The sequence below is a fragment of the Corvus cornix genome, chromosome Z (assembly GCF_000738735.6).
Source record: "Corvus cornix cornix isolate S_Up_H32 chromosome Z, ASM73873v5, whole genome shotgun sequence".
In the NCBI taxonomy this organism is placed as follows: Eukaryota; Metazoa; Chordata; class Aves; order Passeriformes; family Corvidae; genus Corvus; species Corvus cornix.
Window position 1 is genome coordinate 781,728 of NC_046357.1, and position 67,069 is coordinate 848,796.

At 55.7% G+C, this 67,069-nt stretch overlaps 1 protein-coding gene across 5 annotated transcripts; it reads right to left on the minus strand.

The window, feature by feature from the left end:
- Nucleotides 1-6,844: 6,844 nt before the first annotated feature.
- On the minus strand, nucleotides 6,845-52,780 carry MAPK4 (mitogen-activated protein kinase 4). Of its 5 annotated transcripts, none has more exons than XM_039567134.1 (8): nucleotides 52,440-52,624; nucleotides 28,770-28,875; nucleotides 27,465-28,189; nucleotides 18,853-18,997; nucleotides 14,011-14,172; nucleotides 12,012-12,213; nucleotides 9,575-10,258; nucleotides 6,845-9,214 (listed from the first exon to the last, which is right to left on the minus strand). In XM_039567134.1, the coding sequence occupies exons 3-8, from the start codon at nucleotides 28,008-28,010 to the stop codon at nucleotides 9,202-9,204; spliced, it is 1,752 nt and encodes a 583-aa protein (XP_039423068.1). In that variant the 5' UTR covers nucleotides 28,011-28,189; nucleotides 28,770-28,875; nucleotides 52,440-52,624; the 3' UTR covers nucleotides 6,845-9,201. The 5 variants fall into 5 exon arrangements, with proteins under 5 accessions (XP_039423068.1, XP_039423067.1, XP_039423064.1 ...); XM_039567133.1 differs by having other exon boundaries at nucleotides 28,576-28,875; XM_039567130.1 differs by lacking the exon at nucleotides 52,440-52,624 and adding an exon at nucleotides 52,725-52,780 and having other exon boundaries at nucleotides 27,465-28,875.
- Nucleotides 52,781-67,069: the final 14,289 nt, after the last annotated feature.

Below are 67,069 nucleotides of genomic sequence, written 5' to 3' on the forward strand. Positions count from 1 at the left end.
CGAACAACAAGACACTGCACTTTTCCAGCTTCTGATAAACTCGTGTGAGCCAGCTCTGTCCATCATGCCTGTCCCAAGTATGAGGGATGCGGAGTTACAAGAGCTACAGCACCAGGTTACCGTTCAGAAAGATTTCAACTTCTCATTTTGAGCTCCTCCAAGAGAACATATGTTTCTCTCTGTAAGACCAAAAGCAGCTTGCAACACAAATTTTTAAATATTGTTAAAAATGATGAGCCTCTTGGGTTTTAAAAGCCACTTAGCTTAGCAGGCACACCTATCAGCTCAGTCCCACCTGGGGAGAGGAACGCGGTTCCTGCCTTCTGCCATCGCTGTCAGGGGCGACAGTGAATGTGCTGCCAGAGCTGAAGATGGGAACTTGTATTTTTCAGCCACACTGGTACAACCCAGGACACCTGGCCAGTGCAGACTCAGGTCTCCAGAAACAGCAAAATTTCCTTTTCTGTTCTAACATCGGCTGCCAAAATACCAACCCAAGCCAACAAAGTGCATAGCCACACACACGCAGGCAACAAAGTTGACTTAAATGGCTTTGCTGACCTGCCTGATGACGATGTGCCGAAATACTTTGCTGCAGAAAACCTGCCAGACACAATTCAGCAAGACAAACACCTCCTGGCTTTCTCCACAGGAGCAGGGACCACCAACCACCCTGCAAAGCCAGACCTACAGCTGCTCCTGATGCCTGAAGAGGCCTCCTAGAAACAGAGACTAGACAGGAGTAAGGGAATAAGGTAGGTATTTATTTGAAAGGCTTTCAAAGGTACCCCTGGGGAGCCAGAGGCCACTGCCCAGATGGACCCCAAGGTGGATGGCAGGGCACAGGTCCTTCACACTTCTATAGGCTGGGTTCATTTGCATAGCAGGGTTAATTCTCCAATTAAAGATTCAGTTTAATGATGTAAGTTCCCCTCCACTTGCCCCCCTTTAGAGGCTTTTGGTTTATACTTTTTGGGCCTAGGACGGTCTGGGTGTCTTTGAAGAGCAGCCCAGAGAGGCTTTGTTATGTCTGCCCGGCACAAGAGAGCAGACGTGAACAGGCTACAAGGAACTTCAGAGTTACACACCAGGCAGTGCGGGATTTGAAAAGTATAAAAGTTAAGACCTAAGGCATCACTCCTCACAGCTTACGCATATCCAAGCAGGTGTGATCCCATTATTTTTCCCAGCAGGGGGAAAAGCTTGGTGTCAAATCACCGACCGCTGGCGCACCTTCCTGTAAACCTTCTGTGCATCACAGGCACTGAAAATGGGAGTCTGCTGGAGGAGGGAAGGTGAGAGCAGGGCTCTGGCCATCAGTGTGGGTCCCCTGCGGGGTGGATCTGTGCGGCTTGATCCGGGCACTGGATGGGGAAAGGCGGCACCCAACTTCGATGAATTTCCCTGCAGAGGGCGGCCTGTCCTTGCCTGAGACGGCTCGCAGCCTCAAGAGCTGCACGACTCTGGAATCAGTTCTAGGCAGGAAACACAACTGTTCCCACCTGGCAGCGGCTGCGGAAGAGCTGCCTTGCAGAGTACCAGCCCCGGCTTGAGGGCATCCTCCGAAAGGAGACCTTTGTCTGGCTGAGTTCTGCACCCCAGACACTTCAGATGGAAGCCGGCTCCTGCGGGGCGCCCCTGAATCCTCCACTCAGCTCCGCCTCTTCCATGGCTTCCTTCTCCCTTCACACCCTCTTTTGTCTACCCACGTCCTCAGAGAGCAGATCCTGGCTCTTTTTGTGGTTGTTGCTGGGCAGAGAGCTTGGCGGGTCCAGCAGGAGCCTCAGCCAGAAGTGGAGCCAGAGCAGCTGGGACCTGTGGGCTCCGTGTCTGCCGTTCCCTGGATCAGCTGCTGCAGGAGCTGGGTTCCCTGCAGGCTGCCACTCACTGTCACTTCAGCGCCCTGAGCTAGGTGACCTTTAAAGGTACCTTCTCACCCAAACCATTCCACGGTTCTATAAAAGCTTCACAGCTGGGAAAGGAAACCAGAGCGCACCTCACGCTTTTCATCAGCCAGCCTCAAGGCATTTTGTTTCACCCCCCCCCCCCATTTTACAGGTGAGGCTGAGCACACAGAGCTCGGCAGAGCTCAGGGAGGAGCAGGCTGCAGAGCCAGTCCCAGAGCAGCTCTGCCTCGCTCCTGCACACACATCTGGAACACCAGGGCTGCCTGACGGGAGCTGCGTGTGAGCACAGTGATGCTCATGCGAAGATCCAGCAGCGCAGGGAGACCGTATCGCTCCCGGGGGAGCAGCTCCCAGTGGCAGACGAGAGGATGGAACAGCTTAGCATTTACTGACGGCTCCTGTGTTCCAGGGACATAATTTGGAGCGACGAAGTACCTGCTCTGTGAGAACAGACCCCTCGCCCGGTGGAGAGATGACAAACAGGTCTGCCCATGTCTGGCTTTTAATGAGCCAAGTTCAGCCGGTGTGAAATGTCAGTCGGTGCCTCTGGAGACACAGGAGTCACAGCCAAAGGAAGACACCGGGGCTCCTGCTGCTCAGCCCCTCTGTCAGTGCCTCTCTGATTAAATATTTCAGTTTGTTGCTCAGCAGCTCACAGGCTGACATTTTTGCCACCGTTGCCTTCGGTTCCCTGTTTGTTTGTCCATCAGAGACTGGGGGACAGCACAGCCTGGCTGAGGATTAAGGGCTGACACACAAACTGCCACCGAGGTCTCTGCAGAGACACCACTGCGTGCCAGCAACATCTCTGTCCCCAGACAGGCCTCTCCCGCTGCCATGGGAGGGTGGAGAAGCTCCCCCAGGCTCCGGTGGCACTCAGGAGGTGTCGGGGTGCAGCTCTGGAAGCAGACAGTGGGATGAGATGTACATGGCTCAGAAACAGCACAGGCCATGCATGGGTAACAGGAGCCCCTGATTCGCTGCTAATTTTGGCCAGAAAAGCTGATTTCTCTGCATCCTTTCAGGATGTAGGAAGAGAGTTATGAGCTCTCAGGGCTGTGGGACACAGAGCTGCTCAGCAGGCTGAGTTAGAGGCAGCAGCACTCGAATGTGAGGCCTTGTTTTGCTGCAGTGACAGATTTTTCAGCCTGCCATGAATAAACATCATACACCATCTTCTCTGGAGAGAGAGGCTTTTCTTCTTCCTTCCTTTCAATGCTGACACTTGCAGGGGATTACACAAGGAAGATCTGGGGTCCCCCCCTCCAATTCCTATTTAACTGTGTCCAGGAGGATTCTCTCTTGTTTATGGACCTCCCTGAGCACCGTTTGCCTACGGTGGACACACAGCAGCAGTACACGTGTCCCTCTTGCCTTGCCCAGCCCTCCTCACAGCCAGCTGTGCCGAAGGATTGACTCTGGAGCCTGAGGAGACATTCTCAGGTGAGGCTCTCCTGTCCCCCTGCATGGACTGCTTTGGGGACTGATGAGTCTTCTGTGGTAGGTAGGATGTGAATGCTGCACACCCACAAACATCAGAGCGCATCAAACTCCTATAAAAGTGTGGGCTTCTTGCTCAGGGATGGAACAACTCGAGTACCAACCCCCTCCAGCAAGCTGGAGAAGCAGATGGTTTGTATGAGGACAGCCTGGATCCTCTGCGCATTTCACTTGTGGCCTGCTGGCCTCCTGGGGGTTTTATTCCTACAGCAGCACAGAGAAGCTCTCCTAATGCAGGAATTCTCATCTCCACAGGTGAAGGAGGGTGAGGAGATGTGGCTGAGCTTTGTGATGAGATGGAAGGATGGAACTGTGAGGTTGGAAACAAACCTTCCCAGTCCAGAATCCTGATCCGGAGGCTGGGCAGGTGTTCAGCCCATGGAACACGTTGTGTTCGTGCGCACACGCAGAGTACGTTCTGCTGTGCCTGGCTGAGCCCAGGTCCTGCACGTGGCAGGTTTCCTTCCACCTTTCCCCTCCTAACCACTGCGGAGTGTTTCAGGGAAGGACTTACCTGGGTGACTGGTGGCTTCCCGGCATCCAGCTGCTCGTGGGCACAGGGCTTTGCAGAGCACAGGAAGAATGCTTCGGGCTGGAAGCGTTTTCTTGCCTTACTTCAGGTTACTGGGGAAATGTCGTCCCTTCTGGATACTGACGTGGGGAGCCACCGGGAGATGCAGCACTGAAGGTGTGTGATGGGAAGCTTCTCACTGAACACTCCTGCTGGCACTGGAGCAGTCAGCAGTGGCCAGCAGGATTCAGAGACAGACTTCAAAGGGAGTATTTCTTCATTCTAGTTGTCATCCTGTCACCTATTTCACCCCACCCATACAACACCAACCCACCCTGTTGCTCCGAGAGCAGCGGGCTGAGCACACGGAAACACGGGGACACTGCCCGCTCCAACCCCCGGCCCTGTCCACAGGCAGATGGTTACTCATCCCGGGGCTGAAACTCCCCTCACCAGGGACCTGCCCAAGTTCAGGCTGTTCCACTGACCTCCACTTCCCTCCTGAAACGCCAGACGGACCAGCAGAAATGTCCCAGGATTTTAAGTCGTTACTGCAGTAAGAGTGGAGAAGCAGCCTGCCTGGCACTGCCCCCTCCATCCCGGAGCCGCACAGCTCACACAGGGAGGCACGGCGTTCCCAGGGAGCTGGCTGACCTGGGAACTCTCTCCCCGCACTGGAATGTCAGCGTGCAGCACAGGAGAGGTGGCAGTGGGGGAAAGAGAAGGAAACATAGGATCACTGAATGGTTTGGGAGGGAAGGGACCTTAAAACTTACCTTGTTCCACCCCTGCCATGGGCAGGGACACCTTCCACTATCCCAGGCTGCTCCAGCCTGGCCTTGGACACTGCCAGGGATCCAGGGGCAGCCACAGCTGCTCTGGGCACCCTGGGCCAGGGCCTGCCCACCCTCACAGACAGCAATTCCTTCCCAATATCCCATCTGTCTGGCACTGGAAAGCTGTTACCTTTGATCACACACTGGTTATCTTTACCTGCTCCATCCTGCAGACTGGACTACCACAGTTTCATTTAATCACCCCAGGTTTTGCCCAAGGTATGTACAGCACCACCAGTGTGACCTACGCAGGAATTCGCAGGATGTGCGGACAGGGCAGTGCCCAAGCCCTCACTGAGTGGCCACAGCTGGGCTCTGGGCAGCTCTCACCCTCGGACACGGGAGCACAGAGGGGGAGCAGAGCTCAGCTCACGCCCTGCAGCACCTTTACCTTTACATCTTCTGCCAGGAATGTCACACGCTGCTGAAACTTGTATCAATGTACTCTGGTACACACGAACACTTCATGCAACACCGGCATACACAGGAATTAACTCCTGTTTTTCACAACAGCCTGTGCTGTCAAAGATGTCCTTGGCTACATTCTCCACAAAGCTTCATAAAAATTCATATAAACTTCCTCAAACACCTAATTTTCACTGCAGCATTAATCAAAGCAACCATGCCGAGATCCTTTTGGTACACTTTATCCCGCCACAACCCAAGACCAGACAGAGTGAAACCCTGCGTGAAAAGGTTGTATTTTTAAAGACAGAATCTTTTCTTTTTCCTAAATAAAAAAAAAAGCCTACTCTGAATTTAGCAATATGATTGTTATAAACCAGCTTCACCAGTGCCCAGATGGCAGGTTAAAATACCGTGGTGAGCGTGGCTTCAGAAAGCGGAGATGCACTTTCAGAGGACTCCATTCGCCCGAATATTGAACTGCTTCAAAATCTAACCCTGCCTTTCAGAACGTCAAAGGCAACAATTCACAAGCAAACACCATATGGAGCATTTGTTCTCTCCAATCCCTCTCAGAACCAGCTGAAAAAAAAGAACATTTCAGAGCTGAAATGCCTGCATGCCACACTGTACAGTGTTCTCACTGCAAGCTCTCAAAAGCTGTAGATGGTGGCGTGGAATTGCTCAGAGGGACAGCACTGATCATCTGCAGTCCAGGCTCCAAAAAGTCCACTTGTAAAATTCACTGACACTATGTTGTGGTTTTACTCTGGGATCTGGGTGGGATTTGCCCAGGAAAATCTTCCCGGGATGTCCCCAAAGCCCCTTTGAAAAGCCAGCTGAAGCTGGTATTTTTATTACTGCAATGGTAAAGCTCTGAGGATCTGGTTAGTGCAGCTCTGCGATGGTGTAACAGCTGCTGAATCCCAGCATGATCAAAAATAAACTGCAGTAAAAATAGTCACATATCTGCGACTGAGGAAGAACAATCACTGGGGCAGCGACAGCACCGTTGGAGGCATCTTCCTGACATTTAAAGGCGTTTCTAAATCATCTCCCTGATGGATTCCCAGGCTGCAGCTGGTGGCCAGCGGGTGGCCGTAGTGGCAGGACAGATCCTTGCAAGGAGCCACCAGGAGCAGCCCCCGCAGAGAGGGTTTTCCTTCAGAGGGTTTTTTCTGCTCCCTCTGCTGTTCTTTAAATAAAACCCGGGACAGCTAGGGCCCAGATCGCTAAATCCAGGCTGTCCACCCATCCCAGGGCCACGTGGCCTCGGGGCCCACCACACAGCACCATCAGCAGCAGCAGTGCTCCCGTGTCTCTTTCAGCGAGTGCCTTCTGCAAACCGACTGAAATACCTGACGGGTGATCTCGCACCGCAACGCTTCTTCCAGCTGCGTGAAATGCAGGCGGTGACAAAGCCTGAATTCCCTCCCTGTGACCCTGAGTGCTCAGACAGCCTGAACCTGCCAAAACAAAGCTGGGTGAAAAGCAGCCCAGCACCAAGGAACCCCAGAAAGCAGATAATCCGTGGGACACAGCTCTTCATGTCCATTCTTAAAGGTCTTTTCCAACCTGGATGAATTCAGTGATTTGCGGAAGAAACCTAGACCCCAGTACTGAAATAAACACTTCACAGTAAGAACAGTAATAATTCATAAAATAATTACACACTGCCACGCAAGGAAGGCTCAGGCCTTACATTTTATTTCTGTAAATGAGAGACAGATCTGGCTTGTGATCAGCTAAGCACACTCAGGTAACAAATTAAAGCCACCCCTCTTATCCCCTTTTCCCAGCATGTGACGCTGAGGTTTTAGAACAACATTAAATAACAGCTCAGGAAGCGAGATGGAAATTCCGGAGTGGCGGCAATGCGTTCCGTTTGCTCGCTACGGAGTCCACGTTATGCTTTAACTGCGGGCCCTCAAGACAATACTCTAAAGCAAAACTCTTTCTTTTCATGGCCGTAACAAACAGTCCTGCAGGCCTCTGGGGAAGAAGTAACAGCCCACAGAAAATGGCTTCTGGTTTCAGAGGACGTGGCCACCGCCAACGCCTGGCGAGGAGAGCGCTGGCGTGGTTTGACCGTGCCGAGTTCTCGTGCTGGCGCCTCTCCGTGCTCAACCCAAGGGCAGCAGAGGGCTGTTCCATCTGTCCCAAGAGCTTCCAAAGTCCGCTCTCACCGTGCTGACCTCATCCTTCGGGTCTGAACTCTGCCGGCTCCCCGGCGTCTGGCTGCGAGCTGGTGCCTCTCCCGTCAGAGGATGGGCATTATCAGCTCCTCCTGTGGGCACCGAGGGGCGATGGGACACAGCCGTGGCTCCTGCTGCCTCCTCCTGCCCGGGAGCACGCTCCCTCGAGCAATCCCACTTCCAGCCTCTGCTGGCTGCTGCTGGGCACACAGCAAGGCTGAGCGGGACCGTGGGCAGCGAGCTGCGGGCTGCGGGGGCTGGACTGGATCTGCTCCAGCGCAGGGGTGGCTGCTCCTGGCATCTGAATCTCCCCCACCACCAGTGAAAGTGCTGAGCTTTAGTTGAGGTATATCAATTATCTGCAACACACCAGAAACCAAACCTCTGTTTCTGTCTCATTCCCCCTTTCTAAACCGCTCTGGGGGACACCCAAACACTCAGAACAAAGTCCAGGGACAAATGGCTTTGCCTTTCTGATGCCTTCTTCCATCAGCTTTGCCTTCCAAATGCCTTCTCCACCCCTGCACCTGGCCTTGCACCCCATCCCATCCCCGCAGCCGGCTGCCCTCGCACCGGTGCTGCTCATCGTCTGGAGCAGTGGCATTTCCATCACCCCGATGTGAGATCTTCACAGTAAGAACACGTTTTTGGGCTTGTCAAGGCCTGCTACAGCTAAACCTGCACCTGGTCCCAGCAAGAGCAAACACCAGGGTTAATACAGTAAGCGCTGCTGTTAGTTATCCGAGTCTCACACGAGTTTTCTTCACATCTCAGAGCATTTAGCAGGTTGCTTGTTAAAAGGGTAGAAATAACTCATACAGGAGTAGTTAAATATGGGCCTTGCAGTTACTAATACAGCAGTTTATCTTTTACAAATGTAAGTAGAGCCACTGTGCCGGAGAGCACAGCAACAGGATGGCGAGGAAAGCAGAGACTGTCTTGTATGGCACTATTTACACATCTCCCCTTTAAAAAGCTGCCGAGTTTGACTAAATAGAAGTATAGAACATTTCTTCCATATACAAACTCTTGTTAGCCGATTAACTATTAAGGTGCTCAGAAGTGTGGATGAAAACAGAAGTTACAGTCCATCAGTTGTGTCTTCACCTATTTACACACAGCTGCCTGCTGACACCAGCATCTTCCAAAGACGCTGGGAGCCAAGTGGCCAGTTACAAACCTAACGCTGCAGGAACTGCTGTTTTCTTCACAAGATCTTTGTCAGAAGGAAATCCAGAAGTACTTTAGTTCCTTTTTCAGTGGCAAAGCTGGGCGGGTGCCCTTGCTGAGTCTGTGTGTGTGTGGCTGGTGGTGCCAGGCAGCAGCACACTGTGGGACACCTCGTTCCCAGCTCCCCGCCCCTGTCCAGCCCTCACCACTGGAATTTGCTGGTCTAATGGGCAGCTGTCCGAGGCAGGACTCACAGCACCAGGTTTTCACGCTGAAATGCATCGCATGGGCCCTCCTAAGTACTCGGAAAGCTCAGATCCCCGTGCATCCCCCTACTGCACCCCGCGCAACAGAAGGGAAAGTTTTGGTGTGAGAAACCACAAACCAGCAAAATGCACTTAGCAAAAATTTTGTCTTCATCAGAAAAAAAAAAAAAAACAACAAATCCCCAACGGCCCATATTTTGTAGGTCAAATCTCTTCCCCATTAACATCCTCAGAGAGTTATTTTTTTGTCTCTACCTCTAGTTCCATTCGCTGCTGACCGATGGCTGGCATCACTTCATTCCACACCTGTACTCACACAGGTGCCTCAGAGGAGCTCAAAGTTCGGCGTTTTGGGAACCTGTCCAACCAGGAGGGTACCTGACCATACTGAAAATGCCGATTTTGTCTTTGTCATCTCAAGTTGCTATAGAAAAAGAAAGGAAAAGAAGTTGATTTGACTACTGTTTGTAAACCTACCATGTACTGTCATTTTTCCCCTTGTACATTTAAGTTTCAAACAGGTCCCAGAGATCGCAAGGCAAGATTGTTAAGGCAGTATAAGAAACTCAGTATTTCATTCACACCTCCTGATCCCCTCAGAAGCACTTCTAAGGCATCAAAAGGGGCATGTGGCTTGTGCTTGCCTTTCCTGGAAAAGGCATTTGGTACAGTGTTAAAAACGGATGCTCAGTGACGGTCGGCAGCCGCTCAGCCCCGGGCAGCGGCCGCGCCATCCCAGAGGAAGAGGGAGGCGCAGCGGGGCTTCCCGGTGTGGGTTCCTCACCACCGCTCCTTCTGGTACACCTCTGCCTGAACCATGTCCCCAGGGTGCTCGGAGATGCAGGCCCCGTTGATCTCGTTGAGCTTGTTGTCCGGAAGATCCTCGGGTTTTGTGCAAAGTTTCAGCGCCCTGGAGATGAAGACGTCCAGGTCAAACTCGGGGTCGGTCTCACTGTTCACCTCGGCGGGTTCCTTGTGCAGATGGCGCGGAGAGGAGGGCAGGCTCCGCTCCTGGATCTCCGGCAGAGCGCTGGGACACTCCAGCCCCACCTGCGTGCTCTTCACCCACTGAGCAATCTCCAGGAAGAGGTTGGAGGGTTCCTCTTCCAGCGACAGCTCAGCTGCGGGCGCTATGGTGGCCCGTTTCCAGTGGGATAAATCTAGGATTAGCTTGGGCTCAGAGTAGTGGTGGGGCTTACTGTCCCTCCACAGCAATTTGTCCAAGTAGGAAGGCGACCCCACTTTGTAATCACACGATTTCCCACAATCGGCATCAAATACTCGGTCCATGGATGAGTGGGACAGCTCCAAGAACCTCTCCGAGCTGCTCTGTGAGTATTTCCGTGGGTCAACCTGTGCTTCCTCGGCGGTGGACTCAGAGCCCGCGCGGGGGTCCCGCTGGACCTCGTCCATGTCGTGGTGCTTGTCGTGTCTCCAGTCCAGGTCAGAGGAGAGGCTGATGTGGTACCTGCCAAAGACACGCTGCTGTCAGACACAGGGAGCACGGCTTTGCCGGGGGCAGCAGTGCCCAAACCAGCACACACACTGCTGCTGGCTTGGCCTGCTGCTCTGCTTCTAGCGTCTTACTGATAGCAGAGACAACCACCTTGTGTGTTAAAATATTGGGGTGAGTAGTTTACCAAGAACCTGCGACAGGACCAGAAGCAGGAATAACAGCCCAACAACCAAACCCACTGGCCCCGTCCTTTAGATACCCGTGCATCCCCTCCCCGCCGCTCGGGAGTGAAACGTGATTAACAACATTAATAACCAATCTGTCCCCAGCCCACAGACGGGTACCACAGCGTGAGCTGGGGACAGAACAGTGAAAGAGATGGAACTTAAACCCCACTGAGACTGGACATCACCACTTTACCCCGATATCCAGGACCAAGAGCATTCCTGAAGGGTCACCTTGCTGAGTGGTAACTTCTCGAGCCAGCTGAACTCCCTTACTCACAATTACCTGACAACACCCATTCCTAGCCACGGCCTGACATCTGATTTACTGGCTCTGAACTGAGCTGCCTTTAAAAGAAATGTTATCCCAGGGACTGGGGCTCTGTCACAACAGCAGATTGTTCTTCAGATGTCCCACAGCACAGCCAAAATCATCTCTTGTCCGCAAACACTCGGCTGGTGCTGCAGAATCTACAGCCCTGTACCACATGTCCCCAGCTGGGAGGTAGGACAGCCTCAGCCTCAGCTGCTTGTGTCACACCAAGCAAGCTGACTGTGGAGAAGGTGGCAAGGCGACCTCCAGCAACTGATTTGCTGCTTTGGGGGCTGCAGCTGGCAGGGATGCTGGAACTGTGGGGATACACTGAAGACAGACATCCTGCTTCCAGCCTTCCTCTTCACCTGACTGACCTGGCTCCCCCCTGACACTTGTTCACTCAGGCAGAGAGACAGTGAAGGCAAGGGGTTTTTTTAGGTAATTTTCTCAATGCTAGTGAAGTCTAGTGGATTAGGAAGGCAAGGGGATTTAACTGCCATGCAGAGAGGAACAATGCTCCAGACATCCTCAGCCAGCTCATCCCCCTCAGCTGGAAGGAGCTCTACAGAAAACTGAACCCAGTTAATTTAGCTGCTTCTTCTTTTGTTCTACCTGCCCCAGCTGTGGGACTGGCGCAGCAACTGGGGTAATCACCTAGGACGTGAGAGACCTCAGCTCAAGGCTGTGATCCATTCTAAACTTCCAGTATGGCTTTCAGCAACCCATTTAAATGTCAACACAATGCAGGACTTTTTACAAGGCGCCCAGATCCATGGCCTCGGGGGCTTACGCACCTTGAGAAGTGATGAGTGTAGCACTCCACATCAGGCCCCGTCCCCAAAAGGTACCAGAATGATAGTATTTTGTAACCTGTATTATAGGGACAGAGGGCAGACGGAAGGGCCACAGAGCCACTTAAACTCAACTGAAGACAACACGGGCTGTGAATAAAACCACGAGCAGAAAGGTGCTCAGCGACCAGGATGTGCAGGCTCGGCTTCCAGCCCCTGTGGAAATCCACAGTGAGCCTCTGGTCGGCTTCAGCGAGGCGCCAGCTTGGGCTGGAATTGCAACATGGTATAAAGAGGGAAAAGCAGGTGTTCCTCATGGGTCTGGAACACGTGTGATGGAACCCAGGCAACAGCACGTCAGAGGCTTACCAGTCCAGTTCTGCCTAAAGCATTTAAGCCAGTACCTGCTCTCCAGCCCAGCCCTGGTTCTGTACCTGTCCCAGTTGGACATCTGGCTCTGGTTAGCTTCCATCAGCAGGATATCATCAATCTCGTCCTCGATCCGGAACGGGTGCTGAGACACAGGCTCGTCCTCAGGGCAGGAGTACGGGCTCATGTAAGGGTGCTGCAGGCCCATCTCGGCCGTTAATCGATCCATGGGGTTAAATGTCAGTATTTTCTCCAGAAAATCAATAGCTGCGGAGCAGAGACAAACAAGCTCACTAATTCCTCACAGGCAGTAACAGCTTCCTTGCCACGATGGGTCTCGTGGAGCCCCCATGACAAATCCCCTCCAAGTAAGGAATGAGTTAAAGGTCACGCCCCAGGTGGACCTAAACCAGGCACGTCAGCCCCTGCTGCATCCCCTGTAGCCCTCACGGGAGCCGTGAGCTTGCAGGAGAGCAATCCTGCAGCCCCCAGGTGTCACCTCTTCTAGCACAGCAGGGGAAGCGCGTTTCACACCCAGTGCTACGGCCCCCAGCAGGATGCTGAAATCTCACCCCAGAAAGACCTTTGGGTGGTGCTGGGATTTGACCCCACGCTCTCAGATCCATTCGTCAAGCACGCGGCATTTCAGACAACCGCTTTCACCTCTTGAGCCCAACTGAAGTGGACTAGATTTACTGCAATGTTTAAAAGCCTTCGGCGTGACCAGGGCTATGAAATTATTTTACCCATTAATATTTGAAGAACTCCGAGTGGCTAGAATTATTTCAGAAAGACTGTGGTGCATGAACTCTTCCTATGATGACAGGAAACTTAAGCGCAATTAAATCTAAACGCGGGGGGTTTGCTGTGATTGCTTTGATGACTCCTTTTGCTGAGGTTATGTGAAAAGGTAAAATCCTGTCACTGAAGCTGTTGCTTATCCCGTTGATTCTTTCCTGGGCAAGTCTCTTTGAGTTCAGGCAATAAAAATAAATACGTGCCTTTCCTCGGATACGGCTCCATTCCGCACCTTCGGAACATCACCACCGAAGGTGTAACTGCGTGACAGGGGCAGCGTCTGCAGGGACAGGAGCCCTCAGCAGGAGCACGGCCACACATGCTGCCTCTGTGCTTAAACATTACCCAATTTCCGACTGTCTCCCGCGAGATCACCTCATCGCTCGGACTAATTAAGCAGGAAGGAATCAATAGCCTCACGAGGTCACTGACTACGGGCACGGAGCGTGGCGGAACAACGCACGACAGGTTATGTATTACGATGTACTACAGGTCAGAGAGGCAGGAAAACGACAATGAATTATGCAAGGAGCAAGGGTGACCTTTCTTCCTGCAGTAATGGCAGGGAATAAATCTGTTCCTGCTTGCTGGAGGCTGATGCGGTCCCTGGGCACCCCAGGCCGATGGATATCGTGTTGCCAGGACCACAGGACATCTTATAGGGAAGAGTTACACCAGCAAACGTAAGCTGAGCCTGGTCTTGACATCTTCCCAAAGGCAGGCGGCCAGGTCCAGTCTGACCCTCAGAAGGAGCTCAGGAGAGCACCTGGTCAGTGTTCCTGCCAGTAACAGCCACCTCACGGGGTCTGGGTGCTTGTGAGGGAAAAGCCTGTGTCCTGCGGTACTACACAATTGTGCCCATGACAGAGGCACGGCGGGAAAACAAACGGGGCTTGAGGAGAACCTCTGGGCCGAACCCTCGCTCGCAGCTCGAGGAGAGGCGTGGGAAGCCAGGGATGTGCCTTCAAGGTGCCTTGGAAGAGTATTTCACCCCTAGAGCTACCTGGGAGCAAGCTACAGCATCGAGAGTGCTGTCCTGTGGCAGGACAGCGAGCTGGGCCCGGGGACAGGCGGCAGCAGTGGGGACGTGGGAGCCACAGCTGGGACCACCCGCTGCGGCCCCCCGGGACCTGAACCCCCTTCTGCAGCGCTGGTGCCCTTGGCCCTGCAGGACAGCTCCTGTGACACTCCAAGGAAAGCTCTGAAGACACAGCAGCCGGGAGGAGCCCCGGGAGGACGCTGACGAGCCAGTGGCCACCACGGTACCTTCGCTGTCCACCTCGGGCAGCAGCTTGCGCAGCGGCTTCCGCACTTCCCACGTGCTGTTGATGAACATGGGCATCACCTTCAGCAGCTCCTCTTTGTCCTCCTGGTGGATAACGGGGATCGTCTCCAGAATCAGCTGCATCTGCTCCAGCTCGTGGCCCCCTGGATGGGAAGAAGACAGGCAGTGAGATGAGGCACAGAAGTTGAATTGGGGCGGCTGTGGGGTATTAGCAGCTCCAGGGGTGCCCGAGCTCCATCTCTAAAGGAATGCAGGTGTCCAAGCTCTGCGTTCTCCCAACGGGAAAGGCGTTTTCTGACCGGCTCCCACCGGCTGCTGGGCACCAGGGCATGGCTCTGCTGGTGACAATCCCCACAACTCCTGTGTGCCATTACACGCTTTTAATCCTTTCCTTTCAGGACCTATTTATTCCCGCATCCCCAAAGCCCCGCTCAGGACTGGCTGCCCGTCAGCGAGAGGAGGGGAGCAGCAGTGCCCGTGGAGTGGAGCGCCTCGTCAGTGAGCGCTAACCCCGTCCTTCAGCACTCCACTGGCTGTGACCAAGAGCTCGGGGCTGGTGCCCAGCCTCTGGCGAGCGCACGGGCGGCCTGGCAGGAACGCGAGTCGCGCCGCTGATCTCTGTGGGCCAGCAGGGCCGGTCAGCAATACTCTGTCATTAGGGGCAGGACCTGCCACTGAGGCAGGGAGCGGCCTGGGACAGGCAAAACAATGGGGATTTTTGGGCTACCAAGTGCCTGCTGTCCCAGCCACGGATTTCAGGTTGCTTCAATGGCAAGCAGTGCCCGTCTGACCCACAATAACAAGAGACAACCTCATTTACTGAGGTTGTACTTCTGATCAGTCAGCAGGGAGCGCAGGGAGGCCAACCCACAGGAGACCACTTGCCCTGAGGCAACCCCGTTCCTGTGGAGGTCCCTGGCATCTTACAGGGGCTGCCCTCCACAGCCCAGAGCTCCCTGTGGGTCGGCAGGAGTTTTCCAGACTCACACCCACGGAGCTGACTCCCAACACAACCCCCTGGGACAAGGGTGGGTCCCATCATCGATGCTGGGAAACCGTCTCCTCCCATCCTGGGCTTGCCACTCCAGCAGATTTTGGTTCCATTCAGTCACGGCCACTTTCACCCCACACGGCAGAGCTCAGTGACATGGCAGTGAACTCACACAACCCCAGACAGTGCTGACATGAGCCCAGCTGGTCACCACTGCCACACACGTCCACTCGGATCAGTGCCCTGGGAGAAGATAAAGCAATAGCAAAAGCAAAAAAGACCAAGGGAGGGATGCCCTTCCCATACCAATCGCGGGCAAATTAATTCACTTCCTTGCAGAAGAACTAATTTTAGGTCATTTAGAGATTCACAGCGTGACTCTGGGGGAAACTAAAGATATCTGTCAGGGAACGAACACCTTGTTAGTCAGGCTAATTCCCAAGCTGTGATCAAAATTACAGGGTGACAAAAGCCACAAAGGCTTTGTGGCTTTTCCCTCCGTGCAGCCCCAGCCACTGCTCCCTGAAGACACCTGGCAGCCAAAAGACACCGTTTTTAGCCACACAAAGAAGCTGCTAATGCAATGCTGGAAGCCTTGAATTATGGCTCTCAAGAAACCGGATTCTATTCTATTATCCCCTATTTATGTGGTTCCCAGGGACCTTTTTCTGGAAGTATTAGCTGCTGGAAAGGAAAACATGAACCACAGACAGGATAAATGCAGCAAGCTGTTGTTACTCAAGGACAGAACGAGGAGCTCTGCATCTTGTCTTGGACAAGAGAACCTTCTCCAGGCTTGCAGCCAAGTCCCAGTGAAGCACCCAAGCACCGGGAGCAAGCCCTGAACCCACGAGAAAAACCACCTCCTAGCTCTTGGTCACAGGCACAGCCCCACTGGTGAACCCCGTGGAGATCTGCGAGGACAAATCTTTCCTCCTTTTTACTCCTTTCTTCCCATTCACTCCTGCTGCCACTGACACTGCTTTTGGTGGAAGAGACACTGCAGAGAGCTGTAGCTGCTCAGCTATGGACACTCTTCCCTGTTTTCTGTGCTGCCAGTGCTGGGGAGCTCTCCAAGGGCCTGCAGACCCAACTGGAGCTGCTGAAGACGGGCTGCACTCCTGTCAGCCCTGGGACAGCCAGGCTTGCTGTGTCCTCCCAGGGCTCTGCCAAACCCAAACTACTCCTACCACCGCAGCATCCAGGGAAGGGGCCTCTGGGAGGGGCTGGGGTCCCTTTCTGCTGGACATGCAAAAATTCGTGTGGGAGAATGGAAGCTGAGTGACATCTGCTCCTAATAACCAATCGCCTTAATTTACCTGCGTTGCTTAAGCACCCCATAGACTGCCGAGTTAATTATATTGATTTATGCTAAGCACTCGATTTAAATTGCGCCGCTGACGCACGCTCAGGGAACCATTTATCCAGGGCAAGGCACTCGCTGCAGGTTTGCAGCTTTCTCTGAACCACACTGCTGCTGGTGACCCAGGGCTCTCTGAAACTCTCATCCTGCAGGGACAGAGGCTGCAGCTGGCTGGGGGTAAACCCCTTCTCCCAGCAAAGAGGAGAGGAGCGGCAGCAAAGGTGAATCCATGTTGCTGTGCAGCTGTTTGCGAGTTTTAGCTGCTCTGAGGGGCTGGGCTTTATTCTCCTCCTCTCTGGACAGCAGCAGATGAAAGGCACCACGGGCATCCCTCCTGCTGCCAGGCTCCTGCACTGGCTCCGCTTGGAACCCGGGGCAGGGGGCAGAAGCTCCCATGACAATGATGTAATTTCAAAGCAACCAACACAGAGTCGATATTCTGAGCCTGGTTTTGATCCCCACCCACTAACCAAGCACCCTGCCAGCACCTGGGGAGCTGTTAAGTGATTTCACTGGGCTGGAAGGCAGACAAGAAGCGATGCTCACACAGGTGCCTGGCTGAGCCCAGCCCTCAGTGTGCCAAATCCCACCTGCTGTGGGCTCTCAGGAACCAGCCTGGGGGAGGTTCCGGGATGGCTGCTCCGGGGCGTCTCCCCCAGGCTGCAGGACAGGACTGATCTCACCTGCAGCCACGTGGAACACCAGCATGGGAGTGTTGGCCTGGTCTCCAGATGCTCTTAACGAGCTTCACTGGAGCCATCAACATTTTTAAGGCAAGGTCAATCTCCTCTGAGGCAGACAGCACAGACCAGACAGACGAATCCCATCCCGGGGCTACTTTTGCCTCTGCCTTACCACAAAATGAGCTTAAAGGACCACCCTGGATACCTCAGTGGTGTCAGCCAACATTACTTACACCCACAAAGAGCAAAGCAAAACCCCAGGCTGGGGCTGAGAGAGGGGCCAAGCCCAGTTTGAAAAGCCAGGAATGCCTGGGTGCTGTGCTCGGACGGCTGGTGGAGGACCTCGACACGCAACTCTTGTTTTGCTGTTTGAGGCGAGGGGTAAGTACAGGAGGACAGAGATTGCAGAGGCTCCCAGCAGGACCAAACAATGCCCTGCAGGGACAAGGGGCACCTGGGGATGTCCCCGCTCCTGGAACACATCCTAAGGAAACATCAGGAGCAGACAGGTTAAATGCATGATTTTCAAAGCTGAAATCCCTGGACTTGAAAGTTTTGGTGAAACTGAGGACAAAAAGAAGGAAAGAATGGGGAGGCAGTTTCAGTGATCTCTTCAGAATGATACTGCCTTCTTATTTCTAAGCTTTCACAAAAGAAATATGGAAGCCGCAAGCAGGAGTGGGGAGGGAGCAGCAGAGCAGCTGGAACCAAGTCTGTGGAGCTCTGCGGTGCTGAAATATCTGTGAAGGAAACGTCCTCCTCCATTATTAATGGGTCTGATTATTTATTTACACAGCTCTGCGAACAGCTGCTCACAAAACGCGTTAAACCTTGTCATTCAGAGCACCCACAGGCGATGGAGACACAGCCGAGCAGGAGCTCAGCCGCAGACCTCGGGCAGGAAGGGGAACAGCTCCTTCAACAGGCAGAGAGCAGCTGCCTCGTCCCTGAAAGAACGGCTCTGTGTCCCAGCTCGGGGAGCACAGCTCTGCTCCTGACACAGCGTTTTTGGGACTCTATTAAATACATATTTGCTTCTCAGGAACATCAGAGCTGAGCTTCAAACGCTGCACTGGTAACCATGTACTCCTTGCTGTGCTTTTGTTGTCTTCTTTTCTTGCTCTTCACCTTTATAGCTGCAATTTGTGCCTGCAGGCAAACCCTAAAAATGGGTGGTGGCATTCAAATGTCTTCCCTCAGACAAAAGAAATAGCTTGAAGACACCCATCATGATTCAAATCCACGGCACAGAGTACAAACCTCCTGGAACATGGCACCATTATCTCCTGTCCTTACACTCCACCCTGTGATTGATTCTAGCATCCTTCCTCCCAACAAAAGGCTCTTATTTCCTGTTGGAAACATGGAAACCGAAAAGGGTTTTGTTGTTCCGTCAAGATTTGTTCCCTGAGGTTCTTCTTTTGTCAGCAGACCGTCCCTGCCTGGCAAGGCTTGTCAGGGGCGCACAGCCTCGGACACCCACGGGTGCCATCACACCCAGGCCACCACGTGTCCTTCCCAGGCAAGCACAGGAGGGCTGAGTGAAAACTATTTTCCACTCCTGATGGGAGTTTGCACCAACCCAGGTCTGACAGCAGAGGCTGCACAAGTGAAGTCTGTTCTGGAAGCAGCTCTGGTGTCTCACAGTCAACCACAGGATCTCTGTAGCACTGCTACAAAGCTGGCAGGGAGAGCGGAATTCCCTCTGCTGTGCTGGAAAGCCTCGGAACTGGGTAGCAAGGAGGGAGGGAGGGAAAAAAGGAACCAACAGGAGACAGAAACCTACCGGCGAAGAGCATCCTTCCAGTCAGCATCTCAGCCAGGATGCAGCCTGCTGCCCACATGTCGATGGCTTTGGTGTAGTTGTTGGGCGAGAGCAGGAGCCGGGGGGAGCGGTACCACTTCGTCACCAAGCCCTCAGACAGGTAACCCTGAAAGGGCAGAGAGAGGGGGGTCAGGAGGGAGAGCGTGCAGCAGAGCTCCTCCACCCGTCCCTGCTCACTCCTCACTGCGGCCCCACGGCCGGCCCCTGCAGGAAACCCTGCCCCCCACGCCTGGGCAGCCCCCACGGCGGGCTGGGGCTGCCTGCCCTGCAGGGACCTGACAAACACCAGTGCGGGCAGAGGGACCCCAGTGCTCCTCGAGGCAAAGCACCCACTCGCTGTTTGTCACCATGGCACTGCAGCATCTTCTGCAAGGGACAGATGGCTTCAGTAGCACGGATTGGCACATCACACCCGCCTGAGCCATTCCAGGTCGCCTCTGGAGGACTTGGATGTACCCCACAAATCCCAATCTCCCCTCATCCGAGACAGTGTCCAGAAGAACAAAAGGGAGGATCACCAGTGCAGATGGAAGGAAAGCCTGTATGGGGAACAGAACTGCCAAGGGCTCTCAGCCAGGACTCCTGAAAACAAGATGCCGTAGGATAAGTGGGAAAGCCCTTCTGGGCAGTACCTGGCTGGCCCAGAGACGGGAAACCCTGTTTATTCTGCACTGAGCCTGAGCCTTGCCTAATAAATCACCTCCCCTCCTTGCCACCCGCAGCTGGGCTCTGGCATGGCTGCCAGCAGCTGGCTGGAGAGGGGCAGCTCCTCATCCTCAGTCCTGCTCTGCTCACATCGAGGACGGTCATTTTGGGTGCTTGACCTGGTTCTACACGAGAAGCTCTGGGCAGCATCCACAGGACAAAGGCCATCGTCTCTGGACATCGCCTCCTGTTCCTGAGCTCACCCGGGAGATTCACCCCCAGTGCCAAGCGCTCAGCAGCTCTGGCTGGAACCAAGGCTGTGTCCCAGCCTGCAAATAACCCTGGCACGGCAAGGGATGGCCCAGCACCCCTCAGTGCCACGCAGGGGCTGGGCATGGGTGGTTATCCCACAGGGATGACACTGGAATATTCATAAGCGGCCTTTTCTACATTAAATATAACACATTAGCAGAAGGAGGTGGATTGCAGTGCAGCAGGAGAGGCAAAACAAAATTAAATTATAAAGCTGAATTGCATTTAAATGCCATGAAGCATTTGGAGAATGTCAAAATGCAAAGACAGCATGAACACAGTCCACATGAAAGCTGAGTTAAAAACTCCATCCCTACTGATTTAGTTCCACAGACTGCAGCAGAACTGGAGTTGTGCTACACAGCGCTTCCCGGGATGCTGTAGGATGCATCTCTCCACCTAAACACGAGAGCAGTGCAGCACCACAAACACCACAAGGCTGATCACGCTCCTCTTCCCCCAGTGCAGGTTTCTGCGCCAACTCCCAAATGTGCGAGTCATCAAGCTTTTAATCATAAAGGGCTTGCTTTTAAAAGAATGTTTTAATTTTGGCCTTCTCATGATAAGTTGTAATGGAGACTGATTAGCTGAGAAATTTCATTTAATGCTGTTACATTTTTTGCTAATGCTGCTCAATCAGAACCAGCACAAAAGCCCCCAGGCATTATCGGATCAAACCACCACTTCTCAGCCACTGCAATTATTCCCAACAATGGAGATGCTGGTGTTTATTGGAGAATCCCACAGAAATGAACTCTGAGAGTAGTAATCCAGGGCAATTCTCAGCTGGAGCAATTTCTTCCCTCTCCCAGGAAAGGAATGCCACCCTCCTTATGGATTTAACACCGTTGCTATGTTTCTCCTTGCTGACAGCAAGATGGATGTGAGTCCTCCGAGGGGTGTGTGCACCACGCAAAACGCATGAGCAATACACTGCAAACATCTGAAAGTCACAACAAGCCAAGCATTTCCCTCCCCAGGCACGTCTCACGTCCTGGGGAAAACTCCCTGCCAAAACTCACCAAGCGGACACATCTTCAACCTCTCTGCTGCCGTGCACGGCTCTGGTGGTAATTAATTAGCAGCACTTCTGCTGCCCATCTCCCCGTGCCTGACTGTTACCTCCCTGCTTCCATCTGCCGGAAAACCTCGGAGCCCCCAGCACCACAGCCAGGAGGGAGCCACAGAGAGCAGGAACCTGCAGCTGCTCTCCATCCCATCACTGCTTCCCAGGGCATTCCACAGCTGGGCTCCGCGTTATCCCTCCCCTTTCTTCAGGGGGACAATACAGGGAAAGACTGATGGGCGGTTTGGAAATCAAGACTTTTCTGACCTGGCTGGAGGTCCTCTAGTGGGTAGCACGGCATTCCAGTCCCTGACACATCCCCGACACCTTCCCACGGCTGAAAACAGGGGCTAGATCCCTACGTCTAGCAAATACCTGAGCTCCTGTCCTGCCACCCGGAGACAGAAACTGCAGTCCCGTGGGATGGCACGTTCTGGGGAGAAACAGCTTTGGGATCTGGGATGACGGAGCCGCTGCCACAGCCCCGGGATGAGGACCCACCCACAGCTGTGGTGCCAGGGTGGGGAGCCCCAGCACCCCTGGCCACCACCTCAGCAAGGCAGGGCTCCAGCACAAGGACTGCACCACGTACCCAGACCCAACCAGACAGAAAGAGCGGAAGCGTATTAATTAGTGCCAACTAAGATGGAACATCCATCTCTGTGACAATGTTCTGTGGATTCAGCACAGCCCCTTCTGCACTGGAGGACCACCAGAATCTCTTTAAAAAACAACGGAGTTAGTTGAAAAATAGCTTCAAGTCTAAGCCCTTCCATGCTATTTCTGTTTTTCTCCCTTGCAAATTTCAAAATGCTACTTTTCAAAAAAAGTATCCTTTTCCTGCTTCTCCTCCTCCTGTGTGTGTGGCAACAGCTCAGGCGATCTACAGAGGTGATGAATTCACTACAGGTAGGACAAGCATCAAGTCGTACCAAGCAGCACAGCAAGGCAACTGGAAAGCGAAGAAAAAGGAATGTTTTTTCTCATCTCTACACAGCACGCATCTTGTGTTTTGCTCGCAATACCAGAAGGAGAAGCAATTTGGGGCAGGTGCTGCTGCATCCTGGTGTCGCCCTGGTGACAGCACGCTGAACCTGCATCCCATGGGAACCTGGCACAGCATGGCAGCACATGGGGAGCACCAGACCTGCTGCTGCTCCAGACAACCACCATCCAAGCCTGGAGCTCGTCCTCGGGGCTGGAGGGATCCAGGGGACATGGGAATTCAGGATCCCACCTACTGCAGCCCCCCACGCCACAGCCCAAGGCTTCCCCCAGGAGTGTTTCACAGCAGAACCCTTCTTTCTGCCGTGAAAAAGCCGCAGAGGTGCAGAGCAGGGGCTCACACGCTGGAAATCCGTCAGGATCCAAGCACAGCCTGTGTATCCACGCCCCCATCCACAGCCACCATTGGGATTTCTGCTGCTTCACCCGTGGGAGCCGGATCAGCTCCTGCTGCAGATGGGGGACTCAAAATAGCAACAAGCCCAAGCTTTTGGAATAATCCCGGAGCAGCAGCAAGCTTCTGCCTCCTCACAGCAGGGTTTTTAACCTTGTTTGTTGGAAATGCAGGCAGGGCAGTTCTGGGAGGGGCCGTGGACGATGCCGGGCTGGCAGGAACGTGGCTCCACAGGAGGACAACGGCACGGCTGTCGCGCAGGGCTCCAGCAACGTGACGCGCTCTCGTTTTGGGATGACAGGGCACGTTTATTTCAGGAGCACAGACCATTACGTGCCTCTCTGGAGGGCAGAGCCGGAGAACAGACGCGTTGGGGTCACAGCAGGGAGGCTCAGCACCGGCTGCACGGGCCATGGGCTGCTGCCCAAGGGCTGGACGTGCTGGGTGGTCCCCTCCAGAGGAGCACAGAGCAACGCCCCACACCCTCACCTCCTCTGAACACCTCCTCGCCACAACCCATCCGGGAATTTTGTTATTTACTGGATGGACTGGAAGCGATTATGTTTGCACTGAACAGCAAGTACAAAGCTAAAGGAGGACTTCAAAGCTTTGAAGATGGTCTGCAAAGTGTTCGCCACAGGAACTCCCCCTCGAAGGGCCGATACACCTCCGTGGTGTGGAATTTCTGCCAGTTAGTTGTGTAAGGAATGCTGCCAACAGGCAAAGGGAGAGCAGGTCCCCTGGGAACCCATCAGCAGATGTCCCCAGGTGCTCTGGAGCACCAGGCAGAGCCCCCAGAAGAGACAATCTTGTGCAGCCCAGGGAGGGTAAGGAAGGTTCTGTTCAAGGCCTGGTCACCCGAGGGAAGGCACCTGGCAAGTCTCTGTGTCCCCACCAGCGGGAATCTCCCGTCCTTCCCAGACAGGACCACCCCACGCTCTGCCCAGCGCTGCGGCACCCGACACGCCACACAGGATGCACAGCCAGGGACGGGTCTGCCCTCCAGAACATTCATTATTTTAAAGTCTAGACATCTGCTGGTTGGTGTTTATGCCAGTTTTTAACGCTCGACTTTGCTGTCTCCCTGCTCTGCCACAAGCTGAGGGTGCTCAGGGCAGGACAGCACCCCGCCTTTACACCCTCTTCCCTCCCAAACCTGGCGCAGATGGATCTGGACTCTCATTTGGAGCCAAGGGTGTTTATTAGGGCACGAGAGTGGGGATGGATGGATGGACGGATGGACTGATGGACAGATGGATGGGCAGCATCCATCTGAGGCCCAGGGAGCCTCCAGGCAGGCACTGGACCATGGGGGCTGCGGACAGAGGGGCCATGGCAGAGCATTCCAGCGGGGAATCCTGCAATCACCACGGGGATGAAGGGTTATGGAGCAGGAAGAGCTCAGCTTTGCCTGTCCTGCATGAAGACAGGAATCTCCTGGAGGCTGGGAATGCTCTTCTCCTCACCTCCAACCTGCCTTTGCTCACCATTTGGGCACCAAGGTGTGAAGTGTTCAAACCACAGGCAGCAGCGGCCGAGGAGAAAGGCGATAATGTGGAGATGTTCTAGAGGGATAAATGCCCAGGGATGACGAGCAGTGAGATGGAAAAGAAAGGAGCCTGCACAGCTGGATGGTGAGAGCTTTGGGGAAGAGATGGGATGAGAGAGAGACGTGGATGCACAGGATCATCTCCCGAGGGGCCTCTCCTGCTGCACCTGGCACTCTGTGCCCTAGAGATGTCTGTAAGTGCTTGAGCTTAGAAACTCGTGTATCTGAGACAGGGCTAAAATTTGTCAGGTCTGAGCAGCCAGTGAAGGTGCAGACCGAGGTCTGGATGTGACTTTGGCAGCTGGAAATTAATTTTGTTTGCTGTGGAGAAGTTTCAAAGAGATGTCCCTGTGCTGCTCTTACCACATGGAGAAAGGTATTTGAGCAGCAACAACAGCCGAGTGCTGCGGGAAACAGCCAAAGCCGCTCTGCTTCGACTGGGGGAGGCCGGCTCCTCACTGTGCTTCAGGGCATTTCTCAGAGCCAGGCAGCTCTCCCTTTCCCATCCCATCACCCCAGTTCAGCATATGCCAGAGCCGGGCAGCTCTCCCCTTCCCACCACATTATCCCAGTTCAGTATCTCCCAGAGCCGGGCAGCTCTCCTCTTCCCATCCCATCATCCCAGTTCAGCATATCCCAGAGCTGGGAGCTCTCCTCTTCCCATCCCATCATCCCAGTTCAGCATATCCCAGAGCTGGGAGCTCTCCCCTTCCCATCCCATCATCCCAGTTCAGCGTCTCCCAGACCCAGGCAGCTCTCCTCTTCCCATCCCATCATCCCAGTTCAGCATATCCCAGAGCTGGGCAGCTCTCCCCTTCATTATCCCAGTTCAGAGCCTCCCAGAGCCAGGCAGCTCTCCCCTTCCCATCCCATCATCCCAGTTCAGCATATCCCAGAGCTGGGAGCTCTCCCCCTCCCACCCCGTTATCCCAGCTCAGCGTCTCCCAGAGCTGGGAAGCTCTCCCCTTCCCACCCTGCTATCCTAATTCAACGTTTGCCTGCTGAAAGTCACACAAACGAGACACCTTGCCAGGCAAGGGCTATTATTTAGGTGGTGTGTGTGTTCTAAGCTGTGTTTACAATTGTGCTCACAATCTAGCATGGTTCCTACCTGCCATTTTAACACTCAGCAGGATGGTCTGGGCTTTGAGAAGCATCAGGTCAGAAGCGATGTGACCTTTGGGACCAGTAACACCACACAACCTGCAATCTTTTGTGTCAGCAGAGCCCAGCCATTAGCGTAAGCATATTGCAGATACAAAACATGCCAACAGAAGAAAAACGCACGTGCTTCGGATGAACCTCAGAGGCTCGCAGGAAACCACTGCGATAGAGGTGCAGCTCCGCACTGCCCTCAGAGGGTTGGGTCTGCGGGGTCTTTGGGCAATGAATCATGCAGGATTTCATCTGCTCTTGGGCTGGCAGCACCACGGGCTGGGCTGTGAGGATCCCTGCTCTGCCCGGGTGGCCCTGGGGTGGAGGCCCAGCAGCCTCAGACGGGCGATGCTCCGCTGCTCTGCCTCCTGCTGCTGCCTCCTGCCCGAGCGCGGCCACGGAGCTCGGAAATCCGTGCGAGCCTTGGAGGAGAGCGGGGCTTGGGTGCGAAATATGGGAAGGAATTGATTTCTCTGAGTCACCTTAGACATCAGAGGCAGGACTGACCCACACCCCACCCGAGCCCTCCTGTTGTCCCTCTGCCCCTGCAGGGCCCGGCACCCAGCTCTGGCAAACACAGTCCTGCCCACTGCCAGGAGTCACCAATAACTGGCATTTTCTGCTATTTTCAGCTCTGCTCGGGAGCAGTATCCAGCTTTCTCTGCACACTTGGATGGGTTTTTTTGCACTGATGCTCCAGCCTCCCACCCCGTGAGGAATTGGAGGATGCTCATGCAATGGCATCTGGCAGAGTTAAACACCAACACGAAGCTGCAGCCCTTGACAGCTCCTTCCACTGCACTGGCCATTACTGAGGCTACAGAGAATTGCTCAGAAATAACAATAACTCTGCAGCAGACATGAACAGGTAACTCCTACCCTGATCCCGCAGTCCTTGACAACACGATGTTCCCTAAATCAGAGACTTTCTGCATTCACGTAGCCTGCCTTGTTTGCAGGGGTTTTCTCTGGGAATTACCTGACTTTAAACAAACAAACCATCCATCTGAAAAGCCAGGAGCCTCCTCCTGAGTGGGGCCATAAATAAGGAGTCAGGAAGGGAACACAGGGAGGGCAGGCAGAGTGACAGCGACCCTGTGCCCTGCTCCCTGATGTCCCCTGCAACCGTACTCCTTTTCCCCAGGCTCTATTTCTCCCCACAGCCCCGACTCGCATCCAGAACAGATCTGCTCGGGATCATGAAATTGTCTTTTTGCCGTCCTCTGCTGCCTGCCCTTCCATGCCTCCCTTCACGGAGCAAGGGGCAGGAACCCACTGGTAACGCAAAGCGCGTTTAAGCCTCGGCACAGGCACAACAACAGATCCATGGGGGACCGACCCCAACCTCACCGCGGACACACCCAGCTCAGGAGAACAGATTTCATCTCATCTCACAACACCAAACAGTAGCTCTAACCAGAGGCCAGCTGCAGACCATGCAGTGACCGCTTTCTCCCAGAACACGTGGACCCACGGGCTGACGGAGCCTCCGCCACGTTCCTCCAGTGCTCAAGAGCTCCCGCCTGGAAGGCAACCGGCATTATACATCTGCAGCTCTGTTCAAGATCCATTAGCATCAGGACTGCGTGTCACATAGTCTTCTCAGCCATTATCCCGGCCTCCCATGCTGCCTGCCCGCTGTCAACACAGCAGGCTGCCCCGGTCACTCACATTATTACTGCTTTATGATACACTAAGTACCAAGCGGCCAAGAATTTCACTTGTTATTTGGATCTTGACCTCAGATGAAAAGACTTGACTGAGTCTCAAAGACCCAGCCCTCTCCCCCTATGTTAATTCAAACAAAACTGGGTTTTTAAGAAGCCGGTTGGCACCGAAGTGAGGACAAAGCCTGGCAGAGCGGGTGTGGACATGCCAGGTCCCCTCTCCACGTGCTGCTTGTGCTTTGTAACAGCAGCGGAGCGAGGAACACAGAGCTCAGTCATTTGAGTACAGCAAGCAAACACACGCCTCCCCACAGCCCACTGCTGAGACAGAATGAAACACCTGACCATGTATAATACACACCATGTAAGGCAGTGAAAGGCAGCTGAAGGGCCCTCAAACCCTTCCTGTGCTCTCTCTGCAGCTTTGCAGCACTGCAGAGCCCCAGGACTCTGGCAGAGCTCAGTGCGTGGGCTATGCCCAGAAAACACTGAAGGCCAGGCCGGACAGGGCTCTGAGCAACCCTATCTAGGGGAAGGTGTCCCTAGGTGTCCCTGCTTGGTGCTGGGGGGTTGGACTGAATGAGCTTTAAAGGTCCCTGCCCACCCAAACTACGATTCCATGAATGGAACGGAATAGCCTGGGGCAGAGCGGTCACCAGCAGCGGTCACCCCAGCGGGGGCTCAAGGTCCAGTTCCCCCAAGAAGATCCAGCGTGGCCCAACCACATCGCCGTACAAATGTTCTATGCCTCCCTGCGCCGGTCAGCCCGGCACTGCCTACCTTGTGCGAGTAGTGCTGGTCCACGATCCTGGCCAGGCCGAAGTCGCCGATCTTCAGCACCAGGTCCTCTGTGCTGATGAAGATGTTGGCCGGCTTGAGGTCGCGGTGCAGGACGTTGGCTGAGTGGATGTACTTGAGCCCGCGCAGCAGCTGGTACATGAAGAGCTTGGCGTGCTCCTCGGCCAGCTTGCCCTGCTCCAGCAGCCGCGCCAGGTCCGTCTCCATGTACTCCTGCACGATGTACACCATGTTGAACTTGAAGAAGTCCCCGCGGAGGTTGGCGCCCTTGGGGCCCAGCACCTCGTAGACCTTGACGATGTTCTCGTGGTCGAGGCGGCGGATGATCTTGATCTCGCGGAAGGCGTGCTTCATGCTGCGTGCGTCGCCCAGCGTCAGCTTCTTCACGGCCACCTTGCGGCAGCTGCGGCTGTCCAGGGCTGACAGCACCAGCCCGTTGGCCCCGAAGCCCAGCGGGCGGAAGTTCACGAAGCGACAGCCCAGGTCGTAGCCGTACATGCTGGCGATGCAGTCGCACTTCTCCGCCATCGCGCGCGCCAGCTCTTGCTGCTGCTTCTCCTCCGTCACTCGAAAAGCCAGGAGAGTCCCAGGGCCTCCAGGTCAAAAACGTAGGTGGAAGTCAAGCCCCTCATTATTACTGACAGATGCCTGGGGAGGGCTCTCGCTCTGAACCCATCACTTCAAGACGACACGGGGTGAAAATCAATCTGAGGACATACACACACACACACCACACACACACACACAAAGAAATAAATTGTTCTGAGAAATCAAGAGACTTTCCAAGCAGCGCAGAGAAACACAGCCAGCCCAGAGATCTCGAGCAAAGCAGAAAGGTCCTTTTCCTCGAGACTAAAAAATCAGCACTGCTACATTTCTTGGCCCCTGCCTCGCTTCCCTTCTCCGGTACCCCGGAGGCAATGCCGAAGCGCGGGGCCGGTGGCACAGCCCCGTGTCCCTGGTGTCTCAGCGCTGGGGCAGCCAGCTGGCCCCGCCGCGGGGCAGAGCCCAGAGCAGCCCCATGGCTCTGCACTGCCCCAAACCCTCCCTGCCCATAAATCCTGACAGTGTTTTCCCCACCAGCGAGGCGCACCCAGGCACCGGCCGGGCTTGCCAGCGGTCAGCAGAGCTTCGCCCTTCCCGATGCTCCTTTTTTGGCATGGGCAGGCCCCATCCTCCCCACCAGCACACATAGAGCCCAACAGCAGCAGGTGTTTTGCAGGCCAAAACTCAGTTTTCCGGCTGCCTTCAGCGCAGAGAGTTTCCACGTCTGCAGTTCCTTCCCACCGTGTGCCTTTCCCTGGCGGATCCGAGTGCTGTCTGATGGTCACAGCGTCCCGGGGAGCTCCCCGTGCTGCACGGCCCCGTCACCCCAGCAGGTCCAGCCTCACTCCTGGAAGAGAAGAGAGGGATCCATTAGATACCCGTGCCCTGCCCACGTAACAGCTCGCTGACGGTGAACCATGAGCAAAACCGCGACCTTTCGGAGGACCATTAGTTATCCCCTCCCAATGCACACAGCATTACCAGCGATTTTTCAGCTGCCTAATTTCCCCTTTTCCATTTGTAAGACACAGAGAACTGTAACTCTTCCTTTCCCCTTTGCTGCCTTTTTTTTTTTTTTAAATTCGCTTGAAAACGTTATGGAGCGATTTGCAAAGGCTGAACAGCGTGTTGCGTCCGCGACTGCCCACGTGAACCATGTGGCAAAAATAGCACAGAACGAGGGTACAAACCCGAAACAAGGGTAAAAACACTCCCTGCCGAGCAGCTGAGAGCGCCTAGGAGCTTTTCAGCTTGTAACAACCAAAATTGCTCAGGCCAATGAGGCGATTTTTGCAGAAAAAGGCCATTTTTTTTCCAAACTGTCTGTGAGGATGTGACACCCCCTGAACTCAGGGTCCCACAGCAAATGTTGGCAGCAGCCCGGGGATGCCATCCCTGCTCCTGTCTGAAATTAGAGCAGGTAAATATACATAAATATACTTATATATGAAGGATATAAGATTTGTTTTCTCACCCGCTACGGCATTAAGAAGCCGTAACTGGTTAATGCAGACCCAACACGAGCTGAGGCACCTCTGGAGCATGACTCCGTAGCCCAAAGCCTCTCTGCCTTTTGGCTGTGCCAATGCACTCCCCTGAGCAGTGCAGGAGTCTCTCTTCAAGGTGCAGTGGCGTTTAAAGGAAAGACAAGCACCAGAGGAACCCACTGGCACCACGGCAGACCCCCGGCAGACCCCCAGCCCCTGATGGCAGAGGCACAACGGGCAAATACCAACATCTGTTGGGGATGAGGGTGTGGATTCAGCCAGAGGATCCCAGTGTTTGGGAGATATTCCTGACAAAATGTCATTTTCCGGTGGCAGGTGCCCACGCAGGGGTGGCCAGGGGCTGTTTCAGCTGGGAAAACACAGTCCAAGATCCCCAAAGCACTGCAAGTTTTCCACGGTGTTTTTTACCTGCAAATACTTCACTTGGAAACAGAATGGAACAAAAGGCCTGGAGCACGAGGAAACAGCTGGGCTTTTTTCTTCCAGATGATCAGCTCAAGGTTTCCAACCCACCACGTTTGCAGCTGTTTATGGATCTCAGCGGAGCAAGGACACCTCTCCCGCTCCCAATCACCCCCTGACGCCTCATCTTGCACCCCATCCTCGCCCTTGTGCCGACCAATGCCCCGTGCCACCCCCTGAGGGTCCTTCCGAGCCCGGGGGGACCTGCAGGGACCACCCAGCAGCACAGGGGCCGTGACCTTGCACAGGGAGGTCCCAGGTCAGCAGCTGGTCCCAGCGCTGCTCAGAGGAGGAAAATAAAACAGAATAAAATAGAATAACCGTGGATCTGCTCCCGTTCTGTTCTTCGTGCCAGAATGATTCCTCTGTCCCAGCCCTCAATCACCAGCGCTGCTCCATTAACCTCGCAGTGGGTTCACAGCCTGGTCCGGTGCTCTGCGCTCCCCAAGCCCCTCTGGTGGGACCTTCATGCCCCCCGGCAGAAGTTACCAGGAATGACAAAATACCAGGGAAAATATTAAATGCTGAGCAATCACCCACTGCCGAAGGTGGATGAGAAACACAACGCTCCGGGGCAGCAGGGAGCAGCGATTTGAAGAGGGAGCTGGTTCACAGTTAAAATGTAGACATACGGAGCATCTGACGGCAGGAGGATGTAGGCAGGGCAGGGATACCCTCTGAGGAGCATCTGCCAGCAGCTACCGAGCCGTTTGGCAAGCACTGCCTGCTCCTCCAGTCGGGAAGCAAAAATAATTACAGCCTCTTTTCAATCCAGCAATTATCTAATGCTGGCTTCTGCACACAAGGACTGAACAGAGAAAGCTGCTCGTGCCATCGGGAAAGCAGGGCAGGCACGGCCAGAGAGGTGCCTCGGTCCACAGTGAAACCAGGGGGACAAAACCGGATGGGAACAAGGGGAGAAGGGGAAAAGGGAGGGAAATAAATCCTGAGGCTCTGCAAGGAAAGAGCACCCCGTGCAGGAAGGTCCCCCAGCGGGGTAACCCAGCTGCGAGACTGTGGAAAGGGAGCACGTGTTGCTCAAACCTCCGGGAGCTGCTGGGGGCTCCGAGCACCACAGGAAGGCTCAAGGGCAGCCTGGGACCTGCTGAGCAACCAGGGGGCCGCAGCAGGACTGGGGCTTTCCCACTTGTGGGGGATCACCTGAGCTTCCTAAGCCTGAGCTGGAGACCTCAGTCTCTGCACAGGTCTCCTGGATGTCTGACAAGGAAAAAAAAAACCAAAAAACACCCCCCCCCCAAACTTCCTACTGGCAAAGGGAACTCTGTGAAGCAGGGTTTGGGTCAACATGCTTCCACATGGTGCCATGCTGGCTTCGAGACCTGTCTCTGTACCTCCCCCCAGCCCCCCACCCAGCAGCACCACGCTGCCCAGCCCTCTGGCACTCTGGTCTCATGGGGGTGTCCCTGCCCACGGCAAGGGGTGGAGCTGGACGGTCCTTAAGGTCCCTGCAACCCAAACCCTCCTGTGATTCCATGAGCCAAATTCCAGGGGACTGCTGAGCCCAGGTAGGGGTGGGTGGGATCCAGCGCAAGATCCCACGCCAAGTGTCTTGGCTTACTCTAGCCGCAATGGAAAGAAACCAAGCTTTGCCTCGTCAGCCTAATTATTAATAATTAGTAGAGCTCCAGAAGCACTGAAAGGGAAAATGCAGCTCATGAGGGGAAAAAAGGGGAAGGAAGAGCCCTATTTTTTCTCAGAAGCAAGGCAATGGTCTGCGTGGTGCTCCTGGCGCTGTCTCACTGCCCAGCTGAGCGATGGCCCTGCTGCAGCTGCTGCAATTAGAGGGGCTGAGGCAGAACCACCCTAAAAGAACGGCCCTGGAGCCCAGCACGTCACGCCCCTGTCCTGACTCCCGTGGCTGCCTCTCTCTCACTGAACATCCAGGGAAAAGCTGCTGGCAAAGACAGGGAGATGTTCCACGGCCAAGGGACCAGCAGACAACAGGGTCCCACAGGAGTGGGGGAGAGGCAGGTCACGGGGGGATTCTGCCCCTCTGCCCCGCTCAGGTGAGGCCCCACCTGCAGAGCTGCCCCAGCCCTGGGGAACAACAGCACAAGGACCTGGAGCTGCTGCAGCCAGTCCAGAGGAGGCCACCGAGATGCTCCAGGGCTGGAGCCCCTCTGCTCTGCAGCCAGCCTGGGACAGCTGGGGGTGTTCAGCTGCACAAGAGAAGGCTCCAGGGAGAGCTCAGAGCCCCTGGCAGGGCCTAAAGGGGCTCCAGGAGAGCTGCAGAGGGACTGGGGCCAAGGCATGGAGGGACAGGACCCAGGGAATGGCTTCCCAGTGCCAGAGGGCAGGGCTGGATGGGATATTGGGCAGGAATTGCTGTCTGTGAGGGTGGGCAGGCCCTGGCCCAGGGTGCCCAGAGCAGCTGGGGCTGCCCCTGGATCCCTGGCAGTGTCCAAGGCCAGGCTGGATGGGGCTTGGAGCAGCCTGGGACAGTGGAAGCTGTCCCTGCCCGTGGCAGGGGTGGAATGAGATGGCCCTAAACTCCCTTCCCACCCAAACCATTCTGTGACTCAGTGATTGACACTCTTATCTCTGCCTCCTCCACCTGGGACAACAGCAGACCCAGCGGACCAGGCTGACCAGCCTTCCAGGTAATTTTTCCTGCCTTCTCCATTCTCCAAACCGCACCTCTCTCCTGACAGTCCACCAGCAGCCCCAAGGAGCCCCACGCAGTGTGCCCACAGCCGCAGTTCTGCTCTGGGGTCCGGGCGCTGCCGCGGGGGAACAACCCCGGCTGCTCCAGTGTGCTGCTGCTGCCACGGGCTGCAGGGAACCGAGGGGAGTGCCTGGGTGCCAGCCTGGCATCATCGGTCCCAGCTTCTCCCCTCTCCGTGGCTCTCCACGGCTGTTGTAATGAACAAGTGCTATTTCAGCGGCGCCCATAAACGCAGCAGCGACGGCACGCGGCTGCGGAGGATGGAAAACGCGGTCAGCTTTTACAGACCTACAGACCAGAGCCCCAGCGGCTGCTCAGGATGATGAGGCCAGGATCTGACACCCACTTAAGGAGCCAAATTCAGTGGGAGCTCCAGAAAAAGCGGCAGCAGAACACAGCCAGCAGGTCCTGCAGCGGGCAGGGCGCCAGGGTAGCAGAATTTGTGTGCAGGGAAAATACACCTGACTTGTTTATTTTGGTGGAGGCACCCCAGCCTGCCGCTCGTGTGCTCGACAGAGGGCTTTGCTGGGTGCTGGAAGCCCGGAAAACAAACGGACACCAGCTTTAAGGGATCTGAGTGCTAACTTTATTGCCTTCCCCTCTGCCACTTGCTATCCTGGTTCAGAGGTAGGGAAGTTTTGCGTCCTTCCAGAAGGCACCCACCGATGGCTCTCCTGCGGTGCAGACCATGAATCCCCTCAATTTAATAAATGTGTGTCAAAGCCATCACTCAGACCTGCACCAGGGCCTGAGGGAAGGGTCAGGAGCCCCCGTGGTGCCACCAGCCTGCCCTGCAGCCACCCAGGAACAGATGGACACGGGGAGGTGACCAGAAGAGGACGTGGGTGCTTATACAGAGAGTTAAGCCACCAAATTCCAAAAAACCCACTCTGCATTGAGGAATAGTGCAGGAAATGTAGAGATATTCCCTCCTGACGAACACTGACTGTATTTTACAGCCTCAATTTACCTCTCACTCGCTTTTTCACCAGGGGCAGCTGCAGCAGCTGCCTCTGCGCAGACACAGAGATCTTGTAATTGGTACCCCTAGTGCCACGAAATACAAAGATGAGGGAAGAATTGAGAACTTTCCTTTCATTCTCCCGTTCTCTCTCTCTCCCACACTCCTCTGCGCAAGGGAATTGTGTGCCCTGGTGATGCTGCTGGGATTTGCACTGACCTTTCTGCTCCCCGCGCTCCTCTGAAGGCTCAAGGGGGCTCTGGGTGCCCTCACAGGGGCTCTGGGTGCCCTCACGGGGGCTTCAGGGTGCCCTCGCAGGACCTCTCTGCTGCCATATCCCAGCGAGATCCCAGCACGTCCCAGCACGAGCCCCAGGGTGACGCCTCAGTGAGCTGTTCCCTGTCACCAAGCCCGCTCCGAGGGGCAGTGACCTCTCTAGCTGGATGAATTCACTAAAGCTCAGGAGTCTGAGCAGGATGTCTGTCACTAACAGCGCACCACGGGTGCTAATTAGAGCGGGGTAACAGCTTGCACTCCTTCTACAGGGCCGGACCCCACAGGCCACTGCACCTCGTATCGGGCAGCTCTGGCAGGAGCACGACGAGATTCACTTCTTCCTTGCTTCTCTTCACCCCAGAATTGCTCTCCCCACAGCAGAAGCCTCTCAGACACCCTTTATCCCTGTCCCACTGCCCCCGCGGCGCCTTCAGACTTCCTAAAGACCCACCTGTCTTCAGGAAATCTCTCCAGGCTTCAGCCACAGAGCCGGAGTTACCGAAGCAGCAGGAAACAAGGACAAGGCTCCTGTTGCTCTCTGCTCCCACGCCAGCGACTGCTCCGAGGCCGAAATTTAATAACCCCTGCCCATCAATAAACACGGCTCCTGGCGCTCAGCTCTGCAGAGCATCCCACAGAGAGCCCTGGGGACGCAGCTGCTCGGAGCTGCGTGCGGGTGGAGGCACAGCTCTGCTCCCCTCCTGGCAAGCAGCCTCCTCCCTCCCTGCTGCAGCTCAGGCCACGCACCACAGGGCCTGGCTCCCTGCTCTGCACCCTCCTGCCTCGCCCAGGAGCTCCAGGTGTCTGTCACGGGGCCGGGGGCTCCCGTCCCACCCCTCTGTGACCCTCACACCCCAGCACGGACGGGCTGTGCTCGGCCCTGGCAGCAGTGGTACATGGGGACACCTGATGTGGCATGGGAGATGCCAGGGAAACAGGGAAATCACGGGGCAGGAACCCACCCCAACAGAACCAGCCCGACCTCAGCAGAAGCCGCTCACAGAATCACAAACAGGTCGGGAAAGGCCTCTAAGATCACCGAGCCCAAACATTAACCTAGCAGCGCCATGCCGCCGCCCCAAATGCCACATCCGGGGGCCTTCAGAACACCTCCAGGCTCCCCAAACCTGCTGAACACAGCCAGAAAACTGCTCCTCTCTGAAGGGCGCTGGAGAACAAGGGATGCTCCTGTGCTGTGTGTCCTCTGCCTGGGGGCTCCACCGGGGACACCCCACCCTGGTAGCCCCGAGACCCTCCCCAGCCCTGCACTCGCCGGCAAGGCTGGGACCCGCCTGGGGAAGCTCCTGCTGATCCCCACCGGCACAGCGACCCCCGGGGCAGAACCAGCCCCTCTCACGCCAGAGCTGGTTACAGCAAGGAGACACAGACTGCCACTCAAAGCAGTGACACTCCAGGCTTGTGAGTGCCGATTTCATCCCCCCAGACTCGCCCGAGCTGCAGCTGCAAGGCACACCAGGTGCCTGCTTTCCCCAAAGCCTGTTTTCCTGGGCTGTCTCCCCTCCCCTGACCACCCGGCTGTGCCAAACAACAGCCATGCAACCCGCTCGGGGGCAGATCATGTTCCTGTGCCTCTGAAAATACTTCTTACCGAGATGTCTTTGATGCCAGGAGCCGGGCAGAAACTCATCAACACGATGAGCAGATGTGCCGCCAGCTAAAAGCCAGAAGGCATCAAGCAGCACTGCCACAGGAGGAGGGCAAAATCTTGCATGAGCCTGTGGGAGAAGCCGGAGGGGAAAGGCAAACCAAAGAGAAACAGCAGAGAATGACCCCAAAGCCCTGCCATGACCAGCAGTAAAACACAGAGTTTTCCCATGCACTCAAAACAAGCAGAGCAGCATCACCCAGCACTGCAAAGCCACCTCCAGTGCCCAAATCTCACTCGGGAAAACAGGAATTCTCCTCCTTAACAGCTAGGGCAATTGTGGGCAGGCCAAATTACACCCAGAAAAAAAAAAATAAAAGGAGAAAGAAAAATCAGACAACGCTCATTAGTTCACAGAAAGAACAGAAAACAAAGGAGAACTTGCTGACACTCACAGGGGCTTTAGGCAGTGTGGGAAAGCCACCCATCTGTCCCTGAGCAGGCAGCTGGCCCTGGTCAGTCAGCCGTGGAGGGGCTGCGAGTGGCCAAGCAGAGCCCAGACGTGGGGACAGGCCTCGTTTCCCAGAGGGACCCAGCATGTGAAACTGCTCTGGGCTGGGCTGTCTGCAGCCAGACAGCGACCAGACAGTGCCTGAACAAACACGGCCGAGCCCGTCTGCCCAGGGCCAGCAGCGCCGCCCCACAGCCTCCCGCCGTCCCCTGGCACGGCACCGCGCTGGGAGAGCACAGCTCCGTCCTGGGGGCACCCACCCGTGCCACGCACCCACCACAGCTGGGCGGCCCAGCAGCTGCTGCACCTGTAGCTCAGTCCCACTGCCTGGTCAGCCCAGTCCCGCTCCCTGGTCAGCCCCAGTCCCAGGTCAGCCCCAGTCCCTCTCCCTGGTCAGCCCCAGTCCCTCTCTCTGGTCAGCCCCAGTCCCTCTCTCTGGTCAGCCCCAGTCCCTCTTCCTGGTCAGCCCCAGTCCCTCTCCCTGGTCAGCCCCAGTCCCGCTCCCTGGTCAGCCCCAGTCCCTCTCTCTGGTCAGCCCCAGTCCCTCTTCCTGGTCAGCCCCAGTTCCTCTCTCTGGTCAGCCCCAGTCCCTCTCTCTGGTCAGCCCCAGTCCCTCTTCCTGGTCAGCCCCAGTCCCTCTCCCAGGTCAGCCCCAGTCCCTCTCCCAGGTCAGCCCCAGTCCCTCTCTCTGGTCAGCCCCAGTCCCGCTCCCTGGTCAGCCCCAGTCCCTCTTCCTGGTCAGCCCCAGTCCCTCTCTCTGGTCAGCCCCAGTCCCAGGTCAGCCCCAGTCCCTCTTCCTGGTCAGCCCCAGTCCCTCTCCCAGGTCAGCCCCAGTCCCTCTCCCAGGTCAGCCCCAGTCCCTCTCTCTGGTCAGCCCCAGTCCCAGGTCAGTCCCAGTCCCGCTCCCTGGTCAGCCCCAGTCCCTCTCTCTGGTCAGCCCCAGTCCCTCTCTCTGGTCAGCCCCAGTCCCTCTTCCTGGTCAGCCCCAGTCCCAGGTCAGCCCCAGTCCCTCTTCCTGGTCAGCCCCAGTCCCAGGTCAGCCCCAGTCCCTCTTCCTGGTCAGCCCCAGTCCCTCTCTCTGGTCAGCCCCAGTCCCAGGTCAGCCCCAGTCCCTCTTCCTGGTCAGCCCAGTCCCTCTCTCTGGTCAGCCCCAGTCCCTCTCTCTGGTCAGCCCCAGTCCCGCTCCCTGGTCAGCCCCAGTCCCAGGTCAGCCCCAGTCCCTCTTCCTGGTCAGCCCAGTCCCTCTCTCTGGTCAGCCCCAGTCCCTCTCTCTGGTCAGCCCAGTCCCTCTTCCTGGTCAGCCCCAGTCCCAGGTCAGCCCCAGTCCCTCTCCCTGGTCAGTCCCAGTCCCTCTCTCTGGTCAGTCCCAGTCCCTCTCGCAGGTCAGCCCCAGTCCCTCTTCCTGGTCAGCCCCAGTTCCTCTCTCTGGTCAGCCCCAGTCCCTCTTCCTGGTCAGCCCCAGTCCCTCTCCCTGGTCAGCCCCAGTCCCGCTCCCTGGTCAGCCCCAGTCCCTCTCTCTGGTCAGCCCCAGTCCCTCTCTCTGGTCAGCCCCAGTCCCTCTCCCTGGTCAGCCCCAGTCCCTCTCCCTGGTCAGCCCCAGTCCCGCTCCCTGGTCAGCCCCAGTCCCGCTCCCTGGTCAGCCCCAGTCCCAGGTCAGTCCCAGTCCCGCTCCCTGGTCAGCCCCAGTCCCTCTCTCTGGTCAGCCCCAGTCCCGCTCCCTGGTCAGCCCCAGTCCCAGGTCAGTCCCAGTCCCGCTCCCTGGTCAGCCCCAGTCCCGCTCCCTGGTCAGCCCCAGTCCCGCTCCCTGGTCAGCCCCAGTCCCTGGTCAGCCCCAGTCCCCCTCTTCCTGGTCAGCCCCAGTCCCTCTCTCTGGTCAGCCTCAGTCCCTCTCTCTGGTCAGCCCCAGTCCCTCCCCCTGGTCAGCCCCAGTCCCTCTCTCTGGTCAGCCCCAGTCCCTCTCCCTGGTCAGCCCCAGTCCCAGGTCAGCCCCAGTCCCTCTCCCAGGTCAGTCCCAGTCCCTCTCCCTGCTCAGCCCCAGTGTGGCCAGCTGTGGTTTCCATTCTGCACCGGCTTTTGCTGACTGACACCACACTGATTTAAAACCAGCAGAATTATCTCCGTTAACAAAATAAAGCAGTTCCTGGAAGGGATGACTCAGAAGCCTCTCCCCTCACCATAAATCAGAGCAGAAACACGATACCTCACCGGGGCAAATCACTTTGCCCTTTTGGTTTGGCACCTACAGCCTTTTCCTCCAGAAAAAAGAGATCAGAAATTGGCACTTTGTCAGCGTTGAGCCCTTCCTCCCCGGGACGCCACGGGTCAGGGCTTTGCCTGTGTTATCACTGGAGGGGCTGGGCAAAGATAAGCAGAAGCAGGATGGTTATTAAAAAAATAATTTTGCAAAAATCACAGAAACAGCCCTAGAGGTTTTCTATCGTATCCGAGAAGCCTGCACCAGGAATTTGCCCCAAAGGACGTATGTGCAGCATGTGCCAGCAGGCAGAGAGATGGCAGAGCAGCTCCTCCAACCCTCCACGGGCCCCAGAGATAGGGATCTCTCTGAGAGACAGCCTGATGTCCTCTCACAACACTGCCCTGGATCTCACAAAGTGCTTGCACAGAGCCGGGCCATGGCCTCCCCTTTAATCCTCCTGCTCACTGACAAATCTCATCCCATTTATTCTGGGGCCAGGGCTGGACCACTCGCAGATTTGCGTGCTCAGCTTGGGCAAACAACGAGGACAGGCTTTGTGGAGAGGGAAAAAACCTGCACTTGTCTGCACAAACCATTTGGCAAAAGGTTTCCACCCTCACTCCTCATGCTGCAGCCCCACAGCAATGGCCCCAGGCTGGCACGGCAGGAGAGACCCTCCCAATGCGATGGAAAGGGGCAAAGCCATGTGGGGAGGAGACCTGGACTGTGCCCCCATCAGAAACACTCCCGGTGCCCCTCTGCTCTCCCAGGCAGCAGCCCCGGGGCTTGGGGAGTTGCAGCTCCAGCCCCGTGTTCATACCTCTGCCGCCTGGAGAGTGGCCGGATGAGACACCCATCTGCAGACAGCCCTCTGGTCAGCTGTGGCCAAAGGGATACTCCACTGGGGCCACAGGGCTGCTAGGCCAGTGCTGGACAGCCCGGCCATGGAAAGGGACCTGGGCATCCTGTGATGGCCAGCTGGACCTGAGTGAGCAGTGCCCCGGAGCCAGGAGGGACATCCCTGTCCTGGGGGCACCAGGGACACCAGCGAGGGAAGGGACTGTCCCGCACCGGGGCTGCCACAATGCAAGAAAGATGTAAAGCTCAGAGAGTCCAGAGGAGGGACATGGGGATGGGGAAGGGTCTGGAGGGGCCACATGAGGAGCAGCTGAGGGCACTTGGTCCATTCAGGTCGAGGAGACTGAGGGGAGTCCTCGCTGCAGTTACAGCTTCCTTGTGAGGGCAGCAGCAGAGGCAGCTCTGATCTCTGCTCCCTGTGACAGGGACAGGACCCAGGCAACGGCTGGAGCAGTGCCAGGGAGGTTTAGGTTGGAGTTTAGGGAAAGGTTCTTCCCCCAGAGGGTGCTGGGCACTGCCCAGGCTCCCCAGGGAACGGGCACGGCCCCGAGGCTGCCAGAGCTCCAGGAGCGTTGGGACAGCGCTGCCAGGGATGCCCAGGGTGGGGTTGTTGGGGTGTGTGTGCAGGGCCAGGGGCTGGAATGGATGATCCTGGTGGGTCCCTTCCAGCTCAGGAGATTCTGTGATTTGATGATGATGGGGCAAGGCCACCAAGCAGAGCCAGGACTGAGCACAGCCAGAACTGAGCACAGCCAGAACCGAGCACATGGAGCCCCGTAACCCACCCTACCCAGCCAAGGCTGCCCAGGCCCTGGCAGGAATCAGCAGGACCTCCAGCAGCCTGCCCAGATGCAGCGGGGCACAGTGACCACTGCGGTATTTGGCCGCTGTCCAGCCAGTCCATGATCCAAGCACACGGCGGCTCAGGAGGAAACCTCTCCTGGGCAATTCCCCGCTCTCCGGGTGGGCTGGAGCTGCCTTCGGCCCACACTGCTCTGCTGCTCCTCGCTCACAGCCAGCCTTCCGTGGTGCCTGACCCACACATCCAATCTGCCTGGGGAAGCAAGGCAGGTCCTCCCATCGCTGGGAGGGATCACTCAGCATCCCAAAACCCGCCTTTTCCTTGGGCTGACTCCCTGGAGAGCGGGGCCATCCCACGCCTGCAAACAGCGACACAGGAATCCCACACTACACACGGCAAAGCTCCCCCTCATCTACTCTGGGAAAAAGACCCAAATCTCTGCTGCTTTAGTGCTTCCCAGTAGTTTTGGGAGATCCTGCTGCACAGCCACGGGATGCCAGCAGCCAGCAAAGCTGAGAGGCAGTGGCAAAAACGCGCTGGCATCCTCACAAACAATGCAGGACATTTTCCAGGGAATTGAAACAAAAATATTGTAAGTCCTGCTCCTAAAATAGACAGGCCAAACCCAAAATGCAGTCCCAGTGACTCTCAGCCACGCACATAACAGACAGGGAATAAAAGGCTTTGCTGGACCACTGCTAAAGCTTGCTGTCAGTATAATCACCTACCACTATAATGAGATTACATGGATTAGCTGTATTTTAAGGAAACATCAATGAGCTGGACAGCCTTTCCAGGCAGGTTTTCAGAGCTGCACAGAGCAATACTGCAAGAACCAGGAGGCTATTTTTAGAAAGCTTTTCTCCAAATAACCCGGGTGGAGGGAAATCACAGGGCAGCAGAGGTGTGCTGATGCGGGCAGCAGCTGAATGAATGAACGCTGCTCTCTGAGAGGGAGACAGACCCATCCCTGCCTTCCCTTGGCTGAGCTGCACAAGAAATTAACTGAGCCGGACCCAAGCCTGCATTCCTGCCATGCCGTGCTGAGAAATGGACTCAGGGGTTGGAGGGGAGCAGGAACACAGGACACACTGTGCTGAGCGAGGAACACCGAGGCCAGCCTGACCCAGGATGAATGCGCTGGGATTGCTGCCTGGTGCCCTCGGGGCACCTGCACTCCCACGGAGCTGAAAAGCCCCAAGCCCTCTCAGGCTGTACACAGGGCAGCTCCCAGGAAAATTCCCCAAAAATGAATCAGGGATTAAGACTTCCCGGCCACCACAGTATCCATCACCACGTGGGACCTCAGCGCTGTCCCACGCAGCCTGCCCAGCACCTGGAGGAACAGGTCTGCTCAGCAGGCATCACATTCTCACCCAGGAAATCCCACACTCACCTACCCACCCTCATCTTCTCCCAGCAGTCCTCAGGATTTAGGAGGAACTCTCAGGCAATCTGGTTTTTTGTTGCTTTTTGTCCTTGGAGCTTACTCCTACAAAACACCCATCAGCCATGCGAAACAAACTGTGCATTTCATCTTCCAAAGTCCTTTACTCTTCTTTTCCAGCATGGATCCAACCTGGAAGCCTTGGGGAACTGCAGCCTGGATACTCTGCTCCCCATGCTCCACCCAGCATAACCTTGCACCTTCTCCCTCTTGTCGTGACTCAGCCAGGGCCTGTGAGTAAAACCCAATTAGGGATTAAACATCAGAGCAGCTCAGCAAAAGGATGGCCCCTACCCCAGGCAGCTCACAGCCTGGGATCTTTAGCTCCCACCATGGTGAAGCGACAAAAATAACCCATTAAAAAGCCACTTTAATTGCCTTGCCAGTGGTTTGCACAAACTCCAGCTAACGCTGGAGGTAAAAATGAGTTAAAAGCCTTAAATAGAAAATTCTCTTTCATTACTCCCACTTTTACCCTTAAATTTTAATGGGGTTGCGGTGAGGGAGGAAGCACACCCAGCCAGGCCTCCAGCTCCTCTGCAGCATGGACCAGGCTCGGTTCTGCTGGGTTTGCTCCACCACGGGCTCCTGTGCAGGCTGCCCTGGGACACAGCACCAGGCTGCTGCCAGGCACAGTTCAGGGAGCCCCAGAGTTCGCATTCCTCGTGCCAAGAGAGCCTTAACCAGGACAACAGAATTTACAGGGTGAACCCTGCACCAGAGCCCCGCAGAGCCTCGGGAAGTTCTGCTGTGTCCCACGTGTGGTTGTGCTCCTCAGTCGCTGCCCAGAGCAGAATCCCAGAGGATCAGGGCCTAATGTGCATGTCCCAAACACCGATAGCTGGATGGTGTGGAGCCAACCAAGGATTTTTGGGAATAACAGCCAAGGATTGTTGGCAAAAACACACATGAGAAAGACCACGATGTGGCTGGAGAAGGGGCCTTATGGAGGAAGGGCAGCTTTTCTGGGATAAACCCCCTGGTTGTGGCTCCTGCAGAAAAGCACAGCCCGGCTCAGCGCAGGCGCCGGGGTGAGGCTGAGAAGGGCCAGGGACCGTAGGGGAAAACAAGACCATCCAAGACCCCAAAGCCTCCAACCCATTTCCAGAAAGGTCTGAAAGAACTGACTGTGAATGAGAACTGATTTGCACAAAAAGTGAGAAATGTCTCTCCAGGGAGGGGAAGCCTCAAAAGGTGCCCCAAAAAGCCCAAGGCCCCAGGACCCATCAGCTCGATCCACACTGGAGCCAGGGCTGGTGATCTCCTTTTCTTCTTCTCTCTCTCTTTTCAATTCATCTCTTTCTTTCTCTCTTCCTTTTCATCTTACCCCTTTATCCAAACTCCGCTGCCGTGTGCTTATGCTGCAAGATCAAGGACTGACAGACCAATTTCCGTGCCAAGTGTGTAATCTACTAAAAAACCTTGTGAGCTTTTGTTGTTCCTTCCAACCCATGAATCCTGGGTGCTCCCTCCTCCCCAGGGGTGGGACAGCACACCCAGCACGCCGTGTCCGAGCCGATCACGGCTCAGGAGGAGAAACGTTCCACCACCACACTTTTGGTGAAGAAAAAGACACAAGCAGGAGGTGAGCAGAGGTCTCAGAGCCCAAAGGGCACCTCACAGGATCACAGCCCAGCACTGCCCGATGCACAAGGACCACCTGAACCCAGCATGACCCCGCTCCCCATCCAGAGCTGGGGGCCCAGAAGGGAGGAGGGAACAGGGCAGCAGCTCCAGAGCACAACTGGGAGCTTGCTGGTGGTTTGGGCTGGTCTGCTCTGTTTCCAAACCTGATGGGTACATGCAGGGTTAGAGCACAGCCTCGCTGAGGAGAGCAATGCAGTCAGGGTCCTCTGCACCAGCTCGGGCTCGAGACCCGCCGTGACCAGCATTTATTTAGTTAAATGTTGCTCTGAAACATCCCTTCTGCTCTGCCCACGACTGTGAAAGGGCCATCAGGATGGAGCAGTTTCACAGCCTTAATCCCTTCCTTCACTTTTGGCTCCAGTGGGCAGCAGGATGACCATTTTGCAGAAGGAATCACGCCAAGTAAACCTGGCTGAGGGGTTTGGTTTTTAAGTCCCAGAGACTCGCTTTCTTCCCCTCCCCTTTCAATCGCTGTTGCTCACAAAATTCTCATGTTGCCAAAGCATTTTGCAGCTCTTAGAGTACTTTGCTGGGATAAAGAAAAGCTGGCACACATATTACAGCAGCAAAGATTATTTCTGCTGTCTGAGTAGTAGCAGGCACGTGAGCATTTATCCAGATAAAGGAGGTCAGAGTCGGAAATGAGCTTAGATTCCAGGCTGTGAGTCCAAATCACCGGGAGATTTGGTGTCTCCACGGGGAGACAGGCACTCTGCACCCCAGCAGGGAGTGTCCTGTGTCAGCATCACCCCACGCCCTCCCTGGGTCTGCAGGGCTGCCTGCCCTCCTCAGCCCCACGGTGAAGGGAGATGGGTGAGACGAGCACAGGCACCGACCCAGGCCCCTCCACAGGGGGCAAAGAGCTTTCCAAACCTTGCCGTGGCATTCTTCTCCCTGTCTGCTAATGCTGTTCAGCCACGGCATTAATCCTGTGACGGCTCCTGGGGTCGGCTGGAACACACAGAATTTTCACGTCCTGAAAAGATCTTGTGAGTATTAGAACCGGGATTTCGTCCCAGCTACTTCTCCTTTTCCACACTACGCCCCGCGTTTGAAGCAGACAGCAATTAGCTTCCCAGCTCAGAGATACGTGATTTTCTTTTAACCTTAGACCCATCTTTAACAGAGGAGACTGGGGCACTCCTAATGACTCAAAGAGACGAAGGCTCTAAAAGCCTTTCCCGAAAGCAGATTTGGCTCCGTGCTCTCCAAACACACGAGATAAGGAGGCTCTTCTTCAAGTGCTGCGACCAAACTCCAGCCCTGCCTGTGCCTGCAGCCCTCACCGCGCTCAGGGAGCTCCCTGCAGCACTCTCACTCTGCTGATCGCTCGGTATTTACCAAACCATGCTGTGTCCCCCCGGACAGGCAGGGCAGGGGTGCAGCGGTGCCTGTGGAGCCGCAGGGACACAGGGATGGTGCAGGCACCCATCCCGCTCCACATCCAGAGAGGATTTTGGGAGCAGGTGTGGCCACCTCGTCACCCTCAGCAGTTTTCTGTCCTTTCAAATAAGCAGGACAAGCCCCTGCCTAACGACAAGGGCAGGTGAGGATGGGAATGAGAGACAAGGCAAGTCAGTCACATCGAACAGTGACATTTTCTGGCAAATACAGAGCCCACCGAGATGCGCTTTGCCACTGCCCTCCCCCTCATCCAAGCAGAAAGGAGAGGACTCAGAGGTGGCACCATGCACATCTTGATCCCTTCACATCCACCACTTCGGGCTCCAACTTCGTCTTCCTGAAGGAGTCTCATCAAATTTCACATTTCTTTGACTCTTCTACCACAGAGCCCCAAAACTGACGTCAGGTGTAGAGCACGCACAGGGAGGAAAAAAGAGAAACTTCGATTTTGCACTAAGATGTAGCCCCTGAAGTTTAGAAAACGGTGGCGCAGGCGTGAGGGAGAGAGGAACCCATCCCAGCTCCTGTGCTAGCACAGCTGGACGCACATCTGGCCCCAGCGCTGCAGCATCCCTTTCCACCCAGCAGGAACTCCGGGAGCTACAAGGTCCCTCTCCATCCCACCGGCATTTCTGCCTCACAAGACTTCCTTTTCTGGCTCCCCAGAAACAGCTCCCTGGCCACCACTCCCTGCTCCCAGCCTTCCCGAGCAAGAGGACGGGCCTTGCCTGCTCACTGCCTTACTGAAAGCACATCATTATTTCTCATTTATGGCATTTCTGCACCTGTGGCCACGCTCAGCCTGGGAGATTATGTGGAAGGGAACTAAGCCTGGCCTGCTTGTTTCAAGCTCTGCATAAAGCCTTTCTCAAGTCAATACAACCTCACATTTAAAAAAAAAAAAACAAACAAAAAGCTATGGAGGAAGCAGAATTCCCAGAGAGCAGAAGAACTGCAGTTCTTAAAATAAATTATCTGAAATACTCTCCTGAGTACAGGTGCCCAAGTACAGGTCAGATCTCCTGTAGGAGAGATGCAAACCAGTGACAGAATCCCAGAATTATTTGAGTTGGAAGGGACCTCAGAGCCCATCCGGTGCCACCTCCTGCCATGGGCAGGGACACCTTCCACTGTCCCAGGCTGCTCCAAGCCCCATCCAGCCTGGCCTTGGACACTGCCAGGGATCCAGGGGCAGCCACAGCTGCTCTGGGCACCCTGGGCCAGGGCCTGCCCACCCTCACAGACAGCAATTCCTGCCCAATATCCCATCCAGCCCTGCCCTCTGGCACTGGGAAGCCATTCCCTGGGTCCTGTCCCTCCATGCCTTGGCCCCAGTCCCTCTGCAGCTCTCCTGGAGCCCCTTTAGGCCCTGCCAGGGGCTCTGAGCTCTCCCTGGAGCCTTCTCTTGTGCAGCTGAACACCCCCAGCTGTCCCAGGCTGGCTTTGATCATTTCTGTGGCTGTCCTCTGACAGAGGACTCTCTCCTGTTCAGTGAGGGAGCTCCAGCACACCCGTGCTCTGACGCAGCTCTGTGCCGCCTGGGGCCCAGCTCAGGTCCACAAGCACAGCTCTGACTCACCCCCCTCCCCGTGGGTGCAGCCCCTTCCTCACTGCCCATCCCAGCACCACTCCTTGGATGCAGGGTGGGACCCACGGCCACACCAACCCTCCTGGACACCCGTGGGGTGCGGGGAGAGGAGCCCAGCTCTGAGCCCGGCCCCCAACACTTCGCGCTTTAGTACCGACAGAAACGCAAAGGTAACTTCTTCTTTCTTCCCCTTGTCCCATTTTTCCTTGATCTCATTTTAATTGGAGCCGGTCCCAGCTGGATCAGATCCCGAGCAGCCCAGCACCTACCCTCTGTCCTTGAAGTCATTCTAAGCTGGGACCTATTTCCACATTCGCATTTCCAGCCCTGCCCCCTCGCAGCCGGCAAAGGGTTTAATTTACCTTCACCCAAAGGTGCTCTGTGATGGCTCAGAACTCTCCGTGTGCCACAGGACGGGGCAGGGGGAGTTACTGGAGCACAGAGCCCCGGCGAAGGGCTGGGCACCGGCGGCGCAGTGGTGGAGCACGGGGGAATTTCCAGCCTGGCTGCGAACCTGGCCCTGCCTCTCTCCTCCTCACGCCCCCAGAGCTGCTGGAGCGCACGGCTCGGGGCTGGGAACACCCCCAGCTCCTTCAGAGGGATCACAGACACCGGAGTGAGAGGTGGGCAAGGGGGAACAGCTTCCCGAAGGCTCACGGCCCCGCAGCTCAATGCTGCATTCCCCAAACCCCATCTCACTCACACACAGGAACCAGCCTCGCTCAGGAGCTGGAGATGACCCCCAGAGCTTCCTTCGGGAAAGGACTTCAGGAGAAGGGCTTAGGAAGCCTCCAGCTGGAATCAGCCTGCACTTCAGACGATGAAATTTGATTGACCTTTTATCTTAGTTTACATAGCTAATTGTTGCAGGTGTATCAGTTACCGTGAAATTCATCCTGTTGTAAGATCAGGTGCAGCCAAGAATTAAATTGCGTAAATAATCCGAGCAGCTGGGACAGATGGACTCCCACAGGACTCAGCCCAGGGGATTGTTTGCTGTTCCCCGAATTCGGTGGGGCCGTAACGCGACGCTGAGACACGGCCAAGCCACTTTCCTGGGAGACCACAGGGCCAGGGCTCAGGGCAGCGGAAGGTGAATGATTATCGGCGGCAGCTCACGGCAGGTGAGGCGTGGCCACTCTGGGTGCAGGGCTCAGGACACAGGGGCAGGGTGCAGGTCCCGGGAGGGCACAGCTCTGCCCCAAGGAGCGCAGGGAGCCGCGGTGGGCACACACCCAGCGCTCCCAGAGCTCCCTGCCCAGCTCCCGGCTCCTGCCGTGCCTGCCAGGAACGCCCTGAGGAGCAGGGAAGAGCCGGCGGCTCCGGGCTGCGGCAGCGGCGTGGGCTGGCCGGCTTCCTACGAAGATGAATGTTGTGTATAATATAGAAACCGAGCTGCCTGTTCCAAGCACAACCACGCCGGCTGCTTTTTAAAGACAGGCTCAGCTCGGGTGGAAAGCGCTGCAGGAACAAGCAGCGTTAATTCCCCCACCGCCCCCAAGCCAGGGAAAGCTTTCAGCAGGGAGATTTGGGAGCTCGTCCCGCTCCTGATCCAGCCCCAGGGACAGGGAGCGATGGCAAGGTCACCCTGGCACCTTTCCGCTGGGCTGAAATCGGCTCCTGTAAATCCTCACATGCAATCCTGCCTACAAAGCCCTGGAAGCAGATCACTGTTTAATCTCAGCCTGGCGCTGGGCAGGGGGAGCCAAGCCTGGGCTGCACCAGCTGGCACCCCGCTTGCCTGGGAAGTACCTGGGGAGGTCCGAGGGGTGCTGGGGTCACTTGGGAGAGCAGCAGGAGGACATCGAGGCACACGAGTTGAGTGCCAAAATAACGCAGCCACGTGGGGTATGTGATTTCCTTCAGCAGCGGTGTGAGAGACACTCGAACACCATAAGCACCGAGTTCCACTCTTCTGCGCGCACAAGGACATCTTGCCACCACCCATCACATCCACACACCCAGGGGGGCAGGCAAAAATGCCACAATGCAAACAACTCACAGATAAACCGATACCAGACCCAGAGAGCACACAAATCCTTGGGATGAGAAGCTGCTGCTGGCACAAGGAGCAGGCCACGTGGCAGCGTTAATTGTCCATGGAGTGGGGACAGGTCTGCGTGACAAGGATGAGGCCAGAATGAACTGCCGTGTCTAACGCAAGTCTTCTTCTATTACAGTTTCTTTCTGTGTCTCTGCTACTCACAGGAACGGCGAGCCCAAAATAACGGCAGCAGCGTATGACTTTAAAAGGGCAAATTTTAAAAAGCCCAGAGCAGTCGCTGGCATCAGTGAAAGCAAGGAACCTGCTTAAAGCTTCTGCCAAAGACCCCAAAAGTCACAAACCCAGAAAAGCAGCAGGATTTAAATCATGAAAAAGCCATTCCGGCAAAAATGAGACGTGGAAAAAGCATGGAAACGTGATCTTTCTGAGCACAGGAAAGGAGAGAGAAATGGCACTGAAAAAGAAATGTCCACAGTCGGTGACTGATGGGGACCTCTGAAGGAATCCATTAAATCTGTACAGCCAACAGAACTAATTGAAAAATAAGGCACTTTTTAAGCATGCTAGGAATAGAGAATTAGCTGCCAGACTGACTATTAGGTACCATCAGTAACACTGGAAGCAAGTGCTGTGCTGAGGTGGGATGAGACGGTCGCCAAAGGGGATGAGAGAAACCCACAGATCAACCAGGTGCACCCCACTGTGCCAAAGCAGCGATTTTCCCACCAGCCTCCTGTGCAACCTGCCTCAAAACCCCTTAATGAACCCCTTAAAGCCCCTTAATGACAGAAACTTCAGCATTGCCAGACATCTGCCAAAATAGAGCATTTCCAGACCAACTGGTACAACTTGGAAACTTTGTGCAGTCACAGTATTGAGGTAAAAGGCAGGAGCAGCAGGCAACCTGGGGTCAGCTCCAGCTAGAACAGCAGGACAGAAATTTCAGGTAAATACACGAACCGGAGACTAAAAATACAATTCCGATCAGCCAGCTGAGTTTCCTGGAATTAGACCTATTTAGGAGACTTATTATCTATCTAAAGACATTATTGTTGCCTCGACACAGTGTTTGCCCACATTTCTCCGGAGCACATAATATTCTGAGGATGAATCTCGCAGCAGGTGCGACCGACTCCGCACACATTCGGTGTGTGCTGAGCCAGTCCCCGGCGTGGCTGCTGCCGAGCGAGGCCAGCGGGGGAAACCACCCAGGCGCCTCCCTCGCGGATTTTTGTCACTGCCCAGTTCCATCCGTGACTCCTCCCGCGGGACCGTGTCAAATGTAAATCGGTAACACGAGAAACCGCAGTGACTCACGGATGGTTGGTCGATGACCCCAAATCACCTCAGTGAGGCCACAATGCAAGAGACCACGTTTTTGTGTTGCGCGGTGACACATGAGGCCAGGACAGAGATCTCTGCCCAGAGCCAGAGGAGGGTTTGGGGTGAGCACGGAGCATCTCTTGCGTAAGACACCAGCGCAAAGGCGAAGTGGGAAACACAAAAAGCGAGCTCGCACCAATAGCTGCGCCCAGATGGGCACCCGGGCGACAAGGCCACACGAGCGACATGCCGAGGGGGCCACAAAAACCCCTCGGTGTGAGGGGACAGCACCCGCAGGCTCCCGAGGAGCAGCTGTAGAGGTGACCCGGCCACTGCGGGCAAGGAGCAGCGAGTGACGAGTCACCTCTGTGACAAGGACACAACAACATCCCCCCCCCCCCCCGCAAGTCAAAACGAGGTAAATTCAACCTTGAAATGCGATAGCATCTCTCCAGAGTGAGAGCAATTAAATGTTGGCACAAGGTAGCGAGGAAGGGGGCGGGGGGACTCGCCATTGCTCAGAGCCATTAACACAAAATTAACAGGCTGTTTTTTTAACCCGGGCTTCTGTGTCTGCAAGGGGGATGAGCTGCAAACTGCTTCCCTGCAGTTGCATTTCTGCAACACCTCCCACCTGGGGGGGTGGAAAGTTTCAAAAGCGTATTTTGTGCTTCGGGAAGAGTCCTGAGTGGTAGGAGAACAGCAGGGTCATGCTAAAAAAAAGGAAAGATCAAGGCGAAAAGTCTAAAAACCAAGGTTTGCAAGCGCCGGGTGAGATTCATCTCCCTTAAATTTAGACCTCTCCAGCTCAGATATCCAAATCCGAACCAGCACCCTGAAAGGCATTTGCTTGGGCTGCGTACGAGGCTTTGCAGAGAGGGAAACGAACCCCACCCATGGGGAGGTGCCCGTGGCCCCCGTTTGGTGGGGGGCAGCTCAGAACAGGCGCTTTTAGACTCCAAAACCAGGGCAGACAAACAGCACCCACCGAAGCAGGTCCAACTGCAAAGCTGAGGGGTAATTTCAGCCCGGAATTCCAGTTCTGGAGATTTTGCCTTGCAGCCCAGCACCAGGGGGCAGGAGCAGGGTGAGGAGCTAATCCAGCCCATGAAGGCAGGTCGTCACGACGAGAAAAACACGGCCCCTCTGCATGGAGGACTCAGCCTGGAGAACGTGAGCTTGGTCGAGATGCTCCCCAGGTCAATGTAATTCCTTCCAAACGCGGGTTATTTGATTGGGATTTCAGGTTTTACCAGTCCTTACTAACAGACTGGGCTCAGCTGCAGGAGGGAAAGGACTGCAATGAACCACAGCCATTTAGGTAGCTTTTAGATAACCCGTTTAGATAGCTTCCAAACTGGAAAAGCCCTCCAAGATCACCAACCATTAACCCTGCACTGACAAACCCACCTCTAACGCATACGCCTAAGTGAGCCTGACTCCTCTCTGCTTTGGCTCCCAGGCCAGGGCAGGGCTCACACAGATAGCTCTCCCAAGCACAAGGGAATCAGTGGAACATGGATTATCATGTCCTTTTGCCCGCTTCTCTTCCGTAGCGATGGGGAATGCTGATGCTCAACTGCTGGGTGTGAGATTTATGCTCAAAATACTGAGTTCAACTCTAGCCTTTATTCCTGCAATATCCTCATTACAGTCCTGACCTCCCTTTCCCTGCAATCCTTCGCCCACACACCTCCATGGGGCTCGTCACCTTCCACCCGATGGACACCTGTCCAGCCACAACGAGGACGGGGCACTGCGAGCCTGAGCTGCAACCCCCCATCGTGTCCAAGGGGGTGACAAAGATGTCACTGTGCCCGGGCCTCCTTCTGCAGGAGGCTGCGATCCTGCCGCAGACCAGGAGAGGGAAAAGCACTCCGGTTTCTGGGAAGTTCCCAGCGCCAGATAGGATTAGTCCTGTCTAATTAACTGTGAGGGGCAAGCAACACAGAGCTGAATGCAGAGACCGACCAAGACCCTCTCGGCAGCAGCCAGGCTCTGTGCGTCCACTACCAGCCAGCTGCCTGGACAAGAGAAACCCTGGACACTGCACATCCCCTCCTCTGGCCACGACATCCCCCAAGCACACAGCCCAGACAGGCAGGTCCCCCAACACCTCCGACACCCTGGAAAGGCTGAGTTTGGGATGCACACTGGAGCCTGGGCACCCTCTTCCCCAACCAGCCATGGGTGGTTGTGTGGGGACAGCCCATCGGAGCCACTGCCACACCAGGGCTGGGTTTTCCTGCCCCTTTCTGGTACTCGCAGCACAGCAGCCCTGGATGATTCCCAGCCAAACGTGCCTTCCCCACGCGCCAGGCACGTCCGATGCCACTGCAGCCTGGACTGTCACCACCGGCCACCTCCACCCGAGGGTCTGGCTCAGGTGGGAGGAAATAGACCCGACTGAGAGCAAACACAGCTTGCCTTGGAGCAGGTGACAGGGAGAGAAGCAATTTTCTCTCTCTGGACACAGGGCAGGGGTCTGGGGACCCGCCAGGCACGCTGACTCCAGGTTTGCCTGTGGGAACCCACCGGTTTGTGTGGGCACACACATACCTGCACAGCCATGGGGCACGTATGGACACACCGGGCACGTACTGACCCACAGAGCCCGTACAGAGGCACAGGGGATGGGCAGACACACGGGGCAGGTACAGCCCAACACGGCACCTATGGACAGACAGAGCTCACCGAGACTCTCAGGGGCACGTACGGACTCACGGGGCAGGTACAGACCCATCGGGACCACAGGCTCATACAGCACGTACGGACTCGCAAGGCACGCATGGACACAGAGGGCACGGACGGACGGACAGGGCACATACAGCCCGTACAGACCCGCGGGGCACGGACAGGGCACATTACAGCTCGTACAGACCCGCGGGGCACGGACAGACAGACAGGGCACATACAGACACACACTGCCCGTACAGACCCGCGGGCACGGACAGACAGACAGGGCACATACAGACACACACTGCCCGTACAGACCCGCGGGCACGGACAGACAGACAGGGCACACACGGGCACACAGAGCACGTACAGAGCCACGGGGCACGGACAGACAGGCAGGGCACACACGGGCGCACGGCGCCCGAACAAACCCACAGGGCACACAAAGACCCACCGAGCCCGTGTGAAACCGCGGAGAAGCAATGCCGGTGTCTCCGCTCGCCCTCGCAGTCAGCGAGCCGGCGCTCGCACGGGTTTGGATCGCTCCGTTCCGGGGAAGGGGGTCCGGGGCACGGGAAGGACGAGGCGACACCGGCACCGCTCCCGGGGACGCTCCCGCGGGCGGTCCCGCACGGGGCACGGACCCGCCCCCCGCCCCCGCCCGGCTCCCCCCGCCCGCCCCCGCTCAGCGGCAGCGCCCGGCGGGGCTCGGGGGCAGCGCCGGGGCCGCCGCACTCACCGGGGCCGCCGCGCTCGGCTCCGCCATGGCCCGGCCGGCACCGGCACCGCGCCCGCCCCGCCTGACGTCACCCCCGGCCCCCGCCGCGCCGGCACCTGCGGGGGGCGGGGCCGGCGGCCGCGAACCCCCCATCCCCGGAGGGACCGCTGGGGCCCGGGCATCCCTCGCCATCCCCGGGAAAAGCCGCCGGAGCGCTCGGCTCCCCCCTCGCCATCCGCGGGAGGAGCCGCCCGGGGGTCCCTTCCTCCCTCGCCATCCCTGGGAAAAGGCGCCCCAGGCATCGGGTCCCCCCCACCCATTCCGGAGAGGAACCGCCCGGGGGTCCGGGCATCCCTCGCCATTCACGGGAAAAGCCGCCGGAGGGGTGCGAACCCCTCTCGCCATCCCCGGAAAGAACCACCCAGGGGTCCGTCCTGTCATCCCTCGCCATCCCCGGGAAAAGCTGCCCCAGGGAGCCGGTCCCTCCGCTCCCCCCTCGCCGTTCTCGGGAAAAGCCGCCCCAGGGGTGGGGTCCCCCTCGCCGCCCCCGGGGCAAGCGGCACGGAGAGGTCCGGTCGCCCTCGCCACCCCCGGGGGGAGCCGCCGAAGGCGATCCAGTCTTTCCGCTCCTCCCTCTCCATCCCCGGGAGGAGCCCGACGAGTCCGGTCATCCCTCGCCATCCCCGGGAGGAGCCGCCCCGAGGGATCCGCTCCCCCCTCCCACTCCCTGGAGGAGCCGCCAGGGATCGGCGGGGATCTGGTTCCCCCTTCTACCGCAGCCCCTGTGAGGAGCCGAGGGAGGGGGACCCCGCCTGGCCCCCGCCTCGGGACATCCCTCGCAGCGGAGGGTGCTGGGCACCCGGACCCTCCTGGCTGGGTTTTCTGCCCTTTCCCCTCCCTGCACCCAACGTGCATTATCAGTTTTAACCTGTGGTTTTCCGGGTCTGCACCAAACCATCGTCCCTGTGGCACCATTCTGGGGCTCGCTTTGGCCCCCGGATCATGGCAGTGTCCTTGTGTCCATCTGCTCCCGAGGTGTTCCCAGCGGAGGAGGTGTGATGGAGCACAGGTGAGGCAGCTGAGCTCTTCCTACCCGCGGGTGCCTTCACCCACTGAGCAGCGTCAAAGGAAAAAAAATCACCTTATGCTGTATTTACAGTGTGAAAGAACAATTAAAGAAAGCTGCTTCAACAGTCTAAGTGGAGGAAGCGCGATAGCTCAATAGTTATTGATCCCCTCCAGACAGGCACGCTGCTTTGTTGGAGCTGAAGGAACCCTGCCTGATGCAAGGGAAGTGGCGAGAAGAAATAAAAAATGGTCTGGGTAAATTAAAGCTCCTGGGGAATTACATGGGAGGAAACGAAGGTGTATAAGCAGTTTTTGGTGGTATAGTAAGCTGTAACTGTGCTGTTTTGCTGTCTAGGATTAAAATGAATGTTCCCATCTGGTTACCCCATGAGCAGGAAGGTATTAAATAGGAGCTTGTGCCTGTGGATGGAAGGATGGAAGCAGCAGAAAGAGGAATAGGAGCATTAGCAGTCATTGTTAAAATCATTGTTAAAGCTGGCCCCGTGTGCTCTCTGTGCAAAGTGTGGAGGTTATTCCCGTGGTTGTTTGTCCCCGGGTGACAGACACACAGCCAGGGACACTTAGGGGCATCCTGGGGCCTCCCGGCCAGAGCTCCGTGCTGGAATACAGGGGTGCTTGGGCAAAGGTGTTCTCAAACGGGGCCAGTGTCTGGCATCGTGCTCCGAGGTGTCACTGCAGCGAAACTCCGGTGACGCGCCCGGCTCCGGCTCCCTGATGCTGGGCTGGTGTTCAGCACAGGCGTTCCCACCACTGGAGTGGCCCAGCAAAGGGCAAAGCAGAAACAGAAGATAACTCAGCATCCGCCCCAGCCGCGGGTGAGGCCGAAGCACACAGACCCCGTGCCGTGGGAGCACTCCCTGCACCTGCCCTGGCTGGGAGTGGGACAGGGATTTGAGGGCTCTCCCTCCACAGCTTGAGCCCTTTGGCTTGTGACACTGCCACAGGCTGTTCTGTGTGACCATCTCGGCCAGTGAGTTCTGCAGCAAGGCCAGAGGAACCAGCAAGAGGTCTGGAGCCCTTCTCCCATGAGGAGAGAAGATTTGGGGTGGCCTCATTGTGGCCTTCCAGGACCTGAAGGGGCTGACAAGAAAGATGGAGAGAGACCATTTACAAGGGATGGAGTGACAGGACAAGGGGAATGGGTTCAAATTGAAAGAGGGCAGGGTTGGATGAGTATTGGGAAGGAACTGCTGTCTGTGAGGGTGGGCAGGCCCTGGCACAGGGTGCCCAGAGCAGCTGTGGCTTCCCCTGGGTCCCTGGAAGTGTCCAAGGCTAGGCTGGAGAGAGCTTGGAGCAGCCTGCCCATGGCAGGGCTGGAACAAGAGAGTCTTCAAGGCCCCTTCCAACCCAAACCATTCTGTGACTCTCTGATTCCCTCTTGCAATTAGCAGTAACAGCACAGAAACACATTTATATTTTCCCTTGGGGGCTGCGTGCTGGTTTGGTTGGTACGAGCTCGGTTTGGGTGAAGAGGCTGGGTGTTTGTTACTAGCGCTGCAGGAAACCAGGGCAGCACCTCGCAGGACCTTGGCAGCCGTCCCCAGCGCCGTGAACAACAAACCCTGGCAGTGCCTGGGGCTCTCACACCGCCCTGGCAACAGCGGCTTGGCAGGATCAGTCCCCAGTGCCCCGGCACAAAGGGGCTCTGTGCAGAGCGGGGGATTAACCCCTCGCCACCGCAGAGCATCCTCGGTGCTGCTCCACGTGTGCCGCGACCCGCAGGCTCTGGCACCTGTGGCTGTGCCCTGTTCCTCACGGGGAGCAGGAGCTGCTGCTCCTCGGCCTGAGCGGGGTGCCAGGGCAGGATGTTTCCAGGCAGGATGAAGGCAGACAGCACGATAGCACGATAAACAATTAACCACCGTGGACCCTGACTAGATAATCACGGCCCCTGACTAGATAATCTGTGCTGCATCCTCAAGCACGAGGGATTGTGTCTCTTTTCAAGCAGGGGGAAGCAAAGCTCTCAAGAAGCTGCCTGAGTGTTTACATCAATTTCCTGGTGATTGGTGAGGAGGGACCTGGCCCACTCGATCAAAGAGGCAGCGCCGGTGCCTCGAGTGTGTGTCAGTAATGGGAGCCGTGACCATCTCTTGTTCTCACCCTGGCACCGTGTGGTTTTTAATCCAGGCTCTCTCCCTCTGCTGTAAAACAGCCACAAGCACAGGTAAGGCAAATGTGGAAGGTGTGGCTCTAGTCCTGCCTTCCCCGGCGCGGGCTATTGGATGCCTTCGGGGGCAGGGTGCTTCTCTCTGCTTGCCTCTGTTTCTAACATTTGTTTTCATTGGCAGAGGGAGCATTTTTGTCACCTAATCGCAGCACGTGCAGCCTGAGACTCACCCCTCTCACAGGCAGAGAAGCCACAACGCGCAGGGGGGACGTTCAGACCGTTCCGTGGGGCCCGTGCCCTGTCCAGGCGTGGATTTCACCGTGCTTGTATCAGGATGCTGTTATGCTCCCTGCAAGATGTTTGTCTTGCACAGTATCACTGTCTCCCACTACAGGATGCGTTCAGCATCTTTCAGGGGTTAAATCGTTGGCTGCTAACGTAAAAGGGACCTGAGTGTCTCCTCAGGAACAAGTTTCAGACATCCCCTGCCAGATCTGGGCGTGCTGACGCCAGTGGAGTGACACCAGTCAGCCTGGCACTGTCGCTTCCCAGGAGGTGCAGCACACTCAGCACATCCTCCTCCTGAACACCTGAGACACCACCATTCCCAGACATATCCCTGGTGCTTTATCAGCCCTTGGAACGCGGGGCAGAGCTGGTCCCACCTGCAGCAGCACACCCTGGGATGGATCGTGAACGCTTTCACAGGCCCAGACACAACAGGCAGGGAATAATGACTTTTTTTCATAACAAATTCTACAAAATGAAGAACTGGTGTAAAAGTGGCCACATTTCCAGAGGTGCTGGAAGGCCTGTCTGCTGGGCAGCATCTCAGTACCCTTGGGGAAAAAACCACATTATAAATCAATGCTGTGTGGGTTGCCTTCTCACTGCATGGATGGGGAACCCTCAGGAGTTGCTCTCCTTGGACCAGTTTCCTCACAGTGTTTTCTGGTTAAGTGCTGGCCATCTCCAAGGGTGGGAGACTGCACAGTGAGGCAGGGTAAAGGGGATGTAAGAGCCAGGTTTTGTGTGTGAGGCAGCTAGAAAAGAAAACAGCGTTTCTGGGCTCGGCAGCCTCCTCTCCCAGCTGCAGGCTGCCTATCCCACATCCACACACTGCTCACTCAGTTTTAGCTTTCCTCAGCACTTCAAGCTCACAGCCCAATTTTGTTCTGTCAGCTGTATTATTAATCAGCAGGCTGCAAATTATGTTGCTGTAACCCACGTACTTTTTATATTTTGGACTGAAAATGAAATAAATTGGTGCATAGTAAACAAATCCCAGCTTTCTGGGAGCAGCACGCGGCAGAGCAAGGGGAGCTGTGGGGGATCTGGGGCCAGGACAGATGGGAGCCCATGGAGAACCACCCTCTCCAGGCTGGACCCCTTGTCAGCAGACTGAGATAATCAGTGGGGTGATTGTCCAGACAGACCCTCTTGGATCCCAGGGTAGCAAACACACCCTGAGGTCAGCTCCCTCCTGCTCCTCTCCCGAGGTCACTCTTAATCTGTGCAACGGGGCTGGAAAGCCCCAAACACCCCCTGCCCACCTCCCACCCCCCACTTTAAGAGAGACATTGAGGGGCTGGTGCGTGTTCAGGCCAGGGAACAGAGCTGGGAAGGGGCTGGAGCCCCAGGAACGGCTGAGGGAGCTGGAAAGGGGCTCAGGCTGGAGCAAAGGAGGCTCAGGGGGGACCTTGTGGCTCTGCACAAGTCCCTGACAGGAGGGGGCAGCCGGGGGGGTCGGGCTCTGCTGGCAGGGAACAGGGACAGGAGGAGAGGGAACGGCCTCAGGCTGGGCCAGGGCAGGCTCAGGGTGGATATTGAGAAAAATTTCTTCGTGGAAAGGGTTGTCCAGCCCTGGCACAGCTGCCCAGGATGGTATTGGAGTCCCTATCCATGGAGGGGTTTAAAAGCTGTGTGGATGTGGCACCTGGGGACATGGGCCAGTGGTGGCCTGGGCAGTGCTGAGGGAATGGTTGGACTCCATGGTCTGAGGGCTTTTCCCACCCAAAAGATTCTGTGATCCTTTGATTTCAGCCCAGCTGCCACACAGAACTGCCGGGGGAGCCAGGCACAGCACTTGCCTCAAACTCAAACTACTCTGAGTGAGCAGCTCTCTGAACAGAGGCTGGGAAAAAAGGACAATATGAAATATTTAAGGAGCTCTTTTGACTTCCTAACCTTTCGTGCAGGAAAAGGACGTACAGGAACACCGAAGGAGAGGCTGATGGATGGTTGGACCAGAGCGAGCCTCCCATGCCCGTGTTTCACATTCAAGCCTCTGTAAAGGTCAGTTTATACTTCCAGCACACAGAACAAAAATGCCATTTAATAATGTGTATACCTTTCCTGCCCTACCTGTTACTCAGAGCTCTGGCACAGCCGTGGTGGGGGTTTGCACACCCGTGGTGGGTGTAAAGCTCCACTTGAGTGGCCCGGTTGCATTAGCCCTGGGTTAGTCACTCCTCTGAAACTGCTCTGCCTTGCACTGCTGCCATCAGGAAAGGAGGAGTTCTCCAGGGGAATGTGTGACAGCAGTGTGTGATCAATGGCCCCAGAGTAGCATTAATATACAAGAATAAAGTGGAAATTAAAAACAGCAGGACAGGAAAATGCTGCGAGTGTCAATCTGGGGAAACAAAACCGCTCTGACTCGCCACGTGCACTGTTCAATCCTTCATGCACGCTCTGATTTCTCCCCCAAGAGTTATAAATCAGGTTGATACTTAAATATTGGTGTCTACAAAGCAGCTGTGCAGGTGAATCCTGGCTGGTGGGGCAGCCCCACTCCTGCACTGGTGGTGCTGCAGCCCCACTGCCGGTGCACAGCGCCCTTCCCCGTCCCGCTGGGGCTGAGGACATCACCACCAAACCCCGGCCTCTGGGGCAGGCATCATGCCTTCCTCTGTTTCCTTACCTTTAGAGCACCAAGGACAGGGCAGGGGTGTGAGTTTGTGTCTCTCAGAAGGGGCGAGCTGCTGCTGCAGGCCTGGCTCAGCCTCGTGCTGGTGCAGCAAATCTGGCGGTGCACGAGGGCCCCCCTGCCCTGCCCACAGCAGCAGGGAGACCCTGGCTCTGGGCTCAGACCACTGCTGGACACCAGGACATGAGCCAAGGCACTCCTGTGGGCTGTCCTCTAGGGAAACAGCTCCCAACAAAGTCTGCCTCTTGGAAACGGGAATGCTTCGCAGGAGGAAATGTCAGAGCACAAAATCTGCCAGGCACAAGTGAAGAATTACCCTCAGCCCTGCCAGCTCCTCCAGCGCTCTGCGAGGAACAGGGAACTGCATGGAGGAGGGAGGCCGGGAGATGCTCTGGAGCAGCACTGGATGCAGGGCTGGGTGGTGTGGCAGAGGACAGCGCAGAGCAGCGGGTGTGAAGAACAGCAGAGTGGTGAGCAGATGTGGTGTCCAGACACAGAGCTCCTGGGTTTGGGTCTGTGTGGAGAAAGCGGTGTCACAGCACAACGCATCCACTTCTTATTCATTGCAAATTCTTGTTCACGCTTTGTGCCCGCACGGCCTGTCCCTGCCGCCCTCCTCCCTGTTCCACAGCTGCACCCAGACCTCCAGGCATCCTGAAGTAACAGTTCATTCACTTCTCCCTCCACTTTCCCACATCACATTTGATTTAATGATGTATCAGAGCACCCACCTACCACCGAGCCAGGGCGAGCGTGGTGAGTATTGCCACTCACCAGCTGCGAGGGACCCCAGCCTGCTCCTTCCTCCTCACTGGCAGCAAAACCAGTCAAGAGCAAAGCTTTTGATTTCCCAAACTGTCATCAATTTAGTGTCAACTTCCTTGAAGGTTTCCTTTTCCTTCTGTTCTATTAAACTGACCTAAAACTGCCAAGGTGAAGAAAAAAGATGAAGTCTCTCTCACGTCGTAGGCAGCCACCTTTGTAAATCCTTGGGAATGAGCTTGTCACAACTTCCAGGCACTGGGGGAAGCCTCCAGAGCAGCTATTCTCTGCCCACCCACATTCCCCATCATTTTTCACCTCCTGCTGTTATTTTTTATGTGCACTCTCACCAGCCTTTACGCACTCAGAACATTCGGGAGCAGAGGCAGGACACCCCTGAGGTGACAGCTCCCAGCTCCACATGCTGGGGACTCCAGGGATGGTCTCAGAGAGCCTGGATTTTGCCACTCTGCCAGCCCAGAGACTGTGCCATGAGCAGGTAGGGCTGGCACCAGCTCCCTCACACCACAGCACACCCTTCCTCGCCCAGCATCCTTCCCCGCTTGCCACACAAGCCCTTTATCCCGGCACCTCGCTCATTAGTAAAGGTTCTGATTAAAAGCACAGTCTCTGCCTGCTCAAAACCCCCAAAGTTCCTGGTTTATCCCCGGACACCGAAGCTGTAAAGGACGGGGACAGCCCGGGCACAGCAGGAAGGCACCACACAGGGTCTGCAGCTCTGCAGTTCTGGGTACAGGGGCCCGGATCAGCTGCGTTCCTGACCGTGCCCACAGCAGAAATCCAACCACCATGGAAATGGATGGCATTTCAAAACTGGCATTTTTCCTCCTAAAAGCAGAGGCCTTTCTTTTGCCACGGCTGTCCCCAGCGTGTCAGGTGCAGATGATGCTCAGATCAAACGGCTCCACTGCTTGTTCCCCTGCCCTTTGGAGTAAATCCCTGGCAATACCTGGATCCCAGCTGAGCTTTAACAAAGGAACTATCCCAGGAACAGCTCACCTGCTCACCTGGGTGTTCTCGTGCTTTTGCTCGAGAGCTTTCAGCTCCCAGCATTTGCATTCCTGATTGTTTGCAGGACTGAGCCTGCTCAGCCAGGTTATCCATTGCATGGACTTTCATGGGACATTGCTCCAAATTATCTGGCAGAAGCATGGGAAGCAGAAGAGAAATAAAAATGGGAGTTAGTCATGGTGTTCCTATTTGTTCATAGATTATTTTGCCCATTAATTAAAAACAGAGCATGGTTCAGAATGGGAGCTGCCTCCCCAAGGTCCCAATTAAGCAGGATGGCTTTGCACCAGCCTCAGTGGGTATCTGAGGGGCCGGGCTGGGGCAGAGGGATTGATGGATGGCAGTAATGAAGGAGCTGCCGGAACACGTGCAAGCAGAGTTCTCCAGTGACCTTCAGCAGCCTGTTCTGGGCAGGCTGCACTGTGTGTGCCAGGAGATGCTATCTCCTCCCAGAACAGCCCAGATGAGGCGTCCTCCGGCCCTCTGTGCTTCGGATCCAGCGCCTTGGGAGTATTCCAGCGTCAGAAATCACCAACGCCAACTGCACAGCGAGATAATTTTTTTTAACTCCCCCAAGACTGGCCATTTTCCTACATTGCTGTTCTAATTGCAAACTGTGGTTTGAAGCTTAAGAACCTGTTCTGGAAGCAATGGAAGTTGTCCAACCTCCCTGATCCCAAGACATACTGAAGCTGAGCAGTGTCCATCTGTGTTAGCCTTTTGATAGGGGGGAATTCACGACTCAACCCCAAACACTCCCGAGCTGGGGATGCCAAGGGGTCAAGGAGCTGGCACTGACGACAGCCTCCCTGCAGAGAAGCTTCCCAGCCCAACACTGTGAGCAGCATCTGAATGTCTCTTGGGGAGAACGTTTGAGAAAATGCCCAAGGTAGTTTGGGAAATGAGCTTTTAATTAATACTTCTGTGCCTTTTCCAGAGCTTCTTAGCTGAGGGTTCACAAGGGCAAGGCAGGCAGCGACGCAGAGATGCTCTCTTCCACCCCCAGCTGAGGACATGGAAATACCCTACATCCAACCCTCCCCCGTTACCCAAACCCCACTGCTGTGTGCTTACACTGGGAGATCAGGGACTAACACAACCATTCCCATGCCAAGGGTGTAATTTACTAAATAAAACTTCACGAGTTTTTGTGGACTTCCTGATTTTGTTGTTCCTTTCAACCACGAGCATTTACGAACCTTAGGTTCCATTCCAGGAGGTCCAGCAGCCCCAGGATGGGATGTGGGCAGTGATGCTGTGGATTGCTGGCACCTGGCAGCAGCAGCACCCCCGGCAGCACAGGAAAATTTGGCTGCTGAAAGCCTCCCTTTCCCCCCAGCTGGGTCTCCTCCATCCATAGAGGCCTGGGCAAGGCCGGCAAACCCTGGTCATCATGGGAGGGGGCTTGAGCCCCAAAATCAGGCATGATACATGGGGCAGGGCTGGGCTGAGGGTCCCCAGCTGTCCCAACCACGTCCTGCTCACAGGTCCTGTGGAGGAGTTGTCCAAAAGGGACGTGGAGGCAACTGCTCACTGCCGTGCACACACCTCACTGCTGTCTTCTCCTGGTGGCTCCAGCCACTGCTTTCCTGTCTGGAACAAGCCAGCAAGCCTCGTGTGTCCCCACTGGTGGTGGCAGGAATGCTCCTGCTGTGTGGGACACGGGGGCTGTTCCTCTCAACCTCTCCTTTCCTGGGTGTCTGCAGGCAGAGTGTCACTGTCCTGGGGCAAAGCTGATGTGGGGCTGTGCCCCTCAGCCTGTGGCTCCCATGGCTGTGCTTTTCCTCTTGCTGCACCCCCAAGAATGGGCAAGGACTGTCCAGTTTCACCAGGACAGTCTCTGGGAAAGGGTCTGGATCAGCCAGGGCTGCTCTTATGAGCGCTGGGGGAAGCACCAGTCCTGGCTCACACAGATACACAGAGCCCTGCAGGCTTTTCCAGTGCTGGTTTCACCTCTCTGGTCCTCCCAAGCTTTCAAGACATTTCCAGCTGAAGAACAAACCAGAATAACCAGCTGGGCCGCAGGTGCCAGCCGGAGCCTTTGGGCTGGAGGACACTCCAGCTGTGAGGGTTTCTGCCGAAGCCGGTCCTTGGAGCCTGGGCAGGCTGGTGATGGAAGAGGCAGGACAGGCTGCAGAAGCACCCGAGCACCTCAGCGTGGCTGTCACTAAAGGCCACAGTACGCCAAGGACTGAGGAGCAGGAAGGCACTGCAGGATATTTTTGTGTGTGCAGATCAATCTGTAATTCGATGTTTTCAGCCAGGAAAATTCTGTCTCATCTGAGGAATTCTATTTGTATGTTCTCCGTGTGTTTGTGGGTTGCTGCTCCCACCAGCTGAGACTAAAGCTTGGCCTCGGCAAAGGAGAATAAGAGATTGGAAAAGCTCCCATGGAAAGGGTGAGCAGGCTGAGGAGCTCTGTGTCTGGGTGCTGCCATTAATCAAGCTAATTCACATAAGTGAGCCGCTCAAGTGATGTTAGGCCCAGCAAGAGCAGACTGAGAAAATTAATTAAGGCTTTAGGAGAATAAAGAAGACTCCTGAAAACACAGATCAGGTTTCTGATGGTTTCTGTGGGCACATGTAGGAAGCCAGAAAACTGGAGGGACCGAGGGCCTGGAAGCCCAGGCCATATTTGAGGGTCAGAGCGCAGAGGATTTGGTGGCCACACCAAGCAAGAAGGACCCTTCAAAGAGTGGCTGGACCTGGGTGCAGTTTGGTGCATGTTTTTAAATGAATTGGTTCAGCTGGAGATTTCTAAGCACCCTTTTGTGGTTGCTGGGGGTTCACTCGCCTGCCTCTGAGGTCAGAGACAGGAATGAATTAGAATTCAGCATCTTTGCAAGAACCCTCCCTGCAGCCACCGCTGCCACCACTGCCCAGGCCCCCTCCCCAGCCTCATCCCCCAGCTGTAGGTGTAGAGAGGAGGCAGGGCTTCAGCCCCTTTCCTGGCTGCTTTTGGGGTCAGAAAACATTTGGTAGATCTTTAGTATCAAGCCACATGAGGGTTAGGTGATAGGGAATCAAACCAGGGGGGGAAGAAAATGCTGCTCAAGCCATCTTATCCTCCCTTTGTCACCTCCCTCTGTGTTCTTTGTGCCTTGCAGTGGCATTTTGTAGAGGAGGAAAAAAATAGGAATTGTCTTTCCCAGCCACCAAGGCAAGAATTCCCTGCACGGGCTCCCCATCCTTCCTGCAAGGCAGCCTGGCTTCTTCCCATGCTGCCAAAAAGCCGGGACCTCAGCTTTGACCAGATGAAAATACCCCTGCTGAAGGCAGAAGAATGAAAATATTGAACCCAGCATCAAAGCAGCTTGTGGCTGTGCTGAGCTGAGCAAAGCCTCCCAAAACCTGCGTTTTAAGCTTGATCTGCTCCAAAAGTTGGCTCTACAAAGCTCTGCAGGTTCGCATCCACCCGCCCACCTCTGCACTGCGTGCTTCCAGCTTTTAAAAGAAAGGCTGTTTTGCTGTTTTCTGATGCTTCTGATAATATTTTTCAGAGTGTATCTCCTGTGCTTTGTTTCCAGGCAATCTTCCCGAGGCTTGTAAAAAATCTGATTATGGGGCTGAAAAACAACATCCAAGGGAGCAAATGTGAAGCGCAGGTGGGGGAAATACAGAGGAACATGGCTACACACAGGGAGGAGCTCCTGCAGCACCATCTGCACAGGGTTTGGAGGCAAGGAGCCACAGAGATGGTGAAATTTCCAATTTTTCACCTGCTTACCATTTCTTCCCCGCTTCTGGGCACAGACACCTCAAAGCCGCAATCAAAAAGAACCAGAGGAACTGTACAAACATGGAGAAAAAACCCAAATCACAGAAAATGCACATCCTGTGTGCTCAGATAAGGACCCAAACCGCGGGTAATGGAACAGTGCTGGTGGAAAATTCACCCCTTCCAGCCTGGTGTCTGTGACCGTGAAGAGGGTTTGTAATGTTTGGCCCCACAAATGGTGGCACCAAATTCCACGGAGCAAAGTGGGAAGGCAGATTCCTGTCAATTCCTGGCTGTGGCATCCTTGGCTGAGGAGACACCAGGACAAGGAAGGAGAGCAGGGCTGGCTTAGAGAAGAGGGAGGAATGCAGGGCCAGAGCTTGCACTAAGCAGCCTCCATGGCCAGGCACAAGGACAAGAGGTTTTTTTCAGCCATGGCTGGATTTAAGCTGGATGTTGGGAGAGGTTTCTTCCTCTAAGGCTAAGTCAGAAACATCAGGACTTCCCAAGCTGAAGGGACAGAGGTGAAGTCCGGTGGTTTTAATGTGCAGCTTGTCAAGTCCGTGAGCAAAAAGCATCTCTCCTTAGACAGGGATTTGCAAGGCTGGAGCTTGGGGGAGCGTGGGGAGGTGGCAGCCAGGGGTGAAGCGCTTTGTGTGCAGCCTTAACCCCCAGCTTGTGGTGTGGCCTTGGGAAGTTCTTAAATGCCTTAACAACTCGTCATCCTTTTGTACAACAGGGATAATTCTAAGCCATGCTCAGGAACCACTCCAGATATTACAGCATTATCACAAGAGAACCCCTCCTGGTTCCCACTGCAGCACGAAACATCAGTGACTTCCAGTAATTTGTGACACTTTGGGGGTGGGAACTGCTGCGTGTCTGGCACCGGAGCTTGACAGAGAGCTCAGCTCATCCCCACAGAGGCAGAAGCCCCGTGAGCACATCACGGCAGGTGATGGAGCTGCAAAAGCTCCTCAAACCTCCAGACAGCTCCAGGAGGGAAGGACAAGCAGCCGTGGGGCCAGGCAGGGCCGGGGCAGCGGTGGAGCCGGGTGCCCGCCGGCACAGCCATCCCTTCAGTGCTCCAATATTTTATTCATAATGCGGGGTCCCGCCCCACGGGCCCGCTCGTGCATCAGAGGCTGTTTAAATTTTAATTGGCGTGTGCGCGTACCTCCGGTACCCAACCAGCTCCTGCCTGCGATGTTGCCATGGCACCTCCCAGCCTCTGCCTCAGGGCACCGGCGCTCGGCTCGCAGCCGGGATGCTCCAGCGCGGGGTGAAGCAGGCTGCCTCTGTGTTCGCTGGGTTTTAAACAATCAGTGAGACCGCTGCTGTCCTGCCTGATTACCCGCTTCGTTATCAGCGGGGGAGAGTAACGCTGGAACCGCAGCCTGTCCCAAATTTCCCTGTTGCCTGGAGCGGAGAAGTGAGGGGCTCGGTGGGGCCGGCTCGCCAGGACAACCCCAGCGCTGGGCTGGGGATGCATCCTGTGACAGGACCCTCCAGGAATTCACCACAGGGCCAGCACTTCGCAGCTGCTCAGATGTGTATTCCCGTCTCCCACCCTCTGCGCGCAGCCTGTGGGCACCTCCCGAGGCTGTTTCCCAGCGGGAAGCAATCCCCGAGCCTTCCACTCCTCAAGCAACTGAGCGACAACCAGAAGGAAATGCTGCTGCAAAGAATAAACACAAACCCCAACGTATTTCCAGCTTGTGACAGTCAGCATCTTATTTAATTAAAAAAAACTCTATTAAGATCGGTGCGATTTCCCAGAGGGAAAACATATTTAAATGATTTCAGCAGCTGATGCTCACTGCTGTTAGTGTAAGGCAGGGAGGAAGCTCTGCCCCAGACACTCTCTGCACCAAGGAGTGATGAGAGCAGGAATATTTTGAATGCCATTTCTTTGTGCAGTCAGGTTACAGAGCCATCTTCATGTTCATGAGCCTTCCCAAGAGGCAGCACAGGCTGAGAATTTACAACCCATTTATTCAGACATGCTTAAACAAGTAACCTTCTCAACCCAAGGCTTTTTTTTTTTTTTTTTTTTTTTTTTTTTTTTTTTTTTTTTTGGTTTAAAAGCCTTGTGACTCCTAGGATGCTGCAGGAATACATTACTGGGCATTGCTAAAAAGCTAGAAAATCTAATTTAGATTTAAGCTCATCTGAAGGCAGATAACTGCAGCATCTAGAAGAACAGTTTTCCTTACAAGCTTTCCTGAAGCTGTGACCAGACAGGGCACACCATCCTGAATTATTTTAATAAAATAAACCTGATTTATTGATCATCAAAAGACGTGGGTCTCGAGCAAAGTATTATACAGAAGTGAGAAACTCTCATGGCAGCAGCAGGGAATGAAGGGTCCCATTAATCCTTTAATTTCACTTATTTCCTTCCTCTTTAGCAAGGGTGCAGAATGGGCTCGTCAGACCTTCGATCCAGGCTGCCAAGACAACCAGCACAACCACGCTCTTCCCAGATGGAAGCAGACAAGAGACTAGCAACAAACCTGCTCTTAATTAAACATTTGTCTTGCAATTACATACTTCTGTGTAATTATCGCCATCAAGACAAACACCAACTGGATTACAGCAAGAAAAGACAGACGGTAAAGGTTAATGGGCCTTTTTTCTCCCTTTGCAATTATTCCCCAGATCTTGCAGAGGGAAGGGCAGGACGTCCGGAATGCCGCTGCCACTGCAAGGCAGGAACAAGCCCA

Bases quoted from the DNA above. Each gene is read 5' to 3' on its own strand.
- MAPK4 (XM_039567130.1), bottom strand. From the start codon at position 28,010: ATGGCGGAGAAGTGCGACTGCATCGCCAGCATGTACGGCTACGACCTG. The intron at 18,998-27,464 runs GTAGGCAGTGCC...CTGCCCTTTCAG, and splicing joins ACCAGCACTACTCGCACAAG to GGTTACCTGTCTGAGGGCTT. The intron at 12,214-14,010 runs GTACCGTGGTGG...TCTGCTCCGCAG, and splicing joins GCCCGAGGTGGACAGCGAAG to CTATTGATTTTCTGGAGAAA.